This window comes from Anguilla rostrata, unplaced genomic scaffold (genome assembly GCF_018555375.3).
Source record: "Anguilla rostrata isolate EN2019 unplaced genomic scaffold, ASM1855537v3 scaf0958, whole genome shotgun sequence".
Classification (NCBI taxonomy): Eukaryota; Metazoa; Chordata; class Actinopteri; order Anguilliformes; family Anguillidae; genus Anguilla; species Anguilla rostrata.
Genome location: NW_026986320.1, coordinates 1 through 56,854, shown reverse-complemented (window position 1 = coordinate 56,854; position 56,854 = coordinate 1). Strand labels below are relative to the sequence as shown.

Here is a 56,854-nt window from a genome sequence, read left to right as displayed (position 1 = left end):
TTATGTACGGTTTTGGGTTTAACTGTTTTAAGGGTTTTGTAATTTTGGATGTGTGAACTATTGCTGGGTTGGGAGGTTGCGGTTGTTGTTGTACTATTGTGGGTGATCTGATTCGTTTGCCCTTTTTCTTCCTAGCTTGTTGCCATGGAGTAATGGAATCCGAGTCTGAGGTTGAGGAGTCTGACTCCAACACCACAATGGGGGTGTCAGAGTCAGGCTCCTCCTTAATGGTGACAGTGGCGGGATTGGTGGGGTCTAGAGCAGGGGACTGTGGAGTTGGGGTTTCCCGGCGTGGGGATACAGGGTAGGTCTTGTGCTGGGTCTGTGCATGTGGGTTTGGGCTTCAGGCTGGGAGGAGGTAGGGTGGGTGGTCTGGGGGCGTGGCATGGGGTAGGCGGGGGAGCGGGCCGGGAGGGGCAGCAGACGGTGGAGGGGGGGCGGTGCTCCGAGCCCTGTTCGCGTACGAGAGGGGACAATCTCTAAAGAGATGCCCCCTCGCTCCGCAGAGGTTACAGGGCTTCGGGTCACGGCATGCCCTGGTCTCGTGTTCGCCGCCGCACGACTTACACTTGACCACTGTGCAGGCTGCGGCTAAGTGGCCTAACTCGCCGCAGTTCCTGCACAGCTTGGGCATGCCGTAATAAAACACCACCCCCCTGTGTCTCCCCAGCGTGATGGTGCTGGGGATGTGGCATACCCCCCCAGGTGCAGAGGGGTCGGGCTTGAGTTGGACCAGCCATTTCCTGGCTCCGGTCCAGACTCCGTCCTCATCAAGGACTCTCCGGGCTTCAGATCTAACAAGACCATACCTGCCCAACCACGTACTCACATCGTGGTCCTGCACAGCTTCGTTGTAAAACTGCACAGTGACCACCTTGTTTTCGGTGTCAGACAGGGGCTCTACGTCGAAAACACTGAGGGGAGCCTTGCCCTTCCCCTCTCTATAGAGGTTCCAGAACCTCTCCAGGATATTTGCAGACCGGAAACTGATCTCAAAAATATCTGCGTTACCCGGAACCTTCACCAGACAGTTCAGGTCGCCAGGCACAAAGCCCATGGCTCGCTGAAGCACTGCCCGGCTAAACTCTAGGCGGGTCATACCTGTCACTCTCCTGCTGGCGTTGGGGGCAGCGGCATTGCTTGCCCCCCCAGTAGCTGCTGGCTCTGCGGCGCCCCTTCCGGCTGCGCCCGTTGCCCCTTGTGCCACCTGGGGGGGACCACTAGCCCCGCTGCCCCCTTCTCCGCTGTTTTGTAGCGTCATCCGGACGGCGTTGTGGCGTCGGACTCCCGGCTGCGGTCCCGTAGCCATCCTCCCTCTCTCTCAGGCCGGACCTAAGTAGATGGGGGGAAGCACAGGAACAGCGCTCAGTGATGCTGGTCCTTCCTAGGGGGACCAACGTTGCCGCACCAAGGGAGCCGATCAGAGGTCGGCTCCGCAAGGTGCAGTGGGACCTCCCTTCCGGTCGCTGGCACCAGGCGTTGATCCGTATCGCTGGTCTCACTGGATCCGGGTGCCGCCGCCGTAGTTGTGGGGAGGTCCTCGGGTCCCCCGTCTGCCTGCTCCTCGGCCTCGTCCTCCGGGTCCACCCGATGGTCCTGCTGCGGCCTGGAGAGCAGAGGAGGGGAGCCAGGAACCGATGGCGAAGACTCGGTGAAGATGGTGTAGCCCGGAGAGCGAGCCACTGAGGGCCTTCTCTCCGGGCGGCGCTGAACTCCCCTCTGGTCTCCGGCGATGGTCGTCCGCAGCAGTGGTGTGGTCCCCGGATGGCGGGAGTCTTCTGGCAGGGGTCCTCCGAGCGCTGTCCTGGCTTCGGCGTTGGGGAATCAACAGGCCGCGGTCACGCCACTGGTACCTGCCTATCCCCAACGCTGTAGGTCCGGCCTGGTCCGCCGGCCTGATGCAGTGAACACAGCCGCGGTCAAGCCACTGGTACTGCGCCACTACACCAGACCTTCCGAAAGAGAGAGAGAGAGAGAGAGAGAGAAGAGAGAGAGGCACGTCTGCTCTGACTGCACACCACCAACTCACAAACCCACTGTCCTCCAGTAGAGGGCAGTAGATTTGTGCGTGATGAAGAGAAACCCGAGCACACGTGGCCTCTCGCCGTCACCAGCCGCCGTAGGCCCTCCCGGCCCGGAGCCGCAGGCCCGGAGTTGTCCCCCCGCGCGTTATCCGCGGAAGAGGGAGAGGAGACGCTATAACCGCCCGACTGGCAGAGGGCGCAAGCGAGCCACGGACCGCTGCAAACCGGCTCGCTAGCTGACTTACTTAACCAACTTCACTCACCCAGCTAGCTGACGGAGAATGACAGATAGATAGATAGATAGATAGATAGATAGATAGATAGAAAGAAAGAACGACACACACACACACACACGATAAAACTATTTCTTTTATTTCATTTAAAAAAAAAAAAAAAAACCCCACAAGGACTCAGTTGCTTGTCCAAGCAGAAGCAGAAGCAGAAGCAGAAGCAGAAGCAGAAGCAGAAGCAGAAGCAGAAGCAGAAGCATTTCCTTTGCACCCGAAAATAGAGGCGCACCGTTCCCGGACGTACTGCAATACCGGGTCGATGCGTGGAGCGGACGGAGCAAGCTCCTTCTCCGACTCCCAGTCTCAAAAATCCGTTTAATATGTAGTCCCCAGATAGGGGACGTATCAGATATTAAACTGATAAGAACAGATTTTTGTTTTTGAAAATTTTTTATTATATCACGACAAGTTTACATCAACATTTACCTTGTCATTCCTTTGGGTCTACTGCTTTGTGCCATACAAAAGAAATAAAAAACAGTTTTTGGCACGACCCAATAAAACACACAATAAAACCAATAAATAACAATAAATAACAATAAATAATCCCTTCTTTTTCCCCACCCCAAGGACCAGCCTTTATTAAAACATAAAAACCGGCATTGGTACAATAAAACAAACCCTCCCCTCTTGTCGCTCCCACCAGCCTCCACTGAAATATTTGTGCAGAACGGGGGTGCGTCCTTACCAATCCGACTCCACCCCTCCCACTCCACCAACACAAAGATCCAGTCCATTTTTCCCTTCAGTCCGTGCCCCATGTCTGCCATGCTGCAGTGCCCCACGCAGCGCAGGCCCGCTCTCTCCCCCACCGCCGGCAGTCCCGCCGCATGTAGGCTCGGATGAAGCCCACAGTCATCTGCCATGTGGCCCTTGGTGACAGCACACGCCTCTCCAGGGTCGCCAGCGATCTGACGACCCACATCGCCTCCCGGGCACAGTTCAAAGTAATCCATGCCCGCCTCCATTTTGCGGCGCCCAGCTGCTGCCTCCCGTTGCCACCGTTCAGGACCCATTCACAGTCCATCCCTCCACCCAGCGCCTGCTGGATCTGAGGGCGGGCCACTGTCCAGAAATCTCTGGCAAACCTGCAGTCCAGCAGCATGTGCCTCACCGTTTCCTCTTGGGAGCAGCCATCCCTGGGGCACTGCGCAGTTGCAGCCAGACGCCGCGCGTGCATGACTGCCCTCACAGGCAGGACTCCATGGGCCGACCACCACGCTAGATCTTTGTGCCGGTTGAGCAGGTCGGTGTGGGTCACTGCCGCCCAAACGTCCGTGGCTTGGCCTAGTGCCATCCCGCGCACTGGACACACTGGGTCCCCATCCTGCACAAAGGACAAAATTTTGCGGTGGTCAGTTAAAATCTCACCCCCCGCCCCCTCCAAACCATGTTTTTTTAAAAAGGCTTGAATGGGCCTATAAAAAACCGGCATCTCGAAGGCCACGGGCACCGTTAACGGCACTCTCCAGAGGCCCAACCGCCTCATGTACCCCCCCATAAAAAACCGTACAAAAAACGAGGCCTTGTTTTCCCCCCTCACACACAACCCCACATGCAACGCAACAAACTGACACAACAGGACACGGTAAAAGTCAGGGACCCCCCTCCCCCCTTTCTTTGGCTCCCTATGTACCCATTCCCTTTTTAGCCTCTCCCACCCACCCCCCCACAGAAAACGAAAAACAACACGTTCCAGACGGGACAACACCAGACGCGACGGGACAAACACCACTCCAATAAATAATAACAGGGGCAAGATCACCGCTTTGATCACTAGGATCTTCCCCTCCATCGTCAGGTTTCTCAGCTTCCAGAAGCTGATCTTCCTCTCCACCTTTTCCACCACTCCCTCCCAGTTTCCTTCCCCCAAGCCCCGGGAGTCAAAATTTACTCCCAAAACCCGCATGTCCCCCCTTCCCACCACCAGGGGGAGCTCCTGGCGCTCACTCTCTGGCCAGTCCCCAAAGACTCTGACCTCCGTCTTTTCTTTATTTAGCCTAGCCCCTGATGCTATGCCAAACCCTTCCGTGAGCTCTAAAGCCCTCCTCACCGCCCGACTATCCGTACACAGGAGAGTCACGTCGTCCATGTACAGGATACACCTGGCCTCCCTCCCCCCACTCCCCGGGATCTTCAGTCCCGAAATCCAGGCGTCCCTTCTCAGGACCTGTGCCAGTGGTTCGATGCAGCAGACAAACAGGAGTGGGGATAACGGACACCCCTGGCGGACACCGCAGCTCAATGTCACTGCCTCCGTTTGGTACCCATTAACCAAAAAGCTGCTCTGCGCCCCCGCATAGAGCAGTCCCACCCGTGCTATAAACCCGGCCGGAAAACCCATCTTTTGCAGCACGCGGAACATGTACTGGTGCGAGACCCGATCGTAGGCTTTTTCAAAATCTAGATTTACGACCGCCAATTTCAACTGTCTGTCTCTCGCAAGACAGATAGCGTCCCTCACCAATATCAGGCTGTCCGTGATCCTCCTCCCTGGCACGGCACAGGCCTGATCCGGGTGTATCACTTCCCCTAGGACCGCTTTCATGCGTAGCGCTAAAATTTTGCTAAACAGCTTGCAATCAAAATTTAGCAACGTTATCGGTCGCCAATTTTTTATGCACGCTGCGTCGCCCTTCTTAAAAATGAGTGTCACCACCCCTTTCCTAAAACTCTCGGGCAGCTGCTGCCGCCCCTCAAACTCTTTAAAAACCGTTTCTAAATCTGGTCCTACCATCCCCCAGAATTTCGTGTAGAATTCCAAGGGCAGCCCGTCCAGCCCCGGGGACTTCCCCCTCTTAAAAGTTTGTAGCGCCCCCGTCAGGTCGGCGAGACTAAAATCGGTCTCCAGAGCTGCTCCATCTCGGATTTTCCGGTCAACCAGACCCAACAGCTCCTCCATCCCCTGCTCGTCCACCACCTTCTCACTGAACAAGTCCGAGTAAAAATCCTCAACGATTTTTAGGTGCCCCTCAGTCCCCCTTACGACACCCCCATCCCTGTCCTGGAGGCCTTTGAACAGTACCCTCTTAGCCATTACTTTTTTAAAAAAATATCGCGAGCAGGTCTCCCCCTCCTCCACCTCGCGCTCCCTACACCTAAAAATGACCTCCCTGCTCCTGGCAGAGGCTATTGTGGCCATTTCCTCCCTTACTCTCTCCAGCTCCTCTCTGAAATCAAACCCCTGCTGGACTAAACGGGTGTATCTATTTAGACGCCTCTGCAAGCCCCCCAAAACCCTCTTCTCCCTTGCCCTTCTCTCCTTCCCAGCCGTGACGAAGAAAAGCTTCATTTTCTTTTTTGTCTCCTCCCACCACTCCGCTCTGGAGCCAAAAAGGTCTTGCAGTGACTGCCACTGCCCATATATCTCCTTGAACCTCCTCACTACCCTCTCCTCTTCCAAAAGGGAGCAATTCAGTTTCCACACCCCCCTTCCCACCCCCAAGCCCCCTTTAAAAATCAGGGAGCCTAAAAGTAAGGAGTGGTCTGTGAAAAACACAGGCGTCAGCGACACCGCTTCCGCCTCACACTCCCGCACAAACATAAAGTCAATGCGTGATGACTTTAGGCCATCCGGGCTATTCCAGGTAAAACCCGGAAGAGTCGGATGTACGGATTTAAAAGCATCCCTCAATTTAAAATCAATGGCCATATTCCTCACCTGCACAGAGGTCTTATCTATTCGGAACCCCTGTCCCGTTCCTCTTCTACCTTCTCTTTCCATGATACAATTAAAATCCCCCACAAACAAAACTGGTGCTCTCCCCAGCAGGTATGGGGCCACATCCTGGAAAAGATCCCATCTGTCCTGCTTACACGCTGGAGCATAAACGTTTACCGCACGAAATGTTATGCCGCAAAAACTAAAAGTGACAGACAGTGCTCTCCCTGGCCTCACCACTGTGTACTCCTTCACCACCACCCTACTGTTGTGCACAAGTACCCCAACCCCGTCAGCCCTGTTTGTCTCCGACCCGCTCCAGATGGAGGGGCCATGCGGCCACCTCTCCTCCCACTCCCTGTAGGAGGAGCGGAATGGTAGGCCACACTCCTGCAGGAACAGTACGTCTGCGCCTACTGAGGCCAGATACAACATCGCTGCCTGCGCCCTCACCGGCGTCCTGATGCTGCGCACATTTAAGGTCGCTATTTTTAGTGGTATGTTGGTAGCCATCATTAAAAGAAGGTAAAAAAAACCCAAAGGGGACCATCCAAACCAAAAACCCACACTATATCCATTTCTCTCCCCAGCGTGTTATTCCACACGCTTGGGCGGTTCACCCACCCCGTCCTCCTCAAGCCGGAGGATGTCTGGCTCATGCATTCCCTCCGCATATGGCCACTCGTTTGGCGCCATCTCCGGGTACAGCGGGGAGGTCCCCCCAGACCCACTGTCTGAGAGGTTCCCTAACAGCCCCCATCCTGCCCCTGCTCTGCCCTTTTTACTCTCTCCCTCCTCTTCAGGCTCCAAAAAGTCTGCCGACCTTTTTAAAGAGGTCACGTCCTGCTCCATCTCCTCCCCTCCCACATCCATTCCGGAGCCCACAGTGACCATAGATGAGGACTCAGAGTCGGACTCTCCCCCTGAGGTCTCTGCCACTGTCGCTACACTCCCTCTTCCAGTGGGGGGCGCCCAGTCACCACCTCTCTCCTTTTCTACCTGACCCTGGAGCTGCCTCTGGCTCTCCCCTCCCCCCCTAGCTCCCTCACTCTCCCCCCCCCCAGCCACCGTCCGGCCTACCCCACTACCTTCCCCCTCCTCAGTCATACCTACCTCTTTACTCCCTTCCCCTGCCTTCTCCCCCTGCGAAGCACCAAACCCCTCTTCCCCCTGCTTCCCCTCATTTTCCTTCCCTCCTTGCTCCGATCCAGCTCCCTGATCCACTCCGGGATCCTGCTCTCTCCCAGCTCCCTGCCCCCTCTCTGCTCCCTGATCCGCTCCGGGATCCCGCTCTCCCCCTTCTTCCGTTTCCTGATCCACTCCAGGATCCCGCTCTCTCCCAGCTCCCTCCTGCGGTCCCTGCTCCTCCCTTTTCTCTACTCCCTCCTGATTTCCCTGCACCTGGCCCTCCATCTGGCCACTAGGCCCAGCAGATGGTCTCCCTCGCTTTGCTCGATTTGCAAAGGAATCCGGGCAATCCCGGAACAAATGTGCATTTGACCCGCACAGATTACATCTTCTTCCATTTGGGCAACCGGCCGCCCAGTGCCCCACCTCCTTGCACTTCGCACACACAATCAGTTTACATGCCTCAACCAGGTGTCCATAGGCCCCACACCGCCTACACAATTTAGGCTGGCCTTGATAATAAATGAGGCCCCGGTTCTCCCCCAAATCTATGATTGAGGGCAGGTGGCGTAGACCTGCGTAGCCCTTCGGGTCACTAAGCAATTTCACCGGTACTCTCCAAGCACAGGTCCAAATTCCATCCACATCTACCACTTTCTGCGGTTGCCCCCGCACCAAACAAAATCGACCTAGCCATGTTACAATGTCGGCCTCCTCCACCGTTTCATTATACAGCCTAACAATGATCGTTTTCACAGTATCATCAGTCAGCTTCTCAATGGTGAACATAGTTAGTTTTTCACTTACCTTCTCCACCTTGTTCCACAACGACGCCAACAAAGGCGCCGCCCGAAAGCTCACATCGAACCCCTTCTGCTGTGGCAGATTAACAATGCAGTTTATCTCAGCTGGAGTGAAACCGAGAAGATCCCTGAGAATCTTCCGGGAAAAATCCAGCCGAGACAGCTCACATAACCTCCCCTCCATTTCGCGGAACAGGAACCGTGCACAGCAGTGCCTCCTGGACCCGACCCTGGCCGCCGACATCCTGGAACCCTTGAAAATTCAAAATAGAAAAGCAGGTTAATTCATACAAAACAGAAATATTATTTGGGTGCCCCGAAGGGCCTTACCCCCGTTCCCCGACGTTCAAACACCCCCTCCTCCGGCAACTCAAAAAACCTGCAAAGACAAAAATAGAAACAATAATACAGTTTGCACAATACAGCAAGATTATAAATCAGTCACAAGTACCAATCCGGACCGCCTATCTTAGCCAAAAGGCCGAGAAGCGATGGCCTGAAAATTGGCCACAGCTGGCCGCCGCCGCCCAGGGGGCCGGGAATCCGATCGCGGGGTCCGGCCGGACCCGGTCCCCGCTCGCCATTGGTCCGGGCCCCTCGACGCTTCCCCCGGGACCTCTGGCCGTCACCTCAGCTCCACCCACAAAGCCCCACGTCCTCTGCCACGGTAGCTACCTACGTGCTGAAGGCTCTTATCGCCGTTTAATTGTACGAGCACTCGCGGAACAGCTATGTAATTGCCTAGCTAAGCAAGCAAGGAGACAGTCCACACTCTATAACACATGTACCCGACAAGTCACAAACCAGGGACACATGGCAACAAGTCATCAACAAGCTCTCTTAAGAACAGAAAAGTCGCCCCGTCCGGCGGACGGAGCATCCAAAAATAGCACAAACTCAGGAGTGTTCCTCTCCACGGAAATCTTTAGTAAAAGGCGAAAGATTTGTGCGTGATGAAGAGAAACCCGAGCACACGTGGCCTCTCGCCGTCACCAGCCGCCGTAGGCCCTCCCGGCCCGGAGCCGCAGGCCCGGAGTTGTCCCCCCGCGCGTTATCCGCGGAAGAGGGAGAGGAGACGCTATAACCGCCCGACTGGCAGAGGGCGCAAGCGAGCCACGGACCGCTGCAAACCGGCTCGCTAGCTGACTTACTTAACCAACTTCACTCACCAGCTAGCTGACGGGAATGACAGATGATGATAGATAGATAGATAGATAGATAGATAGATAGATAGATAGAAAGAAAGAAAGAAAGAACGACACACACACGATAAAACTATTTCTTTTATTTCATTTAAAAAAAAAAAAAAAAACCCCACAAGGACTCAGTTGCTTGTCCAAGCAGAAGCAGAAGCAGAAGCAGAAGCAGAAGCAGAAGCAGAAGCAGAAGCAGAAGCATTTCCTTTGCACCCGAAAATAGAGGCGCACCGTTCCCGGACGTACTGCAATACCGGGTCGATGCGTGGAGCGGACGGAGCAAGCTCCTTCTCCGACTCCCAGTCTCAAAAATCCGTTTAATATGTAGTCCCCAGATAGGGGACGTATCAGATATTAAACTGATAAGAACAGATACTACACTTGATCTTAGCCAAAAGGCCGAGAAGCGATGGCCTGAAAATTGGCCACAGCTGGCCGCCGCCGCCCAGGGGGCCGGGAATCCGATCGCGGGGTCCGGCCGGACCCGGTCCCCGCTCGCCATTGGTCCGGGGCCCCCTCGACGCTTCCCCCGGGACCTCTGGCCGTCACCTCAGCTCCACCCACAAAGCCCCACGTCCTCTGCCACGGTAGCTACCTACGTGCTGAAGGCTCTTATCGCCGTTTAATTGCACGAGCACTCGCAGAACAGCTATGTAATTGCCTAGCTAAGCAAGCAAGGAGACAGTCCACACTCTATAACACATGTACCCGACAAGTCACAAACCAGGGACACATGGCAACAAGTCATCAACAAGCTCTCTTAAGAACAGAAAAGTCGCCCCGTCCGGCGGACGGAGCATCCAAAAATAGCACAAACTCAGGAGTGTTCCTCTCCACGGAAATCTTTAGTAAAATGTATCTTTAATGGTTTTTAAGTTAACATTTTACATTTTTTAAAACATTACTTTTTTTAAAACATCAAAAGGGAACCAAAGCACATTTAAACACAGACATATACAAAAATTACAAAACATAATAACACTCAAAGGATAACAGATAAAACAATTTGCAAAACAAGGATACATATATTAATAATGACAGTCACAAGGACAATAATTGTTTTTAAGAATTAACAATAAATAACATAAAAGGGTACGTGCGCTCGGGAGTGGTGTGCAGAGCGGGTGCCCCTCCTAGGGGGGTGGACTATATGATAAGTTCTTTCCAGTGGTCCACCCCCCATTTCTCTCTCGCTAGGGCCTTGTTTCTCCGGAAGTCCACCAGAACGCCGTCCTGGAGGAGGTTTTGAATCCTCCTCCGGAGAGTGACCAGGTCCACAGTTGTCTTTTGGTAGACCTTGATGTTTCTTGTCTCCCACAGGACCTGCCGGACGGTGTTAGTGATCCTCCACTGACGCTGGAGCTCCAAGGTCTTGAGTCCCCCTCGGGGACCGTAGAGGACGCTCTCAGCCGTCAGGGAGGACATCGGCAGCAACCTGTTATGGGAGACAGAGGAAACAACAAGGCCCCAGACCCGCCTAGCCACGGTGCACTCCCAGAACAGATGGTAATTGTGTTCTGAGTCAGTGCAACCGTGGGGGCAGCGCTCAGTGAGGGCTAAGTGCCGGCGATACATAAACACTCTTGTGGGGAGACACCCGTGAGCTGTCATCCAGGCAATGTCTTTTTGCTTGTTTGTAAGACATTTGTGTGTAACATTTGCCCAGATGACGTGCGGGTCCCGGGCCGGCCCTGACCTCGGGAGCGTGACGGTCTCTTTTGATCTTAAGTGAGCCATTATGATTTTATAGCTCCACGAGGTCAGGCCAGCCCTGGGCAATCCCGCCCTGAAGGCAAAGTCCCTCAGGGCCTGATAGACATAAGGGGGGTCCCAGCTATATGGTGTAGTGAGGTCCAGCACACCCAGGCCCATTGTCCGCAGGAAGGGGGTGGCATAGTACCTAGCGAAGGCACCAGAGGCCTTTCCCACCTTCCCGACGTTCTGGACCAGGGCGGCCAGACCTTGCACCATCAGGATGGTGACTATGTCCGGGACCCCCCGCCCCCCATTCCTCTCCTCCTTGAGGAGGGTGGCTCTACTCAATTTCTCCATATTACTCCCCCAGACAAAGCGGAAGGCCAACCTAGCTATTTGTTTGCTGGTGGCCTTGTCTGGGGGAAACACCCTCCCCACATAGAGTAGAATGGGCAGGACAATTGCCTTCAGGACGAGGATCTTACCCGCCATGGTCAGGGGCCGCGCACTCCAGCTCCGGGTTTTGTTTTGGACGTGGCTTAGGGCTCCCTCCCAGCTCGTTCGCCCTCCTCCGTCAGCCTGGAAGGTCACCCCCAAGAGCTTGATGTTATTTCTGCGTACAGGAAAGGAAACGGTTAGAGGCTCACTATAATGAGGAGACAGAAACAGTTCACTCTTGTCCCTGTTGACCAGGGCGCCAGTGGCCACACAGAAGTCGTCCAACACCTTGGTGGCACAAGCGATGGAGCGACTATCTGTGGCGACGATGGTGATGTCGTCCATGTACGCCATCACCTTTAGCCGCTCTCCTCTAGCCCCCGGCAGCGGATAACCCGCCACTCCGGGGCTGGCCCTGATGGCCTGGAGAAACGGTTCCAGGTAGATGACGTACAGGAGAGATGCTAGAGGGCACCCCTGCCTGACGCCAGACCTGATGGCAAACGGGGCAGAGGGCTGCCTGTTGACAACCACTCTGCCCGTTATGTCAGTCAGGCAGATGTTTATCCAACGCCGGAGGGGGCCAGGGATGTTCATTCTCTCTAGCACTCTCTCCAGGCACACATGACTCACCCGGTCAAATGCCTTCTCCTGGTCGAGGCTGAGAAGGCACAAGGGGGACCGCCGCTCCCCGGAGTGGATGATTAAATCCCTCACGAGGAGCAGGTTGTCGTTAATGGACCTCCCCTGCACGCTGCAGGTCTGGTCCGGTCCGATCACCGATGTAATCAGGCCTTGGAACCTCCTCATCAGCGCCTTCGCCATGATCTTATAGTCGACTGAGAGGAGGTTGATCGGCCGCCAGTTGCGGAGGTCCTTCAGGTCCCCCTTCTTTGGGACAAGAGCTACTAAGCTCTGTCTCAGTGAGGCCCCCAACCGCCCCTCCCTGTACGCCGCTCTGAAGACTTCAGCCACGTCCTCCTTCAGGAGATCCCAGTAAGTTTGGTAGAACTCGGCTGGGATTCCGTCAGGACCCGGAGCTTTATGTTGGTTAAGGGAGGGTCACCCCAAGAGCTTGATGTTATTTCTGCGTACAGGAAAGGAAACGGTTAGAGGCTCACTATAATGAGGAGACAGAAACAGTTCACTCTTGTCCCTGTTGACCAGGGCGCCAGGGGCCCACACAGAAGTCGTCCAACACCTTGGTGGCACAAGCGATGGAGCGACTATCTGTGGCGACGATGGTGATATCGTCCATGTACGCCTATCACCTTTAGCCGCTCTCCTCTAGCCCCCGGCAGCGGATAACCCGCCACTCCGGGCTGGCCCTGATGGCCTGGAGAAAGGTTCCAGGTAGATGACGACAGGAGAGGATGCTAGAGGGCACCCTGCCTGACGCCAGACCTGATGGCAAACGGGCAGAGGGCTGCCTGTTGACAACCACTCTGCCCGTTATGTCAGTCAGGCAGATGTTTATCCAACGCCGGAGGGGGCCAGGGATGTTCATTTCTCTAGCACTCTCTCCAGCTTTTTCCCCCCTTTTTTTAAAAAAAAAAACCCCCCCAACCCGGGAAGGTTTTTAAAAAATTTTCCCCCCCCCCCAAACCCAAACCCCGGGGGGGGCCCCCCAAAAAAAGGGGGGGCCCCCGGGGGGAAAAAAATTTTTTTTGGGGGGGGGGGGGAAGGGGGGGGGGGGGGGGGGGGGGGGCCCCCCCCCCCCGGGGGGGGGGTTTTTTTTTGGGGGCCCTGGGGGGTTTTTTTTTTTTTGGGGGGGGGGGGGGGGTTTTGGGGGGGGGGGTTTTTCCCCGTTTTCCCCCCCTTTTTTTTAAAAGGGGGGGGGGAAAAAAAAGGGGGGGGAAAAAAAGGGAAAAAAAAATTTTTTTAAAAAAAAAAAATTTCCCTTTTGGGGGGGAAAGGGGGAGGGGGGGGGGGGGGGGGGTTTTGGGGGGGGGGGGTGGGGGGGGCCCGGGCGGGGGAAACGGGGGGGGGGGGGGGGAGAAACCCCCCCCCGGGAAAACCGGAAGGGGGGCCCAAAAAGGTTTTTAAAAAAAAAAAAAATTTCCCCCCCTTGGCCGGGGGGCCCCCCCAAAAAACCCCTTTTGGGGGGCCCCTCCCCGGGGGCCCCCCGGGGTTTTTTCCCCCCCCCCCGGCTCCCCCCAAAAAGGGGGGGCCCCCCCCCGGGGGGGCCCGGGGTTTCCCCTTTTTTTTTTTCCCAACCCCCCCAAACAAAATTTTTTTTTTTAAAAAAAACCCCCCCCCGAAACCACTTTTTCCCCCCCCAAAAAACCCGGAAAAAAAGTAAAAATTTTTCCCAAAAAACCCCCCCCGGGGGGAAAAAATTTCCCTTTTTTTTTCCCCCCGGGGTTTTGAAAAAAAATTTTTAAAAAAAAAGGGAACCCCCCCCCTCCCGGCCAAACCCCGGGTTCGGGGCAGGGGGGGTTTCCCCCCCCCCTAAAAGGGGGGGGGGGCCCCCCCCGGGGCCCCCCCGGGGCCCCCCCCCCCCCGGGGGGCCCCCTTTTCCCCCCCCCCGGGGGTTTTTTTGGGGGTTTTTAAAAGGGGGAAAAAATTTTTTTCCCCCCCCCCCCTTTTTTTTCCCTTTTTTTTTAAAAAAAAAAAGGGGGTTTTTTTTTGGGGGGGAAAGGGGAAAAGGGAAAAAAAAAAAGGGGGCCCCCAAAAAAAACCCCCCGGGCCCCCGGCTTTTCCCCGGGCCCAAAGGGGCCGCCCCGGGGGGGGCCCCCCCCTTTTTTGGGCCCCCCCCCCTTTTCCCGGGGGGGGGACCAAAAATTTTAAGGGGGGGGGGAAAATTTCCCGGGGGCCCCGGGGGGGGGCCCCTTCCCCCCCCCCCCCCGGGGGGGGGGGCCCCCCCGGGGCCTTCCCCGGGGCCCCCCAAACCCCCCCCCTTTTGGGCCCGGGGGGGAAACCGGGGGGCCCCTTAGGGTTTTCCCCAAAGCCCCGGGGGGGTTTTCCCAGGGCCCCCGGGCCGCCCCCCCCCCCCCAAAAAAAACCCCAAAGGGAAAAAAAAAAAAAAGAAAAAAAGGGGCCCCCCTTAAAAACCCAAAAAAAAATTTTTAGGGGTTTTTTTAAAATTTTTAAAAATTTTTTTTTAAAAAAATTTAAATTTTTAAAAAAAAATTTTTTTTTTAAAACAAAAAAAAAACCAAAAAAAAAAAACCAATAAAAAAAAAAAAAACCCCTTTTTTAAACTAAAAAAAAAAAAAACCCCAAAAAAATTTAAATTTTAAAAATACAAAAAAAAGGGGTTTTGGGTTTTAAAAAAAAATTCCGGGGGGGGGTTTGGGGGGGCCCCCCCCCTTTTTTTTTCCCCTTTTTTTCCCCCCCCCCCCCGGGGGGGGTTTTTTCCCCCCGGGGGGGGTTTTTTTTTCCCCCGGGGGGCCTTTTTTTTTTTTTTGGGGCCCCTTTTTTTTTCCCCAAAACCCCCGGAAAATTTTGGGGGGGGGGGGGGCCCCCTTAGCCCCCGGGGCCCGGGGCCCCTTTTTGGGGAGGGGAAAAAAACCCCAGGGGGGGGGAAAAACTCCCAAACCCCCCCCGGGGGGGGGGGGGGGGCCCCGGAAAAACCCCCGGGGGGGGCCCCAAAAAAACCTTTTTTGGGGGAAATTTTTGGGGTTTTTTTTGTTTTTTTTTTAAAATTTCCCCCCCCCGGGGGGGGGGGGGGGGGTTTTTTTTTTTTTTTTTTCCCCCCCAAATTTTTTTGCCCCGGGAAAGGCCCCCCCCCCGGCCGGGGGGAAACCCCCCTTTTTTTAAAAGGTCCCCCCCCGGGGGGGGGGGAAAAAAATTTTTCCGGGGGGGGGGGCCCCCCCCGGGGGGGCCCCCCCCCGGTTTCAAGGAAATTGGGGCCCCGGGGTTTTTTTTGGGGGGGGCCCCCCCCCCCTTTTCCCCCCCCAAAAAAAAAAACCCCCTAAAAAAATTTTTTTTTTTTTTTCCCCTTTTTGGGGGGGCCCCCCCCGGGGGGGGCCCCCCCCGGGGGGGGTTTTCCCCGGGGGGTTTTTTTTTTGGGGGGGGGCCCTCCCCCCCCCCTTTTCCCCCCCGGGGCCCCCGGGGGGGTTTTAAAAAAACCCCCTTTTAAAAAAAAAAAGGGACCCCAAAATTTTTTTTCCCCCCCCCCGGGGCCCCCGGGGGGCCCCCCCGGGCCCCCAAAAAGGGGACAAAGGGGAGGGGGGGTTTTTTTTGGGGGCCCCCGGCCCCCCCCTTACCCCCCCCCCCCCGGGGGGGCCCCCCCCGGGGGCCCTTGGGGGGAAAAAGGGGGGAAAAAGGGGGCCCCCCGGGGCCCCCCCAAAAGGGGGGGGGGGAAAATTTTTTTGGGGGGGGGTTTTTTTTCCCCCCAAAAAACCCCGGGGGGGGTTTTTTTCCCCGGGTTTTCCCCCAAAAAACCCCCGGCCCCTGGGGGCCAAGAACCCCCCCCCCCCGGGGGGGGGGCCCCCCGGGGGGGCCCCCTCCCCCCGGGGGGGCCCCCCCCAAAATTTTTTTTTTTTTTCCCCCCCCTTTTTTTTAATTGGGGGGGGGGGCCCCCGGGGGGGGGGGGTTTTTTTTTTTTTTAAAAAAAATTTTTGGCCCCCCCCCCCCCCCCCCCCTTTTTAAAAACCCCCCCCCCCCCCCAAAAAAAATTTTAAACCCGGGTTTTGGGGGGGGGTTTTTGGGTTTGGGGGGGGGGGGGGGTTTGGGCCCCCAATCCCCCCCCCCCAATTTTTCCCCCCAAAGGGGGAAACCCCCGGGGCCCCCCAAAAGGGCCCCCCTAAACCCCCCCCCTCCCCCCCCCCCCCCCCCCCCTTTTTTTAAAAAAAAAAAAAACCCCCCCGGGGGGAAAAAAAATTTCCTTCCCCCCCCGGGTTTGGGGGAAAAAACCCCCCCCGGGGGGGGGGGCCCCGGCCCCCCCAAAAACCCCCCCGGGGGGGGCCCCTTTGGGGGCATTGTGCCGAAAAAACTGCCCCCCTTTTCCCTTCCCCCCCCCCCCGGGGGGAAATGCCCGCCCCCCCCCCCCCCCCCCCCCAAAAAAATTTTGTTTCCCCCCCCCCCCCAAAAAAAAACCCCCGGGGGGGAGATGGCTGATGTTCATCTCCCCCCCTTTTCCCCTTTTTTTTGGGGGGCCCGGGGGCCGGGGGCCCCCGGGGGGGGCCCCCACCCCGGGGGGGAAAAAAAACCCCAAAAATTTTAAAACCCCCCGGGTTTGGGGGGGCCCCCGGGGCCCGGGGGGGGGGGGAAAAACCCGCAGGGGGGGTTTTTTTTCCTGCTGCGGTCCTCATCTGTTAAAGCACAGTTGAAATCCCCCCCCACGACAACCGGCATTGTGCAATGGATTAATGACGGTAATTTTGTGAAAAGGGAGACTCTCTCGGCCACGCTGGTGGGGCCGTACACGTTGATCACCCTGAGTGGGGAACCCCCGACATCGAAATCGGTGACGAGGATTCGCCCACTCTCTACTACGCTGCTGGATGTTATACGTACGTAGGGGTTTTTTACCAACGTGCCGACCCCATCAGCTCTGGCGATGTTGGAGCCAGACCAGAGAGAGTCTCCCATTCTCCATCCCTCCCCCAGAACGCCATCCAGCTCCCGGAACGGAATACCACATTCCTGGAGCAGGATGACGTCTGAGGGGACCTGTGATAGGATGGAGAAGACTGTATGACGTTTTGAAGAATCTTTAATACTGCGTGTGTTTAATGTAGAAATGGTTATTGTGTGTGACATAAGTTTTATTGTTATGTGTGATTTATTTTCCTATATTACTATTGGCTATTTGTTTACAGATGTTATTGAGTTTATGGTTTACCAAGTCCTGGTTATTGAGGCGCCTACTCACCCCCGGACCATGTGCACCCACAGGCCTCCCCTCCTGACTGCCTGGGAGGTTCCGTCCTGGAGAGGTGGGGGCAGGTGTTTTTGCCCCAGGCTTCCCCCCAGTCCCTGGAGGGCCCTGAGAGGAGGTTGCTGTTCCAGATCCTTTAACAGGGTCTGGACCGGAGACTGGCTGGTCCCTAATAGTTTTTAGTTGTGTGGTGGTGGTGGTATGTAGAACTTCAGTGCAGTGTACTGGCGGTGGTGTGGGTGGTTTTGTAGGGCGGGGAGGGGGCTCAGGCCTGGCTGTAGGTGGTGTTTATGTACCGGTTTTGGGTTTAACTGTTTTAAGGTTTTTGTAATTTTGGATGTGTGGCGAACTATTGCTGGGTTGGGAGGTTGCGGTTGTTGTTGTATTTGTGGGTGATCTGATTCGTTTGCCCTTTTTCTTCTAGCTTGTTGCCATGGAGTAATGGAATCCGAGTCTGAGGTTGAGGAGTCTGACTCCAACACCACAATGGGGTGTCAGAGTCAGGCTCCTCCTTAATGGTGACAGTGGCGGGATTGGTGGGGTCTAGAGCAGGGGCACTGTGGAGTTGGGGTTCCGGCGTTGGGGATACAGGGGGTAGGGTCTTGTGCTGGGGTCTGTGCATGTGGGGTTGGGCTTCCAGGCTGGGAGGAGGTAGGGGTGGGTGGTCTGGTGCGTGGCATGGGGGTAGGCGGGGGGAGCGGGGCCGGAGGGGGGGCAGCAGACGGTGGAGGGGCGTGCTCCGAGCCCTGTTCGCGTACGAGAGGGACAATCTCTAAAGAGATGCCCCTCGCTCCGCAGAGGTTACAGGGCTTGGTCACGGCATGCCCTGGTCTCGTGTCGCCGCCGCACGACTTACACTTGACCACTGTGCAGGCTGCGGCTAAGTGGCCTAACTCGCCGCAGTTCCTGCACAGCTTGGGCATGCCGTAATAAAACACCACCCCTGTGTCTCCCCAGCGTGATGGTGCTGGGGATGTGGCATACCCCCAGGTGCAGAGGGGTCGGGCTTGAGTTGGACCAGCCATTTCCTGGCTCCGGTCCAGACTCCGTCCTCATCAAGGACTCTCCGGGCTTCAGATCTAACAAGACCATACCTGCCCAACCACGTACTCACATCGTGGTCCTGCACAGCTTCGTTGTAAAACTGCACAGTGACCACCTTGTTTTCGGTGTCAGACAGGGGCTCTACTCGAAAATACTGAGGGAGCCTTCCCTTCCTCTCTATAGAGGTTCCAGAACCTCTCCAGGATATTTGCAGACCGGAAACTGATCTCAAAATATCCGCATTGCCCGAACCTTCACCAGGCAGTTCAGGTCGCCAGGCACAAAGCCCATGGCTCGCTGAAGCACTGCCCGGCTGAACTCTAGGCGGGTCATACCTGTCACTCTCCTGCTGGCGTTGGGGGCAGCGGCATTGCTTGCCCCCAGTAGCTGCTGGCTCTGCGGCGCCCTTCCGGCTGCGCCCGTTGCCCTTGTGCCACCTGGGGGACCACTAGCCCGCTGCCCCCTTCTCCACTGTTTTGTAGCGTCATCCGGACGGCGTTGTGGCGTCGGACTCCCGGCTGCGGTCCCGAGCCATCCTCCTCTCTCTCAGGCCGGACCTAAGTAGATGGGGAAGCACAGGAACAGCGCTCAGTGATGCTGGTCCTTCCTAGGGGGACCAACGTTGCCGCACCAAGGAGCCGATCAGAGGTCGGCTCCGCAAGGTGCAGTGGGACCTCCTTCCGGTCGCTGGCACCAGGCGTTGATCCGTATCGCTGGTCTCACTGGATCCGGGTGCCGCCGCCGTAGTTGTGGGGAGGTCCTCGGGTCCCCGTCTGCCTGCTCCTCGGCCTCGTCCCCCGGGTCCACCCGATGGTCCTGCTGCGGCCTGGAGAGCAGAGGAGGGAGCCAGGAACCGATGGCGAAGACTCGGTGAAGATGGTGTAGCCCGGAGAGCGAGCCACTAGGGCCTTCTCTCCGGGCGGCGCTGAACTCCTCTGGTCTCCGCGATGGTCGTCCGCAGCAGTGGTGTGGTCCCCGGATGGCGGGAGTCTTCTGGCAGGGGTCCTCGAGCGCTGTCCTGGCTTCGGCGTTGGGAATCAACAGGCCGCGGTCACGCCACTGGTACCTGCCTATCCCCAACGCTGTAGGTCGGCCTGGTCCGCGCCTGATGCAGTGAACACAGCCGCGGTCAAGCCACTGGTACTGCGCCACTACACCAGACCTTCCGAAAGAGAGAGAGAGAGAGAAGAGAGAAGGAGAGAGGCACGTCTGCTCTGATGACACCACCAACTCACAAACCCACTGTCCTCCAGTAGAGGGCAGTAGATTTGTGCGTGATGAAGAGAAACCCGAGCACACGTGGCCTCTCGCCGTCACCAGCCGCCTAGGCCCTCCGCCCGGAGCCGCAGGCCCGGAGTTGTCCCCGCGCGTTATCCGCGGAAGAGGGAGAGGAGACGCTATAACCGCCCGACTGGCAGAGGGCGCAAGCGAGCCACGGACCGCTGCAAACCGGCTCGCTAGCTGACTTACTTAACCAACTTCACTCACCCAGCTAGCTGACGGAGAATGATAGATAGATAGATAGATAGACAGATAGATAGACAGACAGATAGATAGATAGAAAGAAAGAAAGAACAAACGACACACACACGATAAAACTATTTCTTTTATTTCATTTAAAAAAAAAAAAAAACCCCACAAGGACTCAGTTGCTTGTCCAAGCAGAAGCAAGCAAGCAGAAGCAGAAGCAGAAGCAGAAGCATTTCCTTTGCACCGAAAATAGAGGCGCACCGTTCCCGGACGTACTGCAATACCGGGTCGAGCGTGGAGCGGACGGAGCAAGCTCCTTCTCCGACTCCCAGTCTCAAAAATCCGTTTAATATGTAGTCCCCAGATAGGGGACGTATCAGATATTAAACTGATAAGAACAGATACTACACTTGATCTTAGCCAAAAGGCGAGCGATGGCCTGAAAATTGGCCACAGCTGGCGCCGCCCAGGGGGCGGAATCCGATCGCGTCCGGCGACCGGTCCCGCTCGCCATTGGTCGGGGCCCTCGGCGCTTCCCGGGACCTCTGGCCGTCACCTCAGCTCCACCCACAAAGCCCCACGTCCTCTGCCACGGTAGCTACCTCGTGCTGAAGGCTCTTATCGCCGTTTAATTGCACGAGCACTCGCGAACAGCTATGTAATTGCCTAGCTAAGCAAGCAGGAGACAGTCCACACTCTATAACACATGTACCCGACAAGTCACAAACCAGGGACACATGGCAACAAGTCATCAACAAGCTCTCTAAGAACAGAAAGTCGCCGTCCGGCGGACGAGCATCCAAAAATAGCACAAACTCAGGAGTGTTCTCTCCACGGAAATCTTTAGTAAAGGCGAAAGATTTGTGCGTGATGAAGAGAAACCCGAGCACACGTGGCCTCTCGCCGTCACCAGCCGTAGGCCCTCCGCCCGGAGCCGCAGGCCGGAGTTGTCCCCGCGCTTATCCGCGGAAGAGGAGAGGAGACGCTATAACCGCCCGACTGGCAGAGGGCAAGCGAGCCACGGACCGCTGCAAACCGGCTCGCTAGCTGACTTACTTAACCAACTTCACTCACCCAGCTAGCTGACGGAGAATGATAGATAGATAGATAGATAGACAGATAGATAGACAGATAGAAAGAAAGAACGACACACACACGATAAAACTATTTCTTTTATTTCATTTAAAAAAAAAAAAAACCCCCACAAGGACTCAGTTGCTTGTCTACTCCACGCAGAAGCAGAAGCAGAAGCAGAAGCAGAAGCAGAAGCAGAAGCAGAAGCATTTCCTTTGCACCCGAAAATAGAGGCGCACCGTTCCCGGACGTACTGCAATACCGGGTCGATGCGTGGAGCGGACGGAGCAAGCCCCTTCTCCGACTCCCAGTCTCAAAAATCCGTTTAATATGTAGTCCCCAGATAGGGGACGTATCAGATATTAAACTGATAAGAACAGATACTACACTTGATCTTAGCCAAAAGGCCGAGAAGCGATGGCCTGAAAATTGGCCACAGCTGGCCGCCGCCCAGGGGGCGGGAATCGATCGCGGTCCGGCCGGACCGTCCCGCTGCCATTGGTCCGGGCCCTCGCGCTTCCCGGGACCTCTGGCGTCACCTCAGCTCCACCCACAAAGCCCCACGTCCTCTGCCACGGTAGCTACCTACGTGCTGAAGGCTCTTATCGCGTTAATTGCACGAGCACTCATGAACAGCTATGTAATTGCCTAGCTAAGCAAGCAAGGAGACAGTCCACACTCTATAACACATGTACCCGACAAGTCACAAACCAGGGACACATGGCAACAAGTCATCAACAAGCTCTCTTAAGAACAGAAAAGTCGCCCCGTCCGGCGGACGGAGCATCCAAAAATAGCACAAACTCAGGAGTGTTCCTCTCCACGGAAATCTTTAGTAAAAGGCGAAAGATTTGTGCGTGATGAAGAGAAACCCGAGCACACGTGGCCTCTCGCCGTCACCAGCCGCCGTAGGCCCTCCCGGCCCGGAGCCGCAGGCCCGGAGTTGTCCCCCCCGCGCGTTATCCGCGGAAGAGGGAGAGGAGACGCTATAACCGCCCGACTGGCAGAGGGCGCAAGCGAGCCACGGACCGCTGCAAACCGGCTCGCTAGCTGACTTACTTAACCAACTTCACTCACCCAGCTAGCTGACGGAGAATGACAGATAGATAGATAGATAGATAGATAGATAGATAGATAGATAGATAAATAGAAAGAAAGAAAGAAAGAAAGAACGACACACACACGATAAAACTATTTCTTTTATTTCATTTAAAAAAAAAAAAAAAAAAACCCCACAAGGACTCAGTTGCTTGTCCAAGCAGAAGCAGAAGCAGAAGCAGAAGCAGAAGCAGAAGCAGAAGCAGAAGCATTTCCTTTGCACCCGAAAATAGAGGCGCACCGTTCCCGGACGTACTGCAATACCGGGTCGATGCGTGGAGCGGACGGAGCAAGCTCCTTCTCCGACTCCCAGTCTCAAAAATCCGTTTAATATGTAGTCCCCAGATAGGGGACGTATCAGATATTAAACTGATAAGAACAGATACTACACTTGATCTTAGCCAAAAGGCCGAGAAGCGATGGCCTGAAAATTGGCCACAGCTGGCCGCCGCCGCCCAGGGGGCCGGGAATCCGATCGCGGGGTCCGGCCGGACCCGGTCCCCGCTCGCCATTGGTCCGGGGCCCCCTCGACGCTTCCCCCGGGACCTCTGGCCGTCACCTCAGCTCCACCCACAAAGCCCCACGTCCTCTGCCACGGTAGCTACCTACGTGCTGAAGGCTCTTATCGCCGTTTAATTGCACGAGCACTCGCAGAACAGCTATGTAATTGCCTAGCTAAGCAAGCAAGGAGACAGTCCACACTCTATAACACATGTACCCGACAAGTCACAAACCAGGGACACATGGCAACAAGTCATCAACAAGCTCTCTTAAGAACAGAAAAGTCGCCCCGTCCGGCGGACGGAGCATCCAAAAATAGCACAAACTCAGGAGTGTTCCTCTCCACGGAAATCTTTAGTAAAAGGCGAAAGATTTGTGCGTGATGAAGAGAAACCCGAGCACACGTGGCCTCTCGCCGTCACCAGCCGCCGTAGGCCCTCCCGGCCCGGAGCCGCAGGCCCGGAGTTGTCCCCCCGCGCGTTATCCGCGGAAGAGGGAGAGGAGACGCTATAACCGCCCGACTGGCAGAGGGCGCAAGCGAGCCACGGACCGCTGCAAACCGGCTCGCTAGCTGACTTACTTAACCAACTTCACTCACCCAGCTAGCTGACGGAGAATGACAGATAGATAGATAGATAGATAGATAGATAGATAAATAAATAGAAAGAAAGAAAGAACGACACACACACGATAAAACTATTTCTTTTATTTCATTTAAAAAAAAAAAAAAAAACCCCACAAGGACTCAGTTGCTTGTCCAAGCAGAAGCAGAAGCAGAAGCAGAAGCAGAAGCAGAAGCAGAAGCAGAAGCAGAAGCAGAAGCATTTCCTTTGCACCCGAAAATAGAGGCGCACCGTTCCCGGACGTACTGCAATACCGGGTCGATGCGTGGAGCGGACGGAGCAAGCTCCTTCTCCGACTCCCAGTCTCAAAAATCCGTTTAATATGTAGTCCCCAGATAGGGGACGTATCAGATATTAAACTGATAAGAACAGATACTACACTTGATCTTAGCCAAAAGGCCGAGAAGCGATGGCCTGAAAATTGGCCACAGCTGGCCGCCGCCGCCCAGGGGGCCGGGAATCCGATCGCGGGGTCCGGCCGGACCCGGTCCCCGCTCGCCATTGGTCCGGGGCCCCCTCGACGCTTCCCCCGGGACCTCTGGCCGTCACCTCAGCTCCACCCACAAAGCCCCACGTCCTCTGCCACGGTAGCTACCTACGTGCTGAAGGCTCTTATCGCCGTTTAATTGCACGAGCACTCGCAGAACAGCTATGTAATTGCCTAGCTAAGCAAGCAAGGAGACAGTCCACACTCTATAACACATGTACCCGACAAGTCACAAACCAGGGACACATGGCAACAAGTCATCAACAAGCTCTCTTAAGAACAGAAAAGTCGCCCCGTCCGGCGGACGGAGCATCCAAAAATAGCACAAACTCAGGAGTGTTCCTCTCCACGGAAATCTTTAGTAAAAGGCGAAAGATTTGTGCGTGATGAAGAGAAACCCGAGCACACGTGGCCTCTCGCCGTCACCAGCCGCCGTAGGCCCTCCCGGCCCGGAGCCGCAGGCCCGGAGTTGTCCCCCCGCGCGTTATCCGCGGAAGAGGGAGAGGAGACGCTATAACCGCCCGACTGGCAGAGGGCGCAAGCGAGCCACGGACCGCTGCAAACCGGCTCGCTAGCTGACTTACTTAACCAACTTCACTCACCCAGCTAGCTGACGGAGAATGAAGATAGATAGATAGATAGATAGATAGATAGATAAATAAATAGAAAGAAAGAAAGAACGACACACACACGATAAAACTATTTCTTTTATTTCATTTAAAAAAAAAAAAAAAAACCCCACAAGGACTCAGTTGCTTGTCCCAAAACAGAAGCAGAAGAAGCAGAAGCAGAAGCAGAAGCAGAAGCAGAAGCAGAAGCAGAAGCATTTCCTTTGCACCCGAAAATAGAGGCGCACCGTTCCCGGACGTACTGCAATACCGGGTCGATGCGTGGAGCGGACGGAGCAAGCTCCTTCTCCGACTCCCAGTCTCAAAAATCCGTTTAATATGTAGTCCCCAGATAGGGGACGTATCAGATATTAAACTGATAAGAACAGATACTACACTTGATCTTAGCCAAAAGGCCGAGAAGCGATGGCCTGAAAATTGGCCACAGCTGGCCGCCGCCGCCCAGGGGGCCGGGAATCCGATCGCGGGGTCGGCCGGACCCGGTCCCCGCTCGCCATTGGTCCGGGGCCCCCTCGACGCTTCCCCCGGGACCTCTGGCCGTCACCTCAGCTCCACCCACAAAGCCCCACGTCCTCTGCCACGGTAGCTACCTACGTGCTGAAGGCTCTTATCGCCGTTAATTGCACGAGCACTCGCAGAACAGCTATGTAATTGCCTAGCTAAGCAAGCAAGGAGACAGTCCACACTCTATAACACATGTACCCGACAAGTCACAAACCAGGGACACATGGCAACAAGTCATCAACAAGCTCTCTTAAGAACAGAAAAGTCGCCCCGTCCGGCGGACGGAGCATCCAAAAATAGCACAAACTCAGGAGTGTTCCTCTCCACGGAAATCTTTAGTAAAAGGCGAAAGATTTGTGCGTGATGAAGAGAAACCCGAGCACACGTGGCCTCTCGCCGTCACCAGCCGCCGTAGGCCCTCCGGCCCGGAGCCGCAGGCCCGGAGTTGTCCCCCCGCGCGTTATCCGCGGAAGAGGGAGAGGAGACGCTATAACCGCCCGACTGGCAGAGGGCGCAAGCGAGCCACGGACCGCTGCAAACCGGCTCGCTAGCTGACTTACTTAACCAACTTCACTCACCCAGCTAGCTGACGGAGAATGACAGATAGATAGATAGATAGATAGATAGATAGATAGATAGATAGATAAATAGAAAGAAAGAAAGAAAGAACGACACACACACGATAAAACTATTTCTTTTATTTCATTTTAAAAAAAAAAAAAAAAACCCCACAAGGACTCAGTTGCTTGTCCAAGCAGAAGCAAAGCAGAAGCAGAAGCAGAAGCAAAGCAGAAGCAGCAGAGCAGAAGCATTTCCTTTGCACCCGAAAATAGAGGCGCACCGTTCCGGACGTACTGCAATACCGGGTCGATGCGTGGAGCGGACGGAGCAAGCTCCTTCTCCGACTCCCAGTCTCAAAAATCCGTTTAATATGTAGTCCCCAGATAGGGGACGTATCAGATATTAAACTGATAAGAACAGATACTACACTTGATCTTAGCCAAAAGGCCGAGAAGCGATGGCCTGAAAATTGGCCACAGCTGGCCGCCGCCGCCCAGGGGGCCGGGAATCCGATCGCGGGGTCCGGCCGGACCCGGTCCCCGCTCGCCATTGGTCCGGGGCCCCCTCGACGCTTCCCCCGGGACCTCTGGCCGTCACCTCAGCTCCACCCACAAAGCCCCACGTCCTCTGCCACGGTAGCTACCTACGTGCTGAAGGCTCTTATCGCCGTTTAATTGCACGAGCACTCGCAGAACAGCTATGTAATTGCCTAGCTAAGCAAGCAAGGAGACAGTCCACACTCTATAACACATGTACCCGACAAGTCACAAACCAGGGACACATGGCAACAAGTCATCAACAAGCTCTCTTAAGAACAGAAAAGTCGCCCGTCCGGCGGACGGAGCATCCAAAAATAGCACAAACTCAGGAGTGTTCCTCTCCACGGAAATCTTTAGTAAAAGGCGAAAGATTTGTGCGTGATGAAGAGAAACCCGAGCACACGTGGCCTCTCGCCGTCACCAGCCGCCGTAGGCCCTCCGGCCCGGAGCCGCAGGCCCGGAGTTGTCCCCCGCGCGTTATCCGCGGAAGAGGGAGAGGAGACGCTATAACCGCCCGACTGGCAGAGGGCGCAAGCGAGCCACGGACCGCTGCAAACCGGCTCGCTAGCTGACTTACTTAACCAACTTCACTCACCCAGCTAGCTGACGGAGAATGACAGGATAGATAGTATAGATAGATAGATAGATAGATAATAGATAGAAAGAAGAACGACACAACACACACGATAAAACTATTTCTTTTATTTCATTTAAAAAAAAAAAAAAAAACCCCACAAGGACTCAGTTGCTTGTCCAAGCAGCAGAAGCAGAAGCAGAAGCAGAAGCAAAGAGAAGCAGAGCATTTCCTTTGCACCCGAAAATAGAGGCGCACCGTTCCCGGACGTACTGCAATACCGGGTCGATGCGTGGAGCGGACGGAGCAAGCTCCTTCTCCGACTCCCAGTCTCAAAAATCCGTTTAATATGTAGTCCCCAGATAGGGGACGTATCAGATATTAAACTGATAAGAACAGATACTACACTTGATCTTAGCCAAAAGGCCGAGAAGCGATGGCCTGAAAATTGGCCACAGCTGGCCGCCGCCGCCCAGGGGGCCGGAATCCGATCGCGGGGTCCGGCCGGACCCGGTCCCCGCTCGCCATTGGTCCGGGGCCCCTCGACGCTTCCCCCGGGACCTCTGGCCGTCACCTCAGCTCCACCCACAAAGCCCCACGTCCTCTGCCACGGTAGCTACCTACGTGCTGAAGGCTCTTATCGCCGTTTAATTGCACGAGCACTCGCAGAACAGCTATGTAATTGCCTAGCTAAGCAAGCAAGGAGACAGTCCACACTCTATAACACATGTACCCGACAAGTCACAAACCAGGGACACATGGCAACAAGTCATCAACAAGCTCTCTTAAGAACAGAAAAGTCGCCCCGTCCGGCGGACGGAGCATCCAAAAATAGCACAAACTCAGGAGTGTTCCTCTCCACGGAAATCTTTAGTAAAAGGCGAAAGATTTGTGCGTGATGAAGAGAAACCCGAGCACACGTGGCCTCTCGCCGTCACCAGCCGCCGTAGGCCCTCCCGGCCCGGAGCCGCAGGCCCGGAGTTGTCCCCCGCGCGTGATCCGCGGAAGAGGGAGAGGAGACGCTATAACCGCCCGACTGGCAGAGGGCGCAAGCGAGCCACGGACCGCTGCAAACCGGCTCGCTAGCTGACTTACTTAACCAACTTCACTCACCCAGCTAGCTGACGGAGAATGATAGATAGATAGATAGATAGATAGATAGATAGATAGATAGATAGATAGAAAGAAAGAACGACACACACACACACACACGATAAAACTATTTCTTTTATTTCATTTAAAAAAAAAAAAAAAACCCCACAAGGACTCAGTTGCTTGTCCAAGCAGAAGCAGAAGCAGAAGCAGAAGCAGAAGCAGAAGCAGAAGCAGAAGCATTTCCTTTGCACCCGAAAATAGAGGCGCACCGTTCCCGGACGTACTGCAATACCGGGTCGATGCGTGGAGCGGACGGAGCAAGCTCCTTCTCCGACTCCCAGTCTCAAAAATCCGTTTAATATGTAGTCCCCAGATAGGGGACGTATCAGATATTAAACTGATAAGAACAGATACTACACTTGATCTTAGCCAAAAGGCCGAGAAGCGATGGCCTGAAAATTGGCCACAGCTGGCCGCCGCCGCCCAGGGGGCCGGGAATCCGATCGCGGGGTCCGGCCGGACCCGGTCCCCGCTCGCCATTGGTCCGGGGCCCCCTCGACGCTTCCCCCGGGACCTCTGGCCGTCACCTCAGCTCCACCCACAAAGCCCCACGTCCTCTGCCACGGTAGCTACCTACGTGCTGAAGGCTCTTATCGCCGTTTAATTGCACGAGCACTCGCAGAACAGCTATGTAATTGCCTAGCTAAGCAAGCAAGGAGACAGTCCACACTCTATAACACATGTACCCGACAAGTCACAAACCAGGGACACATGGCAACAAGTCATCAACAAGCTCTCTTAAGAACAGAAAAGTCGCCCCGTCCGGCGGACGGAGCATCCAAAAATAGCACAAACTCAGGAGTGTTCCTCTCCACGGAAATCTTTAGTAAAATGTATCTTTATTGGTTATAAATAACATTTTACATTTTTAAAACGTCGTCCTTTTAAAAGTCAAAAAGGAACTCAAATACATTCAGACATAGACATATACAAAAATTACAAAACATAATAACACTCAAAAAGGAAACCTAATACAAAATAAATCTACCTATTTAAACTAATAATCACAAGACACAATTGTAAGGCTTTTAAAAATCAGAATATTTACAATGAATGACATAAAAGGGTACGTGCGCTCGGGAGTGGTGTGCAGAGCGAGTGCCCCTCCTAGGGGGGTGGACTATATGATGAGTTCTTTCCAGTGGTCCACCCCCCATTTCTCTCTCGCTAGGGCCTTGTTTCTCCGGAAGTCCACCAGAACGCCGTCCTGGAGGAGGTTTTGAATCCTCCTCCGGAGAGTGACCAGGTCCACAGTTGTTTTTTGGTAGACCTTGATGTTTCTTGTCTCCCACAGGACCTGCCGGACGGTGTTAATGATCCCCCACTGACGCTGGAGCTCCATGGTCTTGAGTCCCCCTCGGGGACCGTAGAGGACGCTCTCAGCCGTCAGGGAGGACATCGGCAGCAACCTGTTATGGGAGACAGAGGAAACAACAAGGCCCCAGACCCGCCTAGCCACGGTGCACTCCCAGAACAGATGGTAATTGTGTTCTGAGTCAGTGCAACCGTGGGGGCAGCGCTCAGTGAGGGCTAAGTGCCGGCGATACATAAACACTCTTGTGGGGAGACACCCGTGAGCTGTCATCCAGGCAATGTCTTTTTGCTTGTTTGTAAGACATTTGTGTGTAACATTTGCCCAGATGACGTGCGGGTCCCGGGCCGGCCCTGACCTCGGGAGCGTGACGGTCTCTTTTGATCTTAAGTGAGCCATTATGATTTTATAGCTCCACGAGGTCAGGCCAGCCCTGGGCAATCCCGCCCTGAAGGCAAAGTCCCTCAGGGCCTGATAGACATAAGGGGGGTCCCAGCTATATGGTGTAGTGAGGTCCAGCACACCCAGGCCCATTGTCCGCAGGAAGGGGGTGGCATAGTACCTAGCGAAGGCACCAGAGGCCTTTCCCACCTTCCCGACGTTCTGGACCAGGGCGGCCAGACCTTGCACCATCAGGATGGTGACTATGTCCGGGACCCCCGCCCCATTCCTCTCCTCCTTGAGGAGGGTGGCTCTACTCAATTTCTCCATATTACTCCCCCAGACAAAGCGGAAGGCCAACCTAGCTATTTGTTTGCTGGTGGCCTTGTCTGGGGGAAACACCCTCCCCACATAGAGTAGAATGGGCAGGACAATTGCCTTCAGGACGAGGATCTTACCCGCCATGGTCAGGGGCCGTGCACTCCAGCTCCGGGTTTTGTTTTGGACGTGGCTTAGGGCTCCCTCCCAGCTCGTTCGCCCTCCTCCGTCAGCCTGGAAGGTCACCCCCAAGAGCTTGATGTTATTTCTGCGTACAGGAAAGGAAACGGTTAGAGGCTCACTATAATGAGGAGACAGAAACAGTTCACTCTTGTCCCTGTTGACCAGGGCGCCAGTGGCCACACAGAAGTCGTCCAACACCTTGGTGGCACAAGCGATGGAGCGACTATCTGTGGCGACGATGGTGATGTCGTCCATGTACGCCATCACCTTTAGCCGCTCTCCTCTAGCCCCCGGCAGCGGATAACCCGCCACTCCGGGGCTGGCCCTGATGGCCTGGAGAAACGGTTCCAGGTAGATGACGTACAGGAGAGATGCTAGAGGGCACCCCTGCCTGACGCCAGACCTGATGGCAAACGGGGCAGAGGGCTGCCTGTTGACAACCACTCTGCCCGTTATGTCAGTCAGGCAGATGTTTATCCAACGCCGGAGGGGGCCAGGGATGTTCATTGTCTCTAGCACTCTCTCCAGGCACACATGACTCACCCGGTCAAATGCCTTCTCCTGGTCGAGACTGAGAAGGCACAAGGGGGACCGCCGCTCCCCGGAGTGGATGATTAGATCCCTCACGAGGAGCAGGTTGTCGTTAATGGACCTCCCCTGCACGCTGCAGGTCTGGTCCGGTCCGATCACCGATGTAATCAGGCCTTGGAACCTCCTCATCAGCGCCTTCGCCATGATCTTATAGTCGACTGAGAGGAGGTTGATCGGCCGCCAGTTGCGGAGGTCCTTCAGGTCCCCCTTCTTTGGGACAAGAGCTACTAAGCTCTGTCTCAGTGAGGCCCCCAACCGCCCCTCCCTGTACGCCGCTCTGAAGACTTCAGCCACGTCCTCCTTCAGGAGATCCCAGTAAGTTTGGTAGAACTCGGCTGGGATTCCGTCAGGACCCGGAGCTTTATGTTGGTTAAGGGAGAGCACGGCCCGGGTGAGTTCCTCGGTGCTCAACTCCGAGTCCATCCGCTCGTCACCCAGACGTCTGTCAAGGCCGCCCAGGAAGGTGTCCATGAGAGCCCCATCGGAGGGCCTCTCACTATAGAGGCCCCCGTAGAACTCCCGGGCCACCTCCCGGACCTCCGCCTCTTCAGACACCACCACACCTCTGTTGTTATAGAGAGACAAGATGTTATTAGTCTTAGACCGCGCCCTGCGGAAGAAAAACCGTGTGCACTTCTCATCCTCCTCGAGGCCCTGGAGTTTGGAGCGGAAAGTAAATTTTTCCCGCTCTTCCCGGTAGAGGGTGGTGAGGCTCTGCCGAGTCCGTGCGATCTCACTGCTAACATCCAGGCCTCGGGACTGGAGGAGGCTCAGTCTCTGGAGGGCAGCATTGTGTCGTACAAAAACTGCCCTCCTTTCCTTCGCCTTCCTCCGCCCGACTGCCCGGAAGTAGCCTCGCACTCGCTCCTTCACCATCTCCCACCACTCCACCGGGGAGTCAAAGAGATGTTTCAGACTCACCCACTCCAGGTAACGTCTCGAGAAGGAGAGTCGCACCTGGGGGTCTTGGAGATGGCTGATGTTCATCCGCCAGAGCCCCTTACCCACGGTTATGGACTTCTTCCAGGTCAGGGACACGGTCACCATGTGGTGGTCCGAGAAGTGCACCGCCTGGATGGAATAAGCGGGCACCCCCAGGCCTGGGGAGAGCAGAAACAAATCGATCCTCGAAGAAGAGCTCCCAGAAGAACTCACCCACGTGTGTTGGGGAGAGGCGCCCGCGCGCGGAGGAGAAGTCCTCTATGAGGGACCGCAGCAGGTCGCTGGAGCGGTCCCGTCTGGGTCTGCTGCGGTCCTCATCTGTTAAAGCACAGTTGAAATCCCCCCCCACGACAACCGGCATTGTGCAATGGATTAATGACGGTAATTTTGTGAAAAGGGAGACTCTCTCGGCCACGCTGGTGGGGCCGTACACGTTGATCACCCTGAGTGGGGAACCCCCGACATCGAAATCGGTGACGAGGATTCGCCCACTCTCTACTACGCTGCTGGATGTTATACGTACGTAGGGGTTTTTTACCAACGTGCCGACCCCATCAGCTCTGGCGATGTTAGAGCCAGACCAGAGAGAGTCTCCCATTCTCCATCCCTCCCTCAGAACGCCATCCAGCTCCCGGAACGGAATACCACATTCCTGGAGCAGGATGACGTCTGAGGGGACCTGTGATAGGATGGAGAAAACAGTTTGGCGTTTGGAAGGGTCTTTTATACTGCGTGTGTTTAATGTAGAAATGGTTATTGTGTGTGACATAAGTTTTATTGTTATGTGTGATTTATTTTCCTATATTACTATTGGCTATTTGTTTACAGATGTTATTGAGTTTATGGTTTACCAAGTCCTGGTTATTGAGGCGCCTACTCACCCCCGGACCATGTGCACCCACAGGCCTCCCCTCCTGACTGCCTGGGAGGTTCCGTCCTGGAGAGGTGGGGGCAGGTGTTTTTGCCCCAGGCTTCCCCCCAGTCCCTGGAGGGCCCTGAGAGGAGGTTGCTGTTCCAGATCCTTTAACAGGGTCTGGACCGGAGACTGGCTGGTCCCTAATAGTTTTTTGTTGTGTGGTGGTGGTGGTATGTAGAACTTCAGTGCAGTGTACTGGCGGTGGTGTGGGTGGTTTTGTAGGGCGGGGAGGGGGCTCAGGCCTGGCTGTAGGTGGTGTTTTATGTACCGGTTTTGGGTTTAACTGTTTTAAGGGTTTTGTAATTTTGGATGTGTGGCGAACTATTGCTGGGTTGGGAGGTTGCGGTTGTTGTTGTACTATTGTGGGTGATCTGATTCGTTTGCCCTTTTTCTTCCTAGCTTGTTGCCATGGAGTAATGGAATCCGAGTCTGAGGTTGAGGAGTCTGACTCCAACACCACAATGGGGGTGTCAGAGTCAGGCTCCTCCTTAATGGTGACAGTGGCGGGATTGGTGGGGTCTAGAGCAGGGGGCACTGTGGAGTTGGGGGTTCCGGCGTTGGGGATACAGGGGGTAGGGTCTTGTGCTGGGGTCTGTGCATGTGGGGTTGGGCTTCCAGGCTGGGAGGAGGTAGGGGTGGGTGGTCTGGTGCGTGGCATGGGGGTAGGCGGGGGAGCGGGCCGGGGGGGCAGCAGACGGTGGAGGGGGCGGTGCTCCGAGCCCTGTTCGCGTACGAGAGGGGACAATCTCTAAAGAGATGCCCCCTCGCTCCGCAGAGGTTACAGGGCTTCGGGTCACGGCATGCCCTGGTCTCGTGTTCGCCGCCGCACGACTTACACTTGACCACTGTGCAGGCTGCGGCTAAGTGGCCTAACTCGCCGCAGTTCCTGCACAGCTTGGGCATGCCGTAATAAAACACCACCCCCCTGTGTCTCCCCAGCGTGATGGTGCTGGGGATGTGGCATACCCCCCCAGGTGCAGAGGGGTCGGGCTTGAGTTGGACCAGCCATTTCCTGGCTCCGGTCCAGACTCCGTCCTCATCAAGGACTCTCCGGGCTTCAGATCTAACAAGACCATACCTGCCCAACCACGTACTCACATCGTGGTCCTGCACAGCTTCGTTGTAAAACTGCACAGTGACCACCTTGTTTTCGGTGTCAGACAGGGCTCTACGTCGAAAACACTGAGGGAGCCTTGCCCTTCCTCTCTATAGAGGTTCCAGAACCCTCCAGGATATTTGCAGACCGGAAACTGATCTCAAAAAAATCGCATTGCCGAACCTTCACCAGCAGTTCAGGTCGCCAGGCACAAAGCCCATGGCTCGCTGAAGCACTGCCCGGCTAAAATCTAGGCGGGTCATACCTGTCACTCTCCTGCTGGCGTTGGGGGCAGCGGCATTGCTTGCCCCCCAGTAGCTGCTGGCTCTGCGGCGCCCTTCCGGCTGCGCCTGCCCTTGTGCCACCTGGGGGACCACTAGCCCCGCTGCCCCCTTCTCCCTGTTTTGTAGCGTCATCCGGACGGCGTTGTGGCGTCGGACTCCCGGCTGCGGTCCCGAGCCATCCTCCCTCTCTCTCAGGCCGGACCTAAGTAGATGGGGGGAAGCACAGGAACAGCGCTCAGTGATGCTGGTCCTTCCTAGGGGGACCAACGTTGCCGCACCAAGGGAGCCGATCAGAGGTCGGCTCCGCAAGGTGCAGTGGGACCTCCCTTCCGGTCGCTGGCACCAGGCGTTGATCCGTATCGCTGGTCTCACTGGATCCGGGTGCCGCCGCCGTAGTTGTGGGAGGTCTCGGTCCCCGCCCGCCTGCTCCTCGGCCTCGTCCTCCGGGTCCACCCGATGGTCCTGCTGCGGCCTGGAGAGCAGAGGAGGGAGCCAGGAACCGATGGCGAAGACTCGGTGAAGATGGTGTAGCCCGGAGAGCGAGCCGCTAAGGGCCTTCTCTCCGGGCAGCGCTGAACTCCCCTCTGGTCTCCGGCGATGGTCGTCCGCAGCAGTGGTGTGGTCCCCGGATGGCGGGAGTCTTCTGGCAGGGGTCCTCCGAGCGCTGTCCTGGCTTCGGCGTTGGGGAATCAGCAGGCCGCGGTCACGCCACTGATACCTGCCTATCCCCAACGCTGTAGGTCCGGCCTGGTCCGCCGGCCTGATGCAGTGAACACAGCCGCGGTCAAGCCACTGGTACTGCGCCACTACACCAGACCTTCCGAAAGAGAGAGAGAGAGAGAGAGAGAGAAGAGAGAGAGGCACGTCTGCTCTGACTGCACACCACCAACTCACAAACCCACTGTCCTCCAGTAGAGGGCAGTAGATTTGTGCGTGATGAAGAGAAACCCGAGCACACGTGGCCTCTCGCCGTCACCAGCCGCCGTAGGCCCTCCCGGCCCGGAGCCGCAGGCCCGGAGTTGTCCCCCCGCTTATCCGCGGAAGAGGGAGAGGAGACGCTATAACCGCCCGACTGGCAGAGGGCGCAAGCGAGCCACGGACCGCTGCAAACCGGCTCGCTAGCTGACTTACTTAACCAACTTCACTCACCCAGCTAGCTGACGGAGAATGATAGATAGATAGATAGATAGATAGATAGATAGATAGATAGAAAGAAAGAACGACACACACACACACACACACGATAAAACTATTTCTTTTATTTCATTTAAAAAAAAAAAAAAAACCCCACAAGGACTCAGTTGCTTGTCCAAGCAGAAGCAGAAGCAGAAGCAGAAGCAGAAGCAGAAGCAGAAGCAGAAGCAGAAGCAGAAGCATTTCCTTTGCACCCGAAAATAGAGGCGCACCGTTCCCGGACGTACTGCAATACCGGGTCGATGCGTGGAGCGGACGGAGCAAGCTCCTTCTCCGACTCCCAGTCTCAAAAATCCGTTTAATATGTAGTCCCCAGATAGGGGACGTATCAGATATTAAACTGATAAGAACAGATTTTTTTTGTTTTTGAAAATTTTTTATTATATCACGACAAGTTTACATCAACATTTACCTTGTCATTCCTTTGGGTCTACTGCTTTGTGCCATACAAAAGAAATAAAAACAGTTTTTGGCACGACCCAATAAAACACACAATAAAACCAATAAATAACAATAAATAACAATAAATAATCCCTCCTTTTTCCCCACCCCAAGGACCAGCCTTTATTAAAACATAAAAACCGGCATTGGTACAATAAAACAATCCCTCCCCTCTTGTCACTCCCACCAGCCTCCACTGAAATATTTGTGCAGAACGGGGGTGGGTCCTTACCAATCCGACTCCACCCCTCCCACTCCACCAACACAAAGATCCAGTCCATTTTTCCCTTCAGTCCGTGCCCCATGTCTGCCATGCTGCAGTGCCCCACGCAGCGCAGGCCCGCTCTCTCCCCCACCGCCGGCAGTCCCGCCGCATGTAGGCTCGGATGAAGCCCACAGTCATCTGCCATGTGGCCCTTGGTGACAGCACACGCCTCTCCAGGGTCGCCAGCGATCTGACGACCCACATCGCCTCCCGGGCACAGTTCAAAGTAATCCATGCCCGCCCATTTTGCGGCGCCCAGCTGCTGCCTCCGTTGCCACCGTTCAGGACCCATTCACAGTCCATCCCTCCACCCAGCGCCTGCTGGATCTGAGGGCGGGCCACTGTCCAGAAATCTCTGGCAAACCTGCAGTCCAGCAGCATGTGCCTCACCGTTTCCTCTTGGGAGCAGCCATCCCTGGGGCACTGCGCAGTTGCAGCCAGACGCCGCGCGTGCATGACTGCCCTCACAGGCAGGACTCCATGGGCCGACCACCACGCTAGATCTTTGTGCCGGTTGAGCAGGTCGGTGTGGGTCACTGCCGCCCAAACGTCCGTGGCTTGGCCTAGTGCCATCCCGCGCACTGGACACACTGGGTCCCCATCCTGCACAAAGGACAAAATTTTGCGGTGGTCAGTTAAAATCTCACCCCCACCCTCCAAACCATGTTTTTTAAAAAGGCTTGAATGGGCCTATAAAAACCGGCATCTCGAAGGCCACGGGCACCGTAACGGCACTCTCCAGAGGCCCAACCGCCTCATGTACCCCCATAAAAACCGTACAAAAACGAGGCCTTGTTTTCCCCTCACACACAACCCCACATGCAACGCAACAAACTGACACAACAGGACACGGTAAAAGTCAGGGACCCCTCCCCTTTCTTTGGTTCCCTATGTACCCATTCCCTTTTAGCCTCTCCCACCCACCCCCCACAGAAAACGAAAAACAACACGTTCCAGACGGGACAACACCAGACGCGACGGGACAAACACCACTCCAATAAATAATAACAGGGGCAAGATCACCGCTTTGATCACTAGGATCTTCCCTCCATCGTCAGGTTTCTCAGCTTCCAGAAGCTGATCTTCCTCTCCACCTTTTCCACCACTCCCCCCCAGTTTCCTTCCCCAAGCCCGGGAGTCAAAATTTACTCCCAAAACCCGCATGTCCCCCCTTCCCACCACCAGGGGGAGCTCCTGGCGCTCACTCTCTGGCCAGTCCCCAAAGACTCTGACCTCCGTCTTTTCTTTATTTAGCCTAGCCCCTGATGCTATGCCAAACCCTTCCGTGAGCTCTAAAGCCCTCCTCACCGCCCGACTATCCGTACACAGGAGAGTCACGTCGTCCATGTACAGGATACACCTGGCCTCCTCCCCCACTCCCCGGGATCTTCAGTCCCGAAATCCAGGCGTCCCTTCTCAGGACCTGTGCCAGTGGTTCGATGCAGCAGACAAACAGGAGTGGGGATAACGGACACCCTGGCGGACACCGCAGCTCAATGTCACTGCCTCCGTTTGGTACCCATTAACCAAAAGCTGCTCTGCGCCCCGCATAGAGCAGTCCCACCCGTGCTATAAACCCGCCGGAAAACCCATCTTTTGCAGCACGCGGAACATGTACTGGTGCGAGACCCGATCGTAGGCTTTTTCAAAATCTAGATTTACGACCGCCAATTTCAACTGTCTGTCTCTCGCAAGACAGATAGCGTCCCTCACCAATATCAGGCTGTCCGTGATCCTCCTCCCTGGCACGGCACAGGCCTGATCCGGTGTATCACTTCCCCTAGGACCGCTTTCATGCGTAGCGCTAAAATTTTGCTAAACAGCTTGCAATCAAAATTTAGCAACGTTATCGGTCGCCAATTTTTATGCACGCTGCGTCGCCCTTCTTAAAAATGAGTGTCACCACCCTTTCCTAAAACTCTCAGGCAGCTGCTGCCGCCCTCAAACTCTTTAAAACCGTTTCTAAATCTGGTCCTACCACCCCCAGAATTTCGTGTAGAATTCCAAGGGCAGCCCGTCCAGCCCCGGGGACTTCCCCCTCTTAAAAGTTTGTAGCGCCCCGTCAGGTCGGCGAGACTAAAATCGGTCTCCAGAGCTGCTCCATCTCGGATTTTCCGGTCAAGCAGACCCAACAGCTCCTCCATCCCTGCTCGTCCACCACCTTCTCACTGAACAAGTCCGAGTAAAAATCCTCAACGATTTTTAGGTGCCCCTCAGTCCCCTTACGACACCCCCATCCCTGTCCTGGAGGCCTTTGAACAGTACCCTCTTAGCCATTACTTTTTAAAAAATATCGCGAGCAGGTCTCCCCTCCTCCACCTCGCGCTCCCTACACCTAAAAATGACCTCCTGCTCCTGGCAGAGGCTATTGTGGCCATTTCCTCCCTTACTCTCTCCAGCTCCTCTCTGAAATCAAACCCCTGCTGGACTAAACGGGTGTATCTATTTAGACGCCTCTGCAAGCCCCCCAAAACCCTCTTCTCCCTTGCCCTTCTCTCCTTCCCAGCCGTGACGAAGAAAAGCTTCATTTTCTTTTTTGTCTCCTCCCACCACTCCGCTCTGGAGCCAAAAAGGTCTTGCAGTGACTGCCACTGCCCATATATCTCCTTGAACCTCCTCACTACCCTCTCCTCTTCCAAAAGGGAGCAATTCAGTTTCCACACCCCCCTTCCCACCCCCAAGCCCCCTTTAAAAATCAGGGAGCCTAAAAGTAAGGAGTGGTCTGAGAAAAACACAGGCGTCAGCGACACCGCTTCCGCCTCACACTCCCGCACAAACATAAAGTCAATGCGTGATGACTTTAGGCCATCCGGGCTATTCCAGGTAAAACCCGGAAGAGTCGGATGTACGGATTTAAAAGCATCCCTCAATTTAAAATCAATGGCCATATTCCTCACCTGCACAGAGGTCTTATCTATTCGGAACCCCTGTCCCGTTCCTCTTCTACCTTCTCTTTCCATGATACAATTAAAATCCCCCACAAACAAAACTGGTGCTCTCCCCAGCAGGTATGGGGCCACATCCTGGAAAAGATCCCATCTGTCCTGCTTACACGCTGGAGCATAAACGTTTACCGCACGAAATGTTATGCCGCAAAAACTAAAAGTGACAGACAGTGCTCTCCCTGGCCTCACCACTGTGTACTCCTTCACCACCACCCTACTGTTGTGCACAAGTACCCCAACCCCGTCAGCCCTGTTTGTCTCCGACCCGCTCCAGATGGAGGGGCCATGCGGCCACCTCTCCTCCCACTCCCTGTAGGAGGAGCGGAATGGTAGGCCACACTCCTGCAGGAACAGTATGTCTGCGCCTACTGAGGCCAAATACAACATCGCTGCCTGCGCCCTCACCGGCGTCCTGATGCTGCGCACATTTAAGGTCGCTATTTTTAATGGTATGTTGGTAGCCATCATTAAAAGAAGGTAAAAAACCCAAAGGGGACCATCCAAACCAAAAACCCACACTGTATCCATTGCTTTCCCCAGCGTGTTATTCCACACGCTTGGGCGGTTTACCCACCCCGTCCTCCTCAAGCTGGAGGATGTCTGGCTCATGCATTCCCTCCGCATATGGCCACTCATTTGGTGCCATCTCCGGGTACAGCGGGGAGGTCCCCCCAGACCCACTGTCTGAGAGGTTCCCTAACAGCCCCCATCCTGCCCCTGCTCTGCCCTTTTTACTCTCTCCCTCCTCTTCAGGCTCCAAAAAATCTGCCGACCTTTTTAAAGAGGTCACGTCCTGCTCCATCTCCTCCCCTCCCACATCCATTCCGGAGCCCACAGTGACCATAGAGGAGGACTCAGAGTCGGACTCTCCCCCTGAGGTCTCTGCCACTGTCGCTACACTCCCTCTTCCAGTGGGGGGCGCCCAGTCACCACCTCTCTCCTTTTCTACCTGACCCTGGAGCTGCCTCTGGCTCTCCCCTCCCCCCCTAGCTCCCTCACTCTCCCCCCCCCCAGCCACCGTCCGGCCTACCCCACTGCCTTCCCCCTCCGCAGTCATACCTACCTCTTCACTCCCTTCCCCTGCCTTCTCCCCCTGCGAAGCACCAAACCCCTCTTCCCCCTGCTTCCCCTCATTTTCCTTCCCTCCTTGCTCTGATCCAGCTCCCTGATCCGCTCCGGGATCCTGCTCTCTCCCAGCTCCCTGCCCCCTCTCTGCTCCCTGATCCGCTCCGGGATCCCGCTCTCCCCCTTCTTCCGTTTCCTGATCCGCTCCAGGATCCCGCTCTCTCCCAGCTCCCTCCTGCGGTCCCTGCTCCTCCCCCCTTTTCTCTGCTCCCTCCTGATCTCCCTGCACCTGACCCTCCACCTGGCCACTAGGCCCAGCAGATGGTCTCCCTCTCTTTGCTCGATTCGCAAAGGAATCCGGGCAATCCCGGAACAAATGTGCATTTGACCCGCACAGATTACATTTTCTTCCATTTGGGCAACCGGCCGCCCAGTGCCCCACCTCCCTGCACTTCGCACACACAATCAGTTTGCATGCCTCCACCAGGTGTCCATAGGCCCCACACCGCCTACACAATTTAGGCTGGCCTTGATAATAAATGAGGCCCCGGTTCTCCCCCAAATCAATGATTGAGGGCAGGTGGCGTAGACCTGCGTAGCCCTTCGGGTCACTAAGCAATTTCACCGGTACTCTCCAAGCACATGTCCAAATTCCATCCACATCCAACACTTTCTGCGGTTGCCCCCGCACCAAACAAAATCGACCTAGCCATGTTACAATGTCGGCCTCCTCCACCGTTTCGTTATACAGCCTAACAATGATTGTTTTTACGGTGTCATCAGTCAGCTTCTCAATGGTGAACATAGTTAGTTTTTCACTTACCTTCTCCACCTTGTTCCACAACGACGCTAACAAAGGCGCCGCCCGAAAGCTCACATCGAACCCCTTCTGCTGTGGCAGATTAACAATGCAGTTTATCTCAGCTGGAGTGAAACCGAGAAGATCCCTGAGAATCTTCCGGGAAAAATCCAGCCGAGACAGCTCACATAACCTCCCCTCCATTTCGCGGAACAGGAACCGTGCACAGCAGTGCCTCCTGGACCCGACCCTGGCCGCCGACATCCTGGAACCCTTGAAAATTCAAAATAGAAAAGCAGGTTAATTCATACAAAACAGAAATATTATTTGGGTGCCCCGAAGGGCCTTACCCCCGTTCCCCGACGTTCAAACACCCCCTCCTCCGGCAACTCAAAAAACCTGCAAAGACAAAAATAGAAACAATAATACAGTTTGCACAATACAGCAAGATTATAAATCAGTCACAAGTACCAATCCGGACCGCCTATCTTAGCCAAAAGGCCAGAAGCGATGGCCTGAAAATTGGCCACAGCTGGCCGCCGCCGCCCAGGGGCCGGGAATCCGATCGCGGGGTCCGGCCGGACCCGGTCCCCGCTCGCCATTGGTCCGGGCCCCTCGACGCTTCCCCGGGACCTCTGGCCGTCACCTCAGCTCCACCCACAAAGCCCCACGTCCTCTGCCACGGTAGCTACCTACGTGCTGAAGGCTCTTATCGCCGTTTAATTGCACGAGCACTCGCGAACAGCTATGTAATTGCCTAGCTAAGCAAGCAAGGAGACAGTCCACACTCTATAACACATGTACCCGACAAGTCACAAACCAGGGACACATGGCAACAAGTCATCAACAAGCTCTCTTAAGAACAGAAAGTCGCCCGTCGGCGGACGGAGCATCCAAAAATAGCACAAACTCAGGAGTGTTCCTCTCCACGGAAATCTTTAGTAAAAGGCGAAAGATTTGTGCGTGATGAAGAGAAACCCGAGCACACGTGGCCTCTCGCCGTCACCAGCCGCCGTAGGCCCTCCCGGCCCGGAGCCGCAGGCCCGGAGTTGTCCCCCCGCGCGTTATCCGCGGAAGAGGGAGAGGAGACGCTATAACCGCCCGACTGGCAGAGGGCGCAAGCGAGCCACGGACCGCTGCAAACCGGCTCGCTAGCTGACTTACTTAACCAACTTCACTCACCCAGCTAGCTGACGGAGAATGATAGATAGATAGATAGATAGATAGATAGATAGATAGATAGAAAGAAAGAACGACACACACACACACACACACGATAAAACTATTTCTTTTATTTCATTTAAAAAAAAAAAAAAAAAAACCCCACAAGGACTCAGTTGCTTGTCCAAGCAGAAGCAGAAGCAGAAGCAGAAGCAGAAGCAGAAGCAGAAGCAGAAGCAGAAGCAGAAGCATTCCTTGCACAAAATGAGGCCCTCGCTGCCCGACGCTGCAATACAGTGTACAGCGTGGACGGACGAGCAAGCTCCTTCTCGACTCCCAGTCAAAATCTATAATATGTAGTCCCAGATAGGGGACTATCAGATATTAAACTGATAAGAACAGATTTTTTTTTTTTTTTTTTTCCTAATCACTCAGCATGTACCATCATCCTTTAAACTTACTGCACGCTCATCAAAGGCTTTCGCCATCTTCACGTTCAGGAACAGGAACTGGTAACAGCTTCCTCATCGTGTTGTGTACTTGGTTTATGAACTTTACAATATTTACAATATTTACAATATTTACATGCTCAGAATCAGGCAAAAAAGATTTTTCACAGAAAACCAAAACAGCTTTAAAAAAAAATATGTCATACACAAACAAAATGAACACATCCCCAAGCCATTTGCTGGGGTCTATACGGAAAAACCTCTTTCTAGGCCCAACCAGTTCTTGCGTACCCAGTCCCACCCTTTCACCAACCCCTCCCCCCTTACCTTCTCTGCTACCCTCCCCCGGAACTGGTAAAAAGCTGAGCTGATGTCACCATCCTGCCACGCCCGGCCGACACTGCCACCTGTCCTCCCACAGTACCAGCTTTGCGTACCCGCAGATATCCCACACCAGCGCAGGCCCCTCTACCCTCGACCCCCACAACCCTCTCCCGTACATCACCATATCCTTAGACAAAACGATCTGCACCCCTGCCCCTTGCAGTAAACCCTGCACCTGCCTCCAGTAATCCCCAGAGAAAGGGCACCACCAAAAGACGTGAGGAACTGTCTCCTCTTCCCCACACCCCCTTGGGCACAACGGATTCCTTGTACAGTTCTGGCGGTATAAGGTCTCCCTGACCGGCAACCGCTCTAACGCGCAGCGCCAGTGCAGATCCCGCACCGCCCCTGGGGCCCGCCCCCCACTTACTTTTGCCCACTCTACCGCACGGGGGATATTCACTGGAGCATAGGCTCGCCTAGCAATCATAGCAGTGTACCAAGCGCGATGATTGAGTAGCTCCTCTCTTGTCACTGCTGCCGAGCTCCTTCTGAGGCAAACGCTCACGGCCCTATAAGCAGGGGACAACTCCTCCGCCCTCGGCACCACATGGGACACCGGCACTAAGTGCCTGAGTGCGTTGGCTAGGTAAAAGCGGGCAAAATAGAAACACTTGTGTGGTGCCCGTTCTAGCACCACCCTACAGGCAAAACAAGTGTACAGTACCTCCAATTTTAACGGCACCCATGGCACATCTCGACCCCCTTTGCTTACTGGTCTGTACATCAGCTCCCTGCTTACATATTCATGCCTGCCACACCACAAAAATTTAAAAATCGCCCTATTTACGGCAATCTTTATGCAGCCCGGCATAGGGAATACGTAAGCCATGTGGAGAAGCAGTGGCAAAACCACTGACTTCACCACCACAATACGCCCAGACAGGGACAACCGCCTCTGGGACCAGCTCCCAAACATGCACGCAGCATCCCCAATCTAACCTCCCAATTTCGCGACGCACTCTCCCGCGGAAAACCGACCCCCAACACCTTAAGGCCTCCCTCACACCTCGCAAAACCACCCAGATCGCGTGGCTCTTCCGCCCACTGCCCACAAAAAGCACGCCGATTTGCTCACATTGACTCTGGACCCCGTTCCTGCGGCAAAAAAGTCAGTGAGCGCCCGCACACGCCTCAAGGACCCTTCAGAGGACACGAAAATCGTTGTGTCGTCAGCATACTGCTGAATTTTTAAACGCTCACCCCCAGCCCCCGGGATCATCACCCCATCAATCTGGGAGTCCCGCCGCACCAGTTCTGCGAAAGGCTCCATAAAGAGCACATAAAGCAGCGGCAGCGGGCAACCCTGCCTCACCCCACCTGCCTGCTCTACTGCCCTCCCCATGAAGCCATTAATCCGCACGCAACTGAACACCTGCCTGTAAAGTGCTCGCAGCAAGCCCAAGAAAAAGGGCCCAAAACCCAGCCGCTCCAAGACCTTGAAGAGGAAGCCGTGCTGCACCCGATCAAAGGCCTTCTCTTGGTCTATGCCGACCATCGCCACCGGCACCTTCCTGTCCTCCGCCCAATCAATAATGTCCCTACACAGCAACAGGTTTAAGGTGCAAGAGCGTCCAGGGACGCCACAAGTTTGGTCCTCGCACACCAACGAGCTCATCACCTGCTTCAGCCGACAGGTGGCGACCTTCGCCAAGATCTTATAATCGGCCGTAAGCAGGGTTAAGGGTCGCCAATTCTTGAGCTCAGTTCGCTCTCCGGATTTAAATAGCAAGGCAAGGACTCCCTTCCTCATGGAGTCTGCTAGCAGGCCCCTCTCCAAAATACATTGATACACCTCTAGCAGATCAGGCCCCAACATCTCCCAAAAGGTTAAGAAAAACTCCTTTGGGAGGCCATCGTGCCCTGGCACCCTACCGTCCCGCATAGATTCCAACGCCTTGGTCACCTCCTCCACTGACAGAGGCTTCTCTAACAACCGAACCTCCTCTTCCGCCAGCCTGCTTCTGACACAATCTAACAAGGCCGCTTCCACCCCCGGGTCACACTCACGCTGCTGAAAAAGGTCAGCATAGAATTCTCAGCCAGTGCCAACATTGGCTGTGCCTCCGTTACAAGCCGCCTTCCCCACCAACCCATGTATGAAGGAAGCATTCCTCCTTGCTTTGACAGCCTTGAAAAAATAAGCTGAAGGCTTCTCCCTCCTCTAACTCCCTCACTCGTGCTTGGAAGGCGAGAGAGCGAGCCCTCCCTCCAAAATCGCCCTGATGCGCTTTTAACCCCTCGTATAACCCCCACTCCACTGCTACCCCGCGTTGAGCCGGCTGTGAAGGTATGAGAGACAGCTCATCCACTTCCCCACCTCCTCCCGCTCCTTCCTTCTCTCCAAAGCGCTGTGCCTCTAAAAACCCTGAAGCGCATCTTGCGGCCTCCCACCACTCCACAACAGAGGGGTAGAAAGGCCGCAGGGTCCGCACCGACGAATAAAACTGGGCAAACTTCTTCCTGACTGAGGCCGATTTTAAAATGGAAACATTCAGACGCCAAAACCCTGGCCCCCAGCTCCTACCGCCCACTCTGATGCTCACCTGTACTCCATCATGGTCAGACATCCACAGGGGGAAGAGAGAGCACTTCAATCCTTCATGCCCCCTGCCCACAAAAAAATAATCTATCCGACTCGCTGCACCCCGAGAATTGCGCCATGTGATTCCACTGTTTCCAGGGTGCACTGTACGATAGACATCAATCAGGGAATAATCCCTCACAATGCCCGCCAGCATCTTGGCAGAATAATCCTCATCCCTGCTCTCAGGTGCCGCACTCCCGCCCAACCTGTCCAAAGAGACGTTAAAATCCCCACCTAGGCAGACTGATCGAGTGGTGGAGAGGCACCCTGGCAGCTCCGCAAAGAGCTCCAGCCGTCTCCCACTCTGTGCTGGGGCATACACATTGATAATTCTAAATTTATTTGACCCCAAGCAGCAGTCCACATAAATTAATCGACCCGCCACCACAACCACCAACTCCTCAATAAGGAAGGAGTGCCCCTTAAACAGAACCCCCACCCCATCTGCATGGACATTCCCAACTGACCAGGCAGAGGGACCCCACCTCCACTCTTTCGAGAAAGCAGCCACATCCTCCTCATTTTTTAAGTGAACCTCCTGCAGGAGGAAAATATGCCCTTTCATCCCACCCAAGGCCGAAAAAACTGCTGCCCTCTTTATGGGGTCCTCATACCCGAGCATTAACTGTAATTAGGGACAATTCCATGGAAAATACGATAAGGGGTAAAGAGCAATACAAAGGAAGGGACACAAGGAAGAACCCAGAAAACACCTTTATGTACTTGCATCCTCCCCTTCTCCCTTAGTGTCGCCCTTCCCGGGAGGCATGCACATTATGTTTGCAAGGCGATCTGATTCCCAATGCAAAAGACTTGAAGGAGAGCCGATCTCCATCAGAGGCTCTCCTTCAGACTCTGCCTTTTCCTCCTCCGATGACCCCGCCAGCGCTGAAAACCGGTTCCCCAGCACCAGTAGAGGCACCACCTTTGCCCCCCTTGGACTCCCCTCATCACCTGATGACGCCCGCTTCCGGCCTGGAGCGTGGGCCCAGTCCATCTCTTCACCCCCCTCCAAGAAGGGGCTATCCCCCCAAGCTGGTGTCTGCAGGTCCGCTTCGGTCAAGAGAGAGACTCCCTCTCCCAACGAACCCACCTCCCTACCTAGGACCTGCTCAACCTCCGGAGAAAACAGCTTGGGAGAAGTGGCCTCCTTTACACCCGAAGCCTGAAACCCAGGGTTAGTAGTGGCCTTAGGCCCAAATAACTGTACGTATCCCCCGCCACCCGACTCACTACTGCCCGACGCATGAACCGGACCAGGTGCAAGGACAGGGGCTGGACCAGATGCAGGGACCGCAGCCAAACCAGATGCACAACCTGAAACCGGATCCGGCCCAACAACCAGAACTGGACCAGGTGCAGGAACTGAAGCCGGGTCCAGCACAGCAACCGGAGCTGGGCTTGCCCCCAGCTGGGACTGTGGAGCCAGTGCAGGAATAGGATCAAAACCAAGATCAGGGTCGGGCGTTTCGCCAGATCCTCCAGCCAATCCGGCATCCGGCCCTGCAGTGGAAACCGGCGGGGAAGCATGATCCTGCACCGACGTCGACCCCGATCCAGCTGTGGAACCCCGATCCAGGCCAGGATTTCCAGATGGCTTCCGAACAGTTGCAACCTCAGACACCGCAAGCTCAGGAACGATGGTCGCTAATGGGATTGCAGGCTCCAGCTCAAAGGGTGCCGCGCCCTGTGCAGAGGGTGCCTTTGTCTGGCTACCTGAAGGCCCCCCATAATCACCCAGATCCTGAAACTGAGACTCCACCAATGCAGCATAGGACTTCTTTCTTTCTGGGCAGCCACGGAACAAATGTTCCGTACTGCCGCACAATGTACATGCCTTTGGAGCCACACAGTCCTTAGTTTCATGGTCCTCCGACAAACAATGGCGGCATCTGTTTGTCACACACACAGCCTTAACATGTCCAAAAGAGCTGCACTTGCGACAGTACAATGGCTGGCCTGGGTAATTTAAAAACCCCTATCTGGCCCAATTGAAAAATAGCAGGTGGATGATAAAAACCTCCAACACTTAGTGGGTCTGGTTTAAAACGAACCATATACCTGCGCTTGCCATTCCAAAACCCAAAACGATCCTGAAGCTTTACGCCATCCCTTATTTCAGAGCAGTATCTTCGTAAAAACACAAAATGTCCGCTTCCCTAACAAAGGGATTGTACAGATGCACAGTGATAGGCCTCAAAGCCTTGGAATACAATAAATCTACCCTAACGCCCTCCAGTAAAGGTGAGTCCCTGCACTCACGGTATCGCTGATACAAATTAAAACAAGCTGTCTCAGAATAAAAGGTAAGATCGTAAAACCCCTACCCGAGAAATCTTGCAGGCAGTACACGGTCTCCGGATCCACCTTCAACAGTCCGCGCAGAACATCAGTGACAAAAACTCAAATCAAAATTCCCACGCCTTGCAGAACCCTCCTCAGCCACAAAACGAACCGAATTCTTGAGCCGCGCCCGATAGGCCGGCAATTCACCCTCCTTCACAGCCATCGCCTTCCCGTAATCTTGATCCTAGCCAAAAGGCCGAGAAGCGATGGCCTGAAAATTGGCCACAGCTGGCCGCCGCCGCCCAGGGGCCGGGAATCCGATCGCGGGTCCGGCCGGACCCGGTCCCCGCTCGCCATTGGTCCGGGGCCCCTCGACGCTTCCCCGGGACCTCTGGCCGTCACCTCAGCTCCACCCACAAAGCCCCACGTCCTCTGCCACGGTAGCTACCTACGTGCTGAAGGCTCTTATCGCCGTTTAATTGCACGAGCACTCGCGGAACAGCTATGTAATTGCCTAGCTAAGCAAGCAAGGAGACAGTCCACACTCTATAACACATGTACCCGACAAGTCACAAACCAGGGACACATGGCAACAAGTCATCAACAAGCTCTCTTAAGAACAGAAAAGTCGCCCCGTCCGGCGGACGGAGCATCCAAAAATAGCACAAACTCAGGAGTGTTCCTCTCCACGGAAATCTTTAGTAAAAGGCGAAAGATTTGTGCGTGATGAAGAGAAACCCGAGCACACGTGGCCTCTCGCCGTCACCAGCCGCCGTAGGCCCTCCCGGCCCGGAGCCGCAGGCCCGGAGTTGTCCCCCCGCGCGTTATCCGCGGAAGAGGGAGAGGAGACGCTATAACCGCCCGACTGGCAGAGGGCGCAAGCGAGCCACGGACCGCTGCAAACCGGCTCGCTAGCTGACTTACTTAACCAACTTCACTCACCCAGCTAGCTGACGGAGAATGATAGATAGATAGATAGATAGATAGATAGAAAGAAAGAACGACACACACACACACACACACGATAAAACTATTTCTTTTATTTCATTTAAAAAAAAAAAAAAAAAAACCCCACAAGGACTCAGTTGCTTGTCCAAGCAGAAGCAGAAGCAGAAGCAGAAGCAGAAGCAGAAGCAGAAGCATTTCCTTTGCACCCGAAAATAGAGGCGCACCGTTCCCGGACGTACTGCAATACCGGGTCGATGCGTGGAGCGGACGGAGCAAGCTCCTTCTCCGACTCCCAGTCTCAAAAATCCGTTTAATATGTAGTCCCCAGATAGGGGACGTATCAGATATTAAACTGATAAGAACAGATACTACACTTGATCTTAGCCAAAAGGCCGAGAAGCGATGGCCTGAAAATTGGCCACAGCTGGCCGCCGCCGCCCAGGGGGCCGGGAATCCGATCGCGGGGTCCGGCCGGACCCGGTCCCCGCTCGCCATTGGTCCGGGGCCCCCTCGACGCTTCCCCCGGGACCTCTGGCCGTCACCTCAGCTCCACCCACAAAGCCCCACGTCCTCTGCCACGGTAGCTACCTACGTGCTGAAGGCTCTTATCGCCGTTTAATTGCACGAGCACTCGCGGAACAGCTATGTAATTGCCTAGCTAAGCAAGCAAGGAGACAGTCCACACTCTATAACACATGTACCCGACAAGTCACAAACCAGGGACACATGGCAACAAGTCATCAACAAGCTCTCTTAAGAACAGAAAAGTCGCCCCGTCCGGCGGACGGAGCATCCAAAAATAGCACAAACTCAGGAGTGTTCCTCTCCACGGAAATCTTTAGTAAAAGGCGAAAGATTTGTGCGTGATGAAGAGAAACCCGAGCACACGTGGCCTCTCGCCGTCACCAGCCGCCGTAGGCCCTCCCGGCCCGGAGCCGCAGGCCCGGAGTTGTCCCCCCGCGCGTTATCCGCGGAAGAGGGAGAGGAGACGCTATAACCGCCCGACTGGCAGAGGGCGCAAGCGAGCCACGGACCGCTGCAAACCGGCTCGCTAGCTGACTTACTTAACCAACTTCACTCACCCAGCTAGCTGACGGAGAATGATAGATAGATAGATAGATAGATAGATAGATAGATAGATAGAAAGAAAGAACGACACACACACACACACACACGATAAAACTATTTCTTTTATTTCATTTAAAAAAAAAAAAAACCCCAAAGGACTCATTGCTGCCAGCAGAGCAAGCAAGCGACACACAGAAGCAGAACATCTTGCACAAATAGAGGGCACCGTCCCGACTATGCATACGGGTCGATGCGTGACGGACGGAGCAAGCTCTCTCCGACCAGTCTCAAAATCCGTTATAGTAGTCCCAGATAGGGACGTATAGATATTAACTGATAAGAACGATATCACTGATCTAGCCAAAAGGCGAGAAGCGATGGCCTGAAATGGCCCAGCTGCCGCGCGCCCAGGGCGGATCGATCGCGGTCGGCCGACCGTCCCTCGCCATTGTCCGGCCCCTCGACGCTTCCCGGACCTGCCTCACTCAGCTCCACCCCAAAGCCAGTCCTTGCCACGTAGTCTACGTCTGAAGGCTCTATCGCCGTTAATTGCACGAGCACTCGCGACAGCTATGTAATTGCCTGCTAAGCAGCAGAGACGTCCACACTCTATACACATGTACCCGACAAGTCACAACCAGGACACATGCAACAAGTCATCAACAAGCTCTCTTAAACAGAAAGTCCCCCGTCCGGCGGACGGAGCATCCAAAATAGCACAACTCAGGAGTTTCCTCTCCACGGAATTTTAGTAAAGGCGAAAGATTTGTGCGTGATGAGAAAACCAGACACGTGGCTCTCGCCGTCACCACGCCGAGCCTCCCGCCGACCGCAGCCGGAGTTGTCCCCGCGTTATCCGAAGAGGGAAGAGACGCTATAAACCGCCCGACTGCAGAGGCGCAAGCGAGCCACGGACGCTGCAAACCGGCTCGCTACTGACTTACTTAACCAACTTCACTACCCCTAGCTGACGAGAATGAAGATAGATATATAGATAGATAGATAGATAGATAGAAAAGAACGACACCACACCATAATTTCTTTATTTCATTTAAAAAAAAAAAAACCCACAGCTCATTGCTTCAGCAGAAGCAGAAAAGCAGAAGCAAGCAGAAGCAGAACAGGCAAAGCTTCCTTGCACCGAAAATAGAGGCGACGTTCCGGACGTACTGCAATACGGTCGATGCGTGAGCGGACGGAGCAGCTCCTTCTCGACTCCCATCTCAAAATCCGTTAATATGTAGTCCCCAGATAGGACATCAGAATAAACTGATAAGAACAGATTTTTTTTTTTTTTTTTTTTTTTTTTTCTAATCACTCAGCATGTACCATCATCCTTTAAACTTACTGCACGCTCATCAAAGGCTTTCGCCATCTTCACGTTCAGGAACAGGAACAGGTAACAGCATCCTCATCATGTTGTGTACTTGGTTTTTGAACTTTACAATATTTACAATATTTACATGCTCAGAATCAGGCAAAAATGATTTTTCACAGAAAACCAAAACAGCTTTAAAAAAAAATATGTCATACACAAACAAAATGAACACATCCCCAAGCCATTTGCTGGGGTCTATACGGAAAAACCTCTTTCTAGGCCCAACCAGTTCTTGCGTACCCAGTCCCACCCTTTCACCAACCCCTCCCCCCTTACCTTCTCTGCTACCCTCCCGAACTGTAAAAGCTGAGCTGATGTCACCATCCTGCCACGCCCGGCCGACACTGCCACCCTGTCCTCCCACAGTACCAGCTTTGCGTACCCCAGGATATCCCACACCAGCGCAGGCCCCTCTACCCTCGACCCCCACAACCCTCTCCCGTACATCACCATATCCTTAGACAAAACGATCTGCACCCCTGCCCCTTGCAGTAAACCCTGCACCTGCCTCCAGTAATCCCCAGAGAAAGGGCACCACCAAAAGACGTGAGGAACTGTCTCCTCTTCCCCACACCCCCTTGGGCACAACGGATTCCTTGTACAGTTCTGGCGGTATAAGGTCTCCCTGACCGGCAACCGCTCTAACGCGCAGCGCCAGTGCAGATCCCGCACCGCCCCTGGGGCCCGCCCCCCACTTACTTTTGCCCACTCTACCGCACGGGGGATATTCACTGGAGCATAGGCTCGCCTAGCAATCATAGCAGTGTACCAAGCGCGATGATTGAGTAGCTCCTCTCTTGTCACTGCTGCCGAGCTCCTTCTGAGGCAAACGCTCACGGCCCTATAAGCAGGGGACAACTCCTCCGCCCTCGGCACCACATGGGACACCGGCACTAAGTGCCTGAGTGCGTTGGCTAGGTAAAAGCGGGCAAAATAGAAACACTTGTGTGGTGCCCGTTCTAGCACCACCCTACAGGCAAAACAAGTGTACAGTACCTCCAATTTTAACGGCACCCATGGCACATCTCGACCCCCTTTGCTTACTGGTCTGTACATCAGCTCCCTGCTTACATATTCATGCCTGCCACACCACAAAAATTTAAAAATCGCCCTATTTACGGCAATCTTTATGCAGCCCGGCATAGGGAATACGTAAGCCATGTGGAGAAGCAGTGGCAAAACCACTGACTTCACCACCACAATACGCCCAGACAGGGACAACCGCCTCTGGGACCAGCTCCCCAAACATGCACGCAGCATCCCCAATCTAACCTCCCAATTTCGCGACGCACTCTCCCGCGGGAAAAACCGGACCCCCAACACCTTAAGGCCTCCCTCACACCTCGCAAAACCACCCAGATCGCGTGGCTCTTCCGCCCACTGCCCACAAAAAAGCACTGCCGATTTGCTCACATTGACTCTGGACCCCGTTCCTGCGGCAAAAAAGTCAGTGAGCGCCCGCACACGCCTCAAGGACCCTTCAGAGGACACGAAAATCGTTGTGTCGTCAGCATACTGCTGAATTTTTAAACGCTCACCCCCAGCCCCCGGGATCATCACCCCATCAATCTGGGAGTCCCGCCGCACCAGTTCTGCGAAAGGCTCCATAAAGAGCACATAAAGCAGCGGCGAGAGTGGGCAACCCTGCCTCACCCCACCTGCCTGCTCTACTGCCCTCCCCATGAAGCCATTAATCCGCACGCAACTGAACACCTGCCTGTAAAGTGCTCGCAGCAAGCCCAAGAAAAAGGGCCCAAAACCCAGCCGCTCCAAGACCTTGAAGAGGAAGCCGTGCTGCACCCGATCAAAGGCCTTCTCTTGGTCTATGCCGACCATCGCCACCGGCACCTTCCTGTCCTCCGCCCAATCAATAATGTCCCTACACAGCAACAGGTTTAAGGTGCAAGAGCGTCCAGGGACGCCACAAGTTTGGTCCTCGCACACCAACGAGCTCATCACCTGCTTCAGCCGACAGGTGGCGACCTTCGCCAAGATCTTATAATCGGCCGTAAGCAGGGTTAAGGGTCGCCAATTCTTGAGCTCAGTTCGCTCTCCGGATTTAAATAGCAAGGCAAGGACTCCCTTCCTCATAGAGTCTGCTAGCAGGCCCCTCTCCAAAATACATTGATACACCTCTAGCAGATCAGGCCCCAACATCTCCCAAAAGGTTAAGAAAAACTCCTTTGGGAGGCCATCGTGCCCTGGCACCCTACCGTCCCGCATAGATTCCAACGCCTTGGTCACCTCCTCCACTGACAGAGGCTTCTCTAACAACCGAACCTCCTCTTCCGCCAGCCTGCTTCTGACACAATCTAACAAGGCCGCTTCCACCCCCGGGTCACACTCACGCTGCTGAAAAAGGTCGGCATAGAATTCCTCAGCCAGTGCCAACATTGGCTGTGCCTCCGTTACCAAGCCGCCTTCCCCCACCAACCCATGTATGAAGGAAGCATTCCTCCTTGCTTTGACAGCCTTGAAAAAATAAGCTGAAGGCTTCTCCCCCTCCTCTAACTCCCTCACTCGTGCTTGGAAGGCGAGAGAGCGAGCCCTCCCCTCCAAAATCGCCCTGATGCGCCTTTTAACCCCTCGTATACCCCCACTCCACTGCTACCCCCGCGTTGAGCCGGCTGTGAAGGTATGAGAGACAGCTCATCCACTTCCCCACCTCCTCCCGCTCCTTCCTTCTCTCCAAAGCGCTGTGCCTTCTAAAAAAAACCCTGAAGCGCATCTTTGCGGCCTCCCACCACTCCACAACAGAGGGGTAGAAAGGCCGCAGGGTCCGCACCGACGAATAAAACTGGGCAAACTTCTCCCTGACTGAGGCCGATTTTAAAATGGAAACATTCAGACGCCAAAACCCTGGCCCCCAGCTCCTACCGCCCACTCTGATGCTCACCTGTACTCCGTCATGGTCAGACATCCACAGGGGGAAGAGAGAGCACTTCAATCCTTCCTGCCCCCTGCCCACAAAAAAATAATCTATCCGACTCGCTGCACCCCGAGAATTGCGCCATGTGATTCCACTGTTTCCAGGGTGCACTGTACGATAGACATCAATCAGGGAATAATCCCTCACAATGCCCGCCAGCACCTTGGCAGAATAATCCTCATCCCTGCTCTCAGGTGCCGCACTCCCGCACAACCTGTCCAAAGAGACGTTAAAATCCCCACCGAGGCAGACTGAGCGAGTGGTGGAGAGGCACCCTGGCAGCTCCGCAAAGAGCTCCAGCCGTCTCCCACTCTGTGCTGGGGCATACACATTGATAATTCTAAATTTATTTGACCCCAAGCAGCAGTCCACATAAATTAATCGACCCGCCACCACAACCACCAACTCCTCCATAAGGAAGGAGTGCCCCTTAAACAGAACCCCCACCCCATCTGCATGGACATTCCCAACTGACCAGGCAGAGGGACCCCACCTCCACTCTTTCGAGAAAGCAGCCACATCCTCCTCATTTTTTAAGTGAACCTCCTGCAGGAGGAAAATATGCCCTTTCATCCCACCCAAGGCCGAAAAAACTGCTGCCCTCTTTATGGGGTCCCTCATACCCCGAGCATTAACTGTAATTAGGGACAATTCCATGGAAAATACGATAAGGGGTAAAGAGCAATACAAAGGAAGGGACACAAGGAAAAACCCAGAAAACACCTTTATGTACTTGCATCCTCCCCTTCTCCCTTAGTGTCGCCCTTCCCGGGAGGCATGCACATTATGTTTGCAAGACGATCTGATTCCCAATGCAAAAGACTTGAAGGAGAGCCGATCTCCATCAGAGGCTCTCCTTCAGACTCTGCCTTTTCCTCCTCCGATGACCCCGCCAGCGCTGCAAACCGGTTCCCCAGCACCAGTAGAGGCGCCACCTTTGCCCCCCTTGGACTCCCCTCATCACCTGATGACGCCCGCTTCCGGCCTGGAGCGTGGGCCCAGTCCATCTCTTCACCCCCCTCCAAGAAGGGGCTATCCCCCCAAGCTGGTGTCTGCAGGTCCGCTTCGGTCAAGAGAGAGACTCCCTCTCCCAACGAACCCACCTCCCTACCTAGGACCTGCTCAACCTCCGGAGAAAACAGTTTGGGAGAAGTGGCCTCCTTTACACCCGAAGCCTGAAACCCAGGGTTCGTAGCGGCCTTAGGCCCAAATAACTGTACGTATCCCCCGCCACCCAACTCACTACTGCCCGACGCATGAACCGGACCAGGTGCAAGGACAGGGGCTGGACCAGATGCAGGGACCGCAGCCAAACCAGATGCACAACCTGAAACCGGATCCGGCCCAACAACCAGAACTGGACCAGGTGCAGGAACTGAAGCCGGGTCCAGCACAGCAACCGGAGCTGGGCTTGCCCCCAGCTGGGACTGTGGAGCCAGTGCAGGAATAGGATCAAACCCAAGATCAGGATCGGGCGTTTCGCCAGATCCTCCAGCCAATCCGGCATCCGGCCCTGCAGTGGAAACCGGCGGGGAAGCATGCTCCTGTACCGACGTCGACCCCGATCCAACTGTGGAAACCCGATCCAGGCCAGGATTTCCAGATGGCTTCCGAACAGTTGCAACCTCAGACACCGCAAGCTCAGGAATGATGGTCGCTAATGGGATTGCAGGCTCCAGCTCAATGGGTGCCGCGCCCTGTGCAGAGGGTGCCTTTGTCTGGCTGCCTGAAGGCCCCCCATAATCACCCAGATCCTGAAACTGAGACTCCACCAATGCAGCATAGGACTTCTTTCTTTCTGGGCAGCCACGGAACAAATGTTCCGTACTGCCGCACAATGTACATGCCTTTGGAGCCACACAGTCCTTAGTTTCATGGTCCTCCGACAAACAATGGCGGCATCTGTTTGTCACACACACAGCCTTAACATGTCCAAAAGAGCTGCACTTGCGACAGTACAATGGCTGGCCTGGGTAATTTAAAAAACCCCTATCTGGCCCAATTGAGAAAATAGCAGGTGGATGATAAAAACCTCCAACACTTAGTGGGTCTGGTTTAAAACGAACCATATACCTGCGCTTGCCATTCCAAAACCCAAAACGATCCTGAAGCTTTACGCCATCCCTTATTTCAGAGCAGTATCTTCGTAAAAAACACAAAATGTCCGCTTCCCTAACAAAGGGATTGTACAGATGCACAGTGATAGGCCTCAAAGCCTTGGAATACAATAAATCTACCCTAACGCCCTCCAGTAAAGGTGAGTCCCTGCACTCACGGTATCGCTGATACAAATTAAAACAAGCTGTCTCAGAATAAAAGGTAAGATCGTAAAAACCCCTACCCGAGAAATCTTGCAGGCAGTACACGGTCTCCGGATCCACCTTCAACAGTCCGCGCAGAACATCAGTGACAAAAAAACTCAAATCAAAATTCCCACGCCTTGCAGAACCCTCCTCAGCCACAAAACGAACGGAATTCTTGAGCCGCGCCCGATAGGCCGGCAATTCACCCTCTTTCGCAGCCATCGCCTTCCCGTAATCTTGATGCTAGCCAAAAGGCCGAGAAGCGATGGCCTGAAAATTGGCCACAGCTGGCCGCCGCCGCCCAGGGGGCCGGGAATCCGATCGCGGGGTCCGGCCGGACCCGGTCCCCGCTCGCCATTGGTCCGGGGCCCCCTCGACGCTTCCCCCGGGACCTCTGGCCGTCACCTCAGCTCCACCCACAAAGCCCCACGTCCTCTGCCACGGTAGCTACCTACGTGCTGAAGGCTCTTATCGCCGTTTAATTGCACGAGCACTCGCGGAACAGCTATGTAATTGCCTAGCTAAGCAAGCAAGGAGACAGTCCACACTCTATAACACATGTACCCGACAAGTCACAAACCAGGGACACATGGCAACAAGTCATCAACAAGCTCTCTTAAGAACAGAAAAGTCGCCCCGTCCGGCGGACGGAGCATCCAAAAATAGCACAAACTCAGGAGTGTTCCTCTCCACGGAAATCTTTAGTAAAAGGCGAAAGATTTGTGCGTGATGAAGAGAAACCCGAGCACACGTGGCCTCTCGCCGTCACCAGCCGCCGTAGGCCCTCCCGGCCCGGAGCCGCAGGCCCGGAGTTGTCCCCCCGCGCGTTATCCGCGGAAGAGGGAGAGGAGACGCTATAACCGCCCGACTGGCAGAGGGCGCAAGCGAGCCACGGACCGCTGCAAACCGGCTCGCTAGCTGACTTACTTAACCAACTTCACTCACCCAGCTAGCTGACGGAGAATGAAGATAGATAGATAGATAGATAGATAGATAGATAGATAGAAGAAAGACACAACACACACACACACGATAAAACTATTTCTTTTATTTCATTTAAAAAAAAAAAAAAAAACCCCACAAGGACTCAGTTGCTTGTCCAAGCAGAGCAAGCAGAAGCAGAAGCAGAAGCAGAAGCAGAAGCAGAAGCAGAAGAAGCAGAAGCATTTCCTTTGCACCCGAAAATAGAGGCGCACCGTTCCCGGACGTACTGCAATACCGGGTCGATGCGTGGAGCGGACGGAGCAAGCCTCTTCCCGACTCCCAGTCTCAAAAATCCGTTTAATATGTAGTCCCCAGATAGGGGCG

At 54.9% G+C, this 56,854-nt stretch overlaps 22 non-coding genes and 5 pseudogenes across 22 annotated transcripts; all 27 read right to left on the bottom strand.

Annotated features, from left to right (window-relative positions):
* Positions 1 to 2,532: 2,532 nt before the first annotated feature.
* LOC135246871 (U2 spliceosomal RNA) lies at positions 2,533 to 2,706 on the bottom strand (annotated as a pseudogene).
* A 6,056-nt stretch (positions 2,707 to 8,762) lies between these two features.
* On the bottom strand, positions 8,763 to 8,879 carry LOC135246884 (U5 spliceosomal RNA). The gene has a single exon (XR_010328006.1). It is a non-coding gene; the product is annotated as a U5 spliceosomal RNA (small nuclear RNA).
* Positions 8,880 to 9,322: 443 nt separating this feature from the next.
* LOC135246867 (U2 spliceosomal RNA) lies at positions 9,323 to 9,513 on the bottom strand. The gene has a single exon (XR_010327993.1). It is a non-coding gene; the product is annotated as a U2 spliceosomal RNA (small nuclear RNA).
* A 9,235-nt stretch (positions 9,514 to 18,748) lies between these two features.
* LOC135246864 (uncharacterized) lies at positions 18,749 to 38,654 on the bottom strand (annotated as a pseudogene).
* LOC135246870 (U2 spliceosomal RNA) lies at positions 19,827 to 20,017 on the bottom strand. The gene has a single exon (XR_010327996.1). It is a non-coding gene; the product is annotated as a U2 spliceosomal RNA (small nuclear RNA).
* Positions 20,352 to 20,466, bottom strand: LOC135246888 (U5 spliceosomal RNA). Its single transcript, XR_010328010.1, has one exon. It is a non-coding gene; the product is annotated as a U5 spliceosomal RNA (small nuclear RNA).
* Positions 20,879 to 21,069, bottom strand: LOC135246868 (U2 spliceosomal RNA). The gene has a single exon (XR_010327994.1). It is a non-coding gene; the product is annotated as a U2 spliceosomal RNA (small nuclear RNA).
* LOC135246883 (U5 spliceosomal RNA) lies at positions 21,414 to 21,530 on the bottom strand. The gene has a single exon (XR_010328005.1). It is a non-coding gene; the product is annotated as a U5 spliceosomal RNA (small nuclear RNA).
* LOC135246866 (U2 spliceosomal RNA) lies at positions 21,979 to 22,169 on the bottom strand. The gene has a single exon (XR_010327992.1). It is a non-coding gene; the product is annotated as a U2 spliceosomal RNA (small nuclear RNA).
* Positions 22,535 to 22,651, bottom strand: LOC135246882 (U5 spliceosomal RNA). Its single transcript, XR_010328004.1, has one exon. It is a non-coding gene; the product is annotated as a U5 spliceosomal RNA (small nuclear RNA).
* On the bottom strand, positions 23,093 to 23,283 carry LOC135246890 (U2 spliceosomal RNA). The gene has a single exon (XR_010328012.1). It is a non-coding gene; the product is annotated as a U2 spliceosomal RNA (small nuclear RNA).
* On the bottom strand, positions 23,649 to 23,765 carry LOC135246881 (U5 spliceosomal RNA). The gene has a single exon (XR_010328003.1). It is a non-coding gene; the product is annotated as a U5 spliceosomal RNA (small nuclear RNA).
* LOC135246889 (U2 spliceosomal RNA) lies at positions 24,205 to 24,395 on the bottom strand. The gene has a single exon (XR_010328011.1). It is a non-coding gene; the product is annotated as a U2 spliceosomal RNA (small nuclear RNA).
* Positions 24,759 to 24,875, bottom strand: LOC135246880 (U5 spliceosomal RNA). The gene has a single exon (XR_010328002.1). It is a non-coding gene; the product is annotated as a U5 spliceosomal RNA (small nuclear RNA).
* Positions 25,323 to 25,512, bottom strand: LOC135246869 (U2 spliceosomal RNA). Its single transcript, XR_010327995.1, has one exon. It is a non-coding gene; the product is annotated as a U2 spliceosomal RNA (small nuclear RNA).
* LOC135246886 (U5 spliceosomal RNA) lies at positions 25,882 to 25,993 on the bottom strand. The gene has a single exon (XR_010328008.1). It is a non-coding gene; the product is annotated as a U5 spliceosomal RNA (small nuclear RNA).
* Positions 26,414 to 26,604, bottom strand: LOC135246887 (U2 spliceosomal RNA). The gene has a single exon (XR_010328009.1). It is a non-coding gene; the product is annotated as a U2 spliceosomal RNA (small nuclear RNA).
* LOC135246879 (U5 spliceosomal RNA) lies at positions 26,968 to 27,084 on the bottom strand. The gene has a single exon (XR_010328001.1). It is a non-coding gene; the product is annotated as a U5 spliceosomal RNA (small nuclear RNA).
* LOC135246876 (U2 spliceosomal RNA) lies at positions 27,520 to 27,710 on the bottom strand. The gene has a single exon (XR_010327998.1). It is a non-coding gene; the product is annotated as a U2 spliceosomal RNA (small nuclear RNA).
* On the bottom strand, positions 34,740 to 34,916 carry LOC135246872 (U2 spliceosomal RNA; annotated as a pseudogene).
* Positions 38,655 to 40,925: 2,271 nt separating the features above from the next.
* Positions 40,926 to 41,039, bottom strand: LOC135246885 (U5 spliceosomal RNA). The gene has a single exon (XR_010328007.1). It is a non-coding gene; the product is annotated as a U5 spliceosomal RNA (small nuclear RNA).
* A 6,510-nt stretch (positions 41,040 to 47,549) lies between these two features.
* LOC135246878 (U5 spliceosomal RNA) lies at positions 47,550 to 47,666 on the bottom strand. Its single transcript, XR_010328000.1, has one exon. It is a non-coding gene; the product is annotated as a U5 spliceosomal RNA (small nuclear RNA).
* A 415-nt stretch (positions 47,667 to 48,081) lies between these two features.
* Positions 48,082 to 48,272, bottom strand: LOC135246865 (U2 spliceosomal RNA). The gene has a single exon (XR_010327991.1). It is a non-coding gene; the product is annotated as a U2 spliceosomal RNA (small nuclear RNA).
* A 365-nt stretch (positions 48,273 to 48,637) lies between these two features.
* LOC135246877 (U5 spliceosomal RNA) lies at positions 48,638 to 48,754 on the bottom strand. Its single transcript, XR_010327999.1, has one exon. It is a non-coding gene; the product is annotated as a U5 spliceosomal RNA (small nuclear RNA).
* A 397-nt stretch (positions 48,755 to 49,151) lies between these two features.
* On the bottom strand, positions 49,152 to 49,315 carry LOC135246874 (U2 spliceosomal RNA; annotated as a pseudogene).
* A 6,863-nt stretch (positions 49,316 to 56,178) lies between these two features.
* LOC135246875 (U5 spliceosomal RNA) lies at positions 56,179 to 56,295 on the bottom strand. Its single transcript, XR_010327997.1, has one exon. It is a non-coding gene; the product is annotated as a U5 spliceosomal RNA (small nuclear RNA).
* A 436-nt stretch (positions 56,296 to 56,731) lies between these two features.
* LOC135246873 (U2 spliceosomal RNA) lies at positions 56,732 to 56,854 on the bottom strand (annotated as a pseudogene; the record flags this gene model as incomplete).